Consider the following 72089-nt stretch of genomic DNA (forward strand, 5'->3'; position numbering starts at 1 on the left):
TTCCTTTAAGGCCAAGATGCTGTGCAGCAGCTGGGAGTAGAATAGTCCTTTCGGATCCATCATCTAGCACAGCGTAAGTGTTCAAGGTTTTCTTTCCATTGCAGAGCTGCACAGGGACCACCTTCAACATGACACGGCCAGAGTGGCTAGCCTGGTCCATGTAAACCATGATTGATTGTATGCTGACTGTAAGAACACTCTGGTTGGTCATGAGTGCTACGTCATTTAGGACCAATAGGTGTTGCTCATTGCAGGTCGAGCAAAGTTTCCTCAGAGTGCAAATCTCTGGTTTGTGACTCCGTCCGCACCTCCAGAACCTTTTCTTCTCCTTAATCCAGATGGCCTTTGTCAGTACTCCTGTCAGGACTTTGTCTTCTGGCCGCCCTGCTGGCCATTCTGGGTATTGTGTTGCCATGTGCCTTTGTTTGTGTCTAGTATTGCCATGTGCTTCTGTTTGTTCCTGTATTCTCCTGTCCCCGCCCCTCACCTGATCTCTATTATTGCATCATTTGTTTCCACCAATCACCTGTTCTTCAAGACAATTGTTCTGTGTATTTAAGTCCTGTGCTGATGTCTGTTCTTTGTCAGATTGTGACTGTTTTCTGGCTGTGCCTGCCTGAGAAAGTTTGCCCTCTGTGATTTTGTATGTTTGACCATGTTTACCTGGACCTGTTTTGCTTAACGTTTTGGATTTGGTTGCCCTGTGGATCTCTGGCTTTGACCTTGTTTGTACCCTGTTTTTGACCAGTCTCTTGCCTAACGATTTGGATTTGTTTGCTCTCTGGATTTCTGGATTAGACCTTGGACTGGACACTGTTTTTGAGATTGGCTTCTGATTTGATTTTGAATAAATCTTATTTTACCCAGTGGGTCTGCGAATGGGTCTTGGTCTGTCAAAACCTCACAGCCTTTTCAGCAGGAGAGAGCTTCACAATTTTTAGGAAGCCATTAAGGTAGTGTTCCTGATTAGAATGGTAAGGGCAGAAAGGCTTGAATCTGTCACGGCGCTTGGAGGAAGGCTGAACTGTACTAGTGTCAGTGGTGGGTGAAGTTTGAACCAGCTTCTGTACCTCCTGGTTATTACTGAGATACACATTGGTTGATTTTGGATTTCACTGACTTTGGTTTGCGCTTCTCCCTGGTCTGCCTGACTTGACTCAGTAGCTCATCTGGCCACCTGAATGGCCTGAGATTTCCTTTCCAGCCATTCTGCGAAGTCTGGAAGTGTATAGGTTTGATCACTCCCACTATGTATAATGCCCCTAGTTAGTGCTCTGCGAACCCGTCTCTGTAGTTTGCCCAACAGTGTGTCAACATGTGAGCCTCAGCTCTGCCTTGGCAGGACCTTGCATATGGCTTAGCATCCCAACAAGTGTATTAACAGCAGATGAAAAGTTTTCGAATGCTTGAACATCACCTGGTCTGACAGGAGAATTCAATATGGCTTTTATTTCTCCCTCGATCAGCTGTTGGGGCTGGCCATATCTCTGCTGAAGATCATACATTGCGTTTTGTATAAGGAGTGGGATCATTGATGTATCATTTGGCCATTTGGAAAGCACTGGGCAGTTTGAGGTGGTCTAATGGTATCTGGTATTTGTAGTCCTCTGTTAAGTGCTGATGGGGACCAAGTAGTCTGTCTAGCCCCTTTTTGAGCATTAGTCACTCTCCTTCCCTGAACTGAATGCCATGAGCTTAGGCTTGGGTATGCCATAGGAAGAGGCGATTGCCATCTCCATTAGGCTGGGTGCCGCAGGTGTGGCCCTGAGCTGATGTAGGAGGGGGAGCTGGAGGATACATGTATTGGTATTGTGGCATAGACTGCAGGTGTGTTTGATAAGAGTGGTCGAGGTGTACTATATTGTACAGCTGGCGGTACTGAAATGTTTCCTGCATGCCATGGTGGGGGCTGTTGCATCTGTGTGGCAGGCATAAAGGGTGGTCTTACTGCATGTTGGGTTTGTGGAGCTGGAACACCCTGTGGTCCAGTAAAGGCAGCTGACTGATGGTACAATGTGCTTGGGACAGGAGAAGGAGTCAGTTGTGGTGCAGGCTGAGGTACTGGCTGTGGGGTATACTGGATAGGAGTAGGAGGTGAAGCTGGCTGTGACGCACGCTGATACACGGGTGAGGGTGGAACTGGGGCAGGAGTTAGCCAGGGTGAAGGCTGGGCAGCTGGCTGCGGGGCCTGTGCTGCTGGAGCCAACTGAGGCTGGGTGGCCAGCTGCTGTACCGGTTTTACTGGAGCAGGAGCCAGCCGAGGCGGAGCCAGCTGGTGGGGGGATGGCGTGGTGGTGTTGGCTGCAAGGAGGGATAGGCTGTGTCCCTCTTTGGGATATGAGGGAGACTGGAGTACTGAGGTGGGTATGGAGGGTAGTTTGAGGTGGGCAGGAAGGGATGTGAATGGATAGCTCCTTAGATAGGGAGCTCGACTGGCACAACCCACCACGCTCTGGAGCTCCTTCATCTGCCTTTGGACATTATGAAAACATGCCTCCATCCATTTCCATCTCTCATCCTCAATATCTCTATGTCTGGACTGGACGGAAGTAGAGTGCCACATGTGTTCCTCATCCCCAGGAAGTAGTACCTGTTGGGCATTAATGTTTTTAAAAGTGTTGAAAATAAACAGGCACGACGATGACTTAAGGTAGCTCTTTTTGTCTTTATTGAACAAAAGGTAGAGTATACAGCAAAAGCAGAGAGGAGGTGGTGGAGACAGTCTTGATGGTGAAAAGACTAGGTCTTGATGGTGGAAGACTGACAACAAGGTCTCTCACACACACACAGATATACCCGTGCAGCCAAGGGCCTTTGGCCTTGACACCCATAGATAATGAGAGCTCTCTAAAACTGTGGGGCAGGTGTGTGAGAGCTTGGTTGATAAACCAGTGTTTGAGTGAGAGAAGTGTAACACAAGATGAAAAGTATGTCCACACATTCCATTCACTTAACAAAATATATACCTCTGATCGTATTTTACCACTACACCTCCTTAAGAAACCAAAGAGGTCTGGTGACGGTCAAAGTATTCAGTTAGGCCCCACATACCTTTGTATCCTGCAATACTGCACTCCTCCATTTCTTTGAATGGCGGCTGATGTTCAAGTGGATAGTCTAGCACACAGTCCTCTAGGTGTCTAGGGACCCGCTGGGTCCTGCGGAGATGGGGACTATCATCATAGAAGTCTTTGGAAGTTGCCATGGCACAGATATGAACACAATCCGGCTCGAAGGACCACCTGTGAATTATGTAGCGCTGAAGAATACTGGTTGTGCCCAAACTGGTCTAATTTCCGGTCAGAGAAATGAAGCTTATTCCAGGCTTCAGATGAGTTGACAATCCAAATGATTTATTTGAGCAGAACAGGTGTAGATGAGTGAATGTATGTGTTTTTTTTGTCAACAACGCACACAAACACAATCATAAGTTTCTGGGTAATATGGAGCTGCATTTCTAATCACCGTCCTTTCCACAGCGTATTCAATATGTCCACCACAGAAGAAATGGTAATTAGTAGGCGTGGCGCAGCACTCAGTTAGCAGCAGCAGGGAAATTTGTACACTAATCACTGCAATCACTGTAGTATTTCTGGACGTTTAGGCATCCTCAGCTATGGAAGGAATGCCAACCATCGACACCGCAAAGACAGTGAACTCTGGATCAGATGATGTAAATGTCTATTAAAGAGTGTTACACTTTTAAAAAAGTGTGACTTGTAGTTCCTCATATTCATCATCTCTTTTTTCATATTACTGAGTAGAAGGTCGAATATTCCAAAACAACACGACAAAATGCTGACGTCACGTCAGAGACATTTAAAGCTTCGTTCGAAAAAGCTTGGCCAAAATTCGATTAGCAAGAAGTGGCATTCGATACAGCCCTACTGAACCACAAATACTCTATTAAACAGGTATCTGCGAAGCAAATTTCCATGACTTTTCTGAAAATTGCTGGGTTTATTTATTTTTCCAAAACTTCTCCAGTCCTGGAAATTGCTATTTTCAAATTCCATGACCTTTCCAGGTTTTTCATTGACCGTACGAACCCTGTACCATACGGTTCTAGGGGCTGCCATAGACACCCTAGCCAGAAGAAGAAAAAGATGATGGAGAAAAGGTAGAAACACAATGGGAGCCTACGCAGCTTTGCTGCTTGGCCCCCAAAAAGAAAAACATGATGGAGAAAAGGAAGAAACACAATGGGTGACTATCAAATCTTTAAGTAGCAGATTTATGATTAACGATGTTCGTATCTTTTATAATGATCATACTGTAGAAACGAGAAGTTCGTTTAAAAACGCTAATGCTAATTACAGTGGCCATCTAAAGATACCAGTTACCATACAGCACAACTGCAGTGCATCTACGGAGAAATAACTGTTTGTTTAACCTGCTGTGGATGCAAGATATTACTGTTTAAGAAACATCTTGTTATTGGTGGATTTTATGTGAGGGTGCGCATGACGCGGTTCCTCATTTGTTGTCTAGGAAAAAGGGGGCGTTTCGGGAATGAAGCGATTTCACTGAGAGGGTGGTAATACTGCACGCAATCTTCCTTGTTTTTTCACGTTGGTGGATTCAGTTCTTGGTGAAAATGTGACATTTACCTGAACCGCGGTGCTAATGTACGACAGTACTGAATACGTATCACGATTCGATATGTTCAAGCTTTTCAGCGAAATGAATTTACTGGGTAGCGAGATGTATTAGGAAACATGTAGCGGCAGGCTAACAAATTTAGACGACTTTCCAGTTGGCTTTTGTACCCACTTGCCAAACGTGGATGTTCTGAACGTACGTTGTATTTTTGCAGTCACGCTGCGCTACGACGCTTTGAAGTGATATAGTGACATTTTTTGTAAATTTAGGTGGATATCGACAGTGGTTTCGGTGTTTGTTGCTTCAAGCTACTATAGTCACTCATCCCGTTGGAACAGCAGCGAGCGAACATGTAACATCTCAGTTCATGTAGTTTCGAATGCGGGAAAATAAAAGATAATACGAGGGTAGGATAGCTTATACTTTTGTCTTTTCAGCGACCACTGCCATCTCCGTTAGTTTTGTGAGGGCTACCTTTTCCAAGTCAGGTGTCATAGTCTGAATGCGTTTCGAAACGAAAGACTATCTTAGTCTGAGCGAAGAATGCAATATTCATGAAAATCATGTTCTGTGTCAAAAGATTCACTACTGTTAGTTGTTTGTCCTGCTCTGATTAGAATTTACTGTGCATATCAGGAATAGTTAGCACATCATGGATCACAGTCTAGGTAATATGTCCGCCTCATATGTGGCCAGCAAGAGGAAAACGTTCAGGCCTAAACTGAAGCCCCAAACACCAGGTAATACACATTTGACATTTCAGTGAAATTTCTATTTCAGTGCAAAATTATGCTGTAAATAGGAGCTGTTCACAGACCAGTGTCAGAACTTGGCTCAGTTGACGTATTACAGCTTTAGTCGTAACGCATCTTTAACAATGTAGTGAAGGCTAGCCATCTCTTAACTGATAGTGAAATAGATTTGTGATATGTCACGTAATATGTAGTCAACGTTGTTTTCCAATAGCTTTCTCAAATATTTTAGAGAAAGAGCTGGATGGAGGGGGGATTGGACCAGCCAAGGTAGGAGTAATCCTCGCCACGTTTTTCCCTCAACCCTATTGAAGAGCCTGTGTCCGTATTTCCAAAAGTGAAATATTGATTGGTCCTAACAAATGTTGCCAGACGTGCTCTTGTTAAACATTAAACTGATTTGTTCCGTACAACTATATGCTGTTGTGTTGTAGAATGAGGAATCAAGTTCTCAGAAGACACAAAAGATAAAAAGAACATATGGCAGAAAAAAGTGAGCAGAAATATTTTGTTTGTGTGGTACATGTTGTGATTGTGGATTTGAAAAAAACAAACAAACAAGGGTGTTATGTAATGACTATAGCTTTTAGTTTTGCTGTTTGTCTCTGTATTATGTTGTAACTTTTAGGCCTGACATACCTGCTGGGTATCTACAAATCCCTGTTAAGTACTCTGAGGAACTTAGAATAATGTTTTTAGTAAGCTAAATTACACTGGAGCACAAGCTTTCCAAAACACACTCTCTTTGAAGGGTTTTTTTTATCCCTAAATTTTCTGTAGTCAGTGATGTGTCTCTATCAGTATGTTTTCCAATATGGTGATACTGTAGCATTGTCATTGTTTGTGTCTCAGGTACCATGACCTCCAGACAGTACCCATGAGTCCTGCTGAGGACTCAGCCAGCGAGTCCTCTTGCTGCTCAATGGTCTCCTCCAACCTGGTCAATGGCTCAGAGGACCCACCAGAGACCGCAGGTTACGTTACAGACAGTAGGATAGGGTGTAGAGTCAGTCCACCCCGCTCAGACACACTGACAGGTGAGCTCCTACAGATGCTGGAGGAAATAGAGTTACTTCAGCACTGCAGTTCCATGTTTGTATGAAGCTGACAAGTGTACCTCTTCACACGAGAAATTGCAAGCACCAGTGTGTTTGTTCCACAAGCAGCAAACAGTTTGGTTTATGCACAGCAATGTGATTGCATGAGTTCAAAAACATTTTTGGTACAAAAAAATGCTATTAATATCTATTTTACATCTAGGTTTTAGGGTGAAGAAACAGAAAGTTGAGGAAGAGGATCAATCTTCAGTCAAAAACCTTTCACAAGAAGTGTCAGGTGCTTGTGGTTCAGCCCTCTCTCTGTACTTCTCTTTCTTTGTGTTACTTTTTCTGAATGACTGGAAGTAATTAATCTCTCACAGTTCCAGTTCCTGTTGTACAACACACTCTGGCTCAGACTACACAGGACCAGAGACCTAATCTCTGCACCATGAAGAAAGATCTGCCTTGCTATCCTCCAGGTGGACTATTCGACCAGATACATTTCACTCTGAAATGTTCAAGTTTCTGTCGGCTCCCTACAATGCAATTTGCAACTACACATACAATTAAACACTACATTGCCATTAAATTACAATTTTTGTTAAAAAAAAAAATGGCAAATTGTCCTCTGTTCTGATCTAATGCACCTGATTCTAATAACTGGACATTTTTAGGACCTGAATCAGCTGATTCAGGTTTGTTTGAGTATGGTTGTTTTCACCTCGACAGAACTAAAGTATCAGGTAATCTTGACAAAGTACCAGGTTAAGGCTAGAATTCACAATTTGAATCCCAACTACACCACACTTGCTTACGGTGCAGTGTGAAATGTATAGGAACACATGCGTCGGTGAGCTAGCGAGGGTCACTCTCCTCTTGTTCAGCAGTGGTCAGTCACTGATGCTCGAACACCTATGTATGTGCATGAGTCAAGCAGATAGCATTTTTTCCAACCTTGCTTCATTGCTTGTCAGCATAATGCAGTGAGAACTTTGTAGCATATGCACATAAAATGTGTTACAGAATTCTCAAAGAATGCAGCATTTTGACACTCTGCACTCTGATGCTGTATGTTTTCACAGGGAGTCAAGAGGAGAGGTGGCACCTGCAGATCATGGATAAAGGGCGGGTCACATGTCCCAAGTGCAAAACAGTTGGGAGGAAGACTGTGGAAGGCCTGAAAAAGCACATGACATCTTGTAAACTGGTATGCTTGTCCTGTAGTATCTGTTACAGCTACATAATGACAGCAGATAGTATTTTTTTGCTGACACTTAACATGTACAAAATACAAATCTGTGAGGACCGAATCTGAATCGTGAATGTTTAGGACCCCTTCACTTGTCCGCATTGTGGGAAAGAGCTGAAGTCTTCGGCAGGGATGAAATACCATCTAATGGCTGACCACAACAATCTGGTAAGATTTGTTCATCAGAGACACTAAGTAATGTGGTCCAGGCACAGTGGTTGCACGTGTAGATGAAAACCACAAAAAATGCATACCAACATTTCTAAGCAGTTGCTAACCATTTCTCTTATGTAAACAATAGATTTCGCACAGACCTCGAACTGTTTTCTGAGCTTTTTCTGTATGACAGTAGTGTATTAACTCACTGGGTCATCTCAATCCAGTCTTCTGTCATGTATGTTATGGAAACACACTAGTCTCCCCAGCTCACTGACTGATACAATAAATGCTAACAGGAATAAGGCCATAACCCAGGGTGTGTGTGTGTGTGTATGTAAACAATAAGCACAACTAAAATGTAGCCGAAACCTGATCCCCCCTCCTCCTGAAAGATGGGTCTTCCTTGTGCCCCAGGAAAGTTTTGTTTTTTTTTGGGGGGGGGGGGGGGGGGGGGGGGGGGGGGTGTTCAGCATTTAAACCCTTTAAACCCACATATGTATATGTATGTGTATGTACTTATGTATACGAGAGAGGACCTATTTCTGCTCCTACCGTAAAATAGATAGCATCAATACTGACTGAAACTTAGAGAGTTTGTGTTTGATTAAACCATTCTTTTAACTTTTTTCCCCAGCCTGCTCCTGAGGATGGGCGCAGACTAGATGATCAGGCCATGAAGGAGAAACTGAGAAAAGTTCTGAAGAGAATGGGCAAATTAAAATGCTCTAAAGAGGTGTGTCACAACCAGGTTCACTGGTATAGAATACTATAGTACAGTACTATTTCCTCATTATCAGGTGATTTACAGTGGGTAAGTTAAAATCTGAGTTTTACAACCATTTTAATGAACATAAAACTTGAAGGAGTGCCATACAAGTTTTGTAGTTAACGGGTTATCGTTCAGAACACTAACTGACCATTCAGAAACAAGTACAACACCTTCAACGTGTCTGTCAAAGACACTCAGTAGTAAAATCTGCAATGATATTTTACTTATTATGAAATATAAGGCTAAAAGCACTGTTGTACACAACGTTGTACAAGTCTTTTGTAGCACTAAGTGTGAGAGTCATTCCCGCAGGGCTGCACTGGCAGTTTCACCAGTATAATGGGATACCTGTACCATATGAAGAAGTGTGGTAAAGGAGAGTCAGAGCTGCAGAAGTTACTGCTGAACTGCAGACACTGTGGAAAGAGCTACCGTTCCAGGGCAGGCTTGGAGTACCACCTTAAATCTGAGCACAGACCAGTGAGTTTGTGCTGTGTGCATCTCACCTTAGAGCAGACAATTTCTTCTCACAGATTCATCATCAAAGTTTTCAATCTTTGAGGGTCTCATCCTGAAGCAGGCTTTTGGGTATGCTTTCCTTTACCTCCCGTAGTCAGTGAGTCAGTGCAGTCAAAATTATTGACTGTAATAAGTATTTCACATCTTTCTCTACAAAGTCTCTTGCATCCAGTCCCGAGGTCGCCAGTCCTGAATCAGTGGCTTTTAATAACATACTACACTGTTTTAGCCATGTTTCAACTGAGTAACTTAGACATATTGGGTATGTTTGTAAAGAATGAGGGAATTTTAAGTAAGATAACTTCAAACTCTTTAAGTTCTGTTGTCCTTCAGACGCCGCTGAAGGTGGAAGATGAGGATTTGAAGACCCAAAGAGAGCCTAACCCGGAACGGACGCCGAGTGGCAGGGTAAAACGAATGTCGGCCCAGGTGGCTGTGTTCCACCTGCGGGAAATTGCTAGTGAGGAACTGTTAAAGGAATGGCCCAAAAGGAAGGTGCAGCAGGATCTAGTACCAGATGACAAAAAGGTGATCCTGCTCTTTAACTTTGCTGCCCTCTTGTGTTGAATATATCAGCATGAAATGCCCCTGCACTGTTGATTTGCACACTCAGTTGTTGGCAATAGAAGTGTGGCCTTAGTGAATGAATATTATAACTTATGGAGGGATAACTCAAGACAGTGTTATCTCAACTTTGCTGCTTGAGAGCCTTTGGGCATCAGATTTCCACTCTGCCTCCCCAGTAACAATACCTGATTAAATTTGTCTTCTAAATCATGATTAGTCTTGTGTAACAGTTGAATTACAAAGGCTGATGTTAAGCTGGAGAAGGTGAGATCTTTGGCTCCTCATAGTGGAAAATCCAAGCTCTTTATGTTGTTATTGTGTGTGGTCTCTAGATCAGTATATGTGCATTCTGTTCAACTCTACCTTTTTTAAAGAAATGTAAGGATTATAGGTGGGATGCATGTGTTTAAGAATGACAGATGTGTCAATCCTGTACTTAGCTTCAATAGTTTATATTGTGACTTTAGAGAACATGTGTTTTGTAACTATATTTTTTGTCATCTATTTTGCCACAGCTGAAATATGCAAGGCCAGGGCTGCCTACCTTTAGTCAGGAGGTCTTAAGGAAGTGGAAGAACGAAGTGAAGCTACAGAGAAAAGTTCAGTGCCCAAACCAGGTCAGAACATCTTAAATGTGTTTAAGAACAAAAAAAACTGAAAACAAAAGTCACAAAACCACTTGATCCTTTCCATCTTCTGCCATAATTGGCTAGTTTAATTGACAGTTTAGTCCTGTTTCAGCTCTTGCCCTTGTCTAAGAATCTTGTACTGTTCTAAAGTCATGACCAAAACATGTACTGTGTATTTCCTTTGGCCAAAGGGTTGTAATTCAGTCTACACCAGTGTGTCTGGACTGAAGGCTCATCTTGGGCTCTGTACAAAAGTAAGAAATCTTTTTTTTTTAAACTCATTGTGTCTTTACAAGCAGAGAGTTTTAGAACCAGTCTTGTGTCAAGTAAATATCTGAAATAATTAGAATCCTGTTCCAGTGCTCTCAAAGGGCTTGTTTACCTCATGTCTTTTTCCACATAAGTTTAAAACTCCTAACAAGCTAACAGATGTCACATGAATGAGTCCTCTTCAGAACTGCTATTTACACTGTTCATTAAGAAAGCAGGGTCACAGGGAAAGGGAGCACTGTTTCAACCATATACTGATGTTCTCTCCTCAGGGGGAATTTGAAGCAGGGAAATACAAGTGCCTGATATGTGATAAAGAGTTTAACTCAGAGAGTGGGGTCAAGTATCACATCAACTCTGTCCATTCTCAGGTAAGAGATGTAGTCATGACGACACCACAAACAAACCCACATATGGAACATCTAGACTGAATTCTGTAGTCAAGACCACTGATAATGTGCTGTATGACTGTATCATAAAAATGTTTACAGTTGCCTATGCATGGCTAAGTATTTGCCAAGGTAAACACACTTCCCTGGATGTACTACAAATAAACGGCCATGTTTTGTCAGGACTGGTTTGTGGTGAGCTCCAAGGCTTCCAGAAACTTTGAAAAGTTGCTCAAGAACAAGCCCAAAGAGGACCAGTCTGAGTGTTCTGAACTTCGGTTTCTTCTGGGCTCCAAGATGTGGCAGGATGGGAAAGCTCCACCGCCAGCTTCGTGCGGTGGTCGGACAGGGTTCGGGCCAGAGGAGAAAGGAGACAGACAGGAGAAAGACTGTTATAATTTCAGTGGCAGTGACAGCCCAAGCAGCAGCAGCAGCAGCAGCAGCAGCAGCAGTGGAGGTTCGAGCAGTGAGTCTGAGGGAGAGGAGACGGAAGCCCTTAGACGTGACACGTGGACACTCAAAAGGCCATCAGTTCTACCTGATTCCAGCAAAGCACAGAGGACCAGCCCATAACTGTGACTTGATTTTCCTCATCATGCAGAATTTAGCTAAGTCTAAGTTTGGGTTAAACTCACATATCAGTTTGGCAGCTTTTACTCCACATGTGCAAATGATTTTACAACATGCCAAATCCACCACCCAGTGGTGTTGTGTCTCTTTTGCTAAGCTCTTTTACACTGGCTACACCCTGAATTACCCCATGATTAGAGAGTATGTGTTGTCCAAAATGCTGAGTGTAAAATGTCAGAGTGTGTATCCCAGGGGATTCTGTGCATTTACTCCTGATAAGTGTCTCAGTACCTGCAGAGCTATAGTAATATTATAGTTTGCTCTTACAGTACAGATCTCTCAGAATGCTTTATGTAAATGTTGTCTCAAAGTCAGGAGTGTCTCATCTGGAAATATCTAGAAGTGTTCTAATTGACGAAAACTATAGCTGTAAATTTTGTGAGGTTATTTGTAAATTATGGGGACTACCTGAGTAATGCTATTCTGTAGAAGATCCCTTTGGTGCTACGGTTTGATCAATGTCCTTGGCTCAAAACCTCTAAACAGTTGCATGTGATGTGGTAATTATATGCTATTTTGAGAATCTTTTTGAATGGTGAGCTCATGGAAGCATGATGTATGAGAATGAAATGCTCTGCTTGTCAGTTTTGTATCAGTCATGTTTACATACTGCGTTTACTTACAAATATTAATTTAAACATTATTTTTGAGTGTGGGCTCTTGTATTGCTTTTTCTGTTGCCTTTTTCATGGGGATTTTGGAGGCAGCCCACAATGAAACTCATTAAAATAAGTTTTGTTTTCACACTTAACTGTCTTACTGTGATTTTCCCTTTTCCCTTTAGTGGTGTGTACATATATGGTTCTACACAGCATTACACCAGCAAGTACATTTGGAGGTGGGGTAATACTTAGGGTGACCATATTTTGGTCTTCAAAAAAGAGGACCCGGGGGGCGGGGGTTGATGCATTCCCCTCATAATCTACGGGGAAATTTAAATGTATGTTACTTTTGGTTCCTGTCGTTTCGCATGTAAGGCTGATGCTTGACAATGCAATGTCAAACTCCATCTGTACTTAACTTCCGCAATACATAGCTGGCTAGTCTTTAGTCTTTCACTGGTAGCATAATAACAGTGGCAAGATGACCTTGGCTGTGTTCGAAATGGCATACTAGCGTACTGCATACTACATACTAGCCTAGTATACACTGCGTACTGCACACTACTACACACGCTAGTATGCAGTATGGTACAATTACGAGACGTTTCGTGTAGTGCACTACACTACATTGCCATTGTCGCCGTCCGCCATGTTTTTTGAAAATTTTCGGAAAGTTAGAGCTTACCGCGTTGCATCATGGGATGCAGTAGTCAGCGAAGTGAGCTCGAGATGTATAGAAATTTTCGCCAGAGTAGTACATCATCCGGGTTACTGTAGTGTACTGCAAAATTTTTATTTTTCACGTACTGCATACTACTTACTACTTTAACGTCATAAATAGTATGCGAGTAGTATGTAGTATGCCATTTCGGACACAGCCCTTATTTTTTTCCACTGAACTTTTTGTGCCATTAAGGCCTTCTTAAGATCTCTTAGCTATTGCTGCGGTGTTAACGGTAATGAATGAGATGCAGTTTAACCAAAGTTTATGGCATGATAGTGGACGTGTCCGTCCATTGGTAGTGTGCGAGAGGACGGGACTTGAAGGAAAAGGTGAAAGCAATGCAGATACACAGACAATGAATGGCGACTGTGGAAAGCAAAAATCAAATCCTGGACATTTTTAGCGATTTAGAAATCCCGGCCGGACGCATTTTTTAGGTCCGAAAAAGAGGAAGTGGTCACCCTAGTACTTCTTAAGCCGAAGGATACCTAACGTCAGGCTTCAGCTTTCCTTACCTATCAGAGAGAGACCGCGCCTTTGAGAAATAACAGTTCACTTTCTTAGCCTGAGTGACTAACCTGATTGAGTTCATTAACTGCAGAGGTGGCAAAAGTAAAACTACTCTAAGTAGAGGTAAACTGACATTTTGTAAATTGTAAATGAGTGACTATTTTACTCTTACTGAAATATTTTTCATGAGGGGTACTTTTAACTCTACTTTGAGTACTTTTTAAGCAAGAGTACTAACAATTTTACTTTTACCATCTCTGTTGAACTCCGGAGCCTTTGTGACTTATGTCTGTGAAAAGCGCTATACAAATACATTTTACTTACTTACTTTTTTGCGATATACATATACCTCCAATTCCGGCAACTAGTTTTGATTTCGCTGCAATAACTTCTCCCGATATGCGCACACACTGGGGGGTACAGTGAATATAAAATGTGCTTATCGGCTTTGTAACGTGGGGGCAGCAGCGAGCAGATTAACCTCGTTCAAGCAGCCAATGGCTATAAAAACATGGCGTCCATGAAAACTTGACACGGAAGGGAGATATTAGTAGAGAGAATACTTTGGAGGTGGCTGTTATTCAGATTTTAGATTTATCTCTGAGTTTCTGCTTTTTTCCTCTGATATATAGCCGAAGGTGGATTCTTTATGACGCCTCTTTCTGTGTGGTATGTTATTGCATTGCTTAATCAGACTCCAGCGAAATGTGCTTGGGAAGGGATTCGAACCTTAGATGTTGCGGTATGGTTGTTTCACCGTAGAACGGTGCCCAGCTCCTTGAGCCACCACATGTAGCCCATCTACGTGCTAAAAGACGATTTTTATATCTGCAGTCTCGCTTTTCACTACTAGTAATGTCTTAGTCGTTTTCCCGAATTTAGACGAATCTTGTAAAAACAAGTTGTAAAAACATTATGTGATGGCTAAATGACTAAGCTAATATTACATATAGCAAGCTAACGAGCTAACGATAGCTAGCAGTTGTTGTTTTGCATCCCTGTCAGCTAGCTAATGAGAGAGGGCTAAGCTGATATAATTAGATCGGCTATTCGGCAGCATGGTAACAGACTAGGTATGAACATTTATATCAAGTAAAGTTAAGGAATGATTTCATTTCTAGTCTGATGGGATGTTGTATTGGAACACGTGCAGTTTGCCTACGCTGGGCAGCACGGTGGCTCAGTGGTTCGCACTGTTGCCTCACAGCAAGAAGGTCCTAGCTTCGAATTTCAGCCGTCCCAGGTCCTTTCTCTGTGGAATTTGCATGTCCTCCCCATGTTTCTGTTGGTTTCCGCCGGGTCCCACCATCAAAGATCACAGACATGTATGTTAGGGTTGATACTCCTGTCAGTGCCCTTAACCGAGGCACTGGCAAATGAACTAGAGTTGGTCCCCCAGTGTAGTATACTGCGGCTGCCCACTGCTCCTAGTGTTTGTGTATAGGATGGGTTAAATGCAGAAGATGAATTTCACCACGGGGATCAATAAAAGCTCTTCTCCTTCTTCTTATATTCTGGTGAACTTGGCTAAGCCAGAATGCATATGGCACTCTGTCACATACATTGCTTAACACGAATAGTAAAGGAATCAAGCACATTTACCGTTGTAGTGATAAATTTCCTACACCGTAATTGATTATTCAGTAAAGAAGCAATATTTTGTACCACCCATATTTTGATTAACCTAAGTAGGTTTGAAGACCATACAGGTGTCGACAGCTATTTTGATGAAAAGTGAGCAGAATAACCTGAATGTGTGCTAATGCCTGAAACACTGATGCCCAAATGTATTTCATCTTAGGTATGCTGCTGTAGAGTAGTTTAAAGAAGTATTGAGCTGTTGACAAGGGGGTCCACGTGTTGATGGCCACTGCCTCCCAGAGGTTAAACAGAGAGAGGAAGAGAATGGGTTTGCCTCGCGACGAAGACACAGAGGTCCAGTGTGAGCAAAGCAGCCCGAAAGAGATGCCCCAGGAGACTAACGGTGAATCCGTGACCTCCTCAGTGCTTCAGGCACCTGAGAATGAAAACTCTAATATGGACAAGGAGGCAGAGACAGGGTCCTCTGTGAATAACTCACAACTGGAAGTCGAGGAGAATTCTGCGGGTTGGTGTGGGATTTGTTTTCAGCTCTGTACTTAGAAGCTTCAGCTGCCTTAACATGTTATAACTGTGTGACATACTCTTTTTGAAAAGTGTGATTCTCATACGAGAAATGATAATGCTTCATATTTGGCACTGCTTATAAAAGAGGATTTACATCTGCTGAGAAATTTACATTAGGTGAAGAATAGGAAAAAACAGTTTTTTGATTTTATTTACTGCAGGTCAGTCTGCTGATGCCCAGCTAACTTTGGCCACTACCCAGAAATCTTTGCCACCTAAAGCCAAGGCCAGAAGGGGACGTCCAAAGAAAAGTGCCGGTCGTCCAGGGAAACAACCAGAAAAAGCCTCCAACTTTGAAACTGATACTAACCAGGAGACCATGGCAAAGACCCCAGCGAAGAGGAAGCCAAAAGAGGCCAAAACACCTGTCTCACAAGTGCACAGTGAAGGAGAGACCTGTACAATGTCAGAATCCCCAGATGTAACTGCCAGTGGGCGGCCCAAGAGGAGAGCTGCCAAAGTGTAAGTTAAGAAGTTTTTAAAATTTGCATGGTATCAGAGGACAGCTCAAAATAAGACACTTTGTGCCTGCATTGTGGAAGAGGCTGCATCAGTTCAGGTTTAGCAACCAAATCTGATCTGGAAAACAATTGCATCGCGTCTTTATTTGTCAGCAACCCCACCCCACATACACCCTGCCCACCTTTGCTTTGTTTTAGTGCACTAGAGTATCTGCACACTCTGGCCAAGGACATGGAGAAACACTCTGTGGATCCTCAGAGAGAGAGGAGGGAGTCGAGTCCAGAGGACACACCCAGCCAAGTCCAGAAAACGCCCAGTGGGAGAAGAATAGGAAGGAAGAGGAAAGCTCCAGACTACGACAGCGATAAACAGGAGGATGCAGACTTTGTTCCGGACAGGGAGAATGAGAAGGAAAGCGAGGAGGAGGATTCCCAGGAAGAGGGCGATTCAGAATCAGATTTGGAACCCACCGTAGGTCGGCGAGGGAGTTCAACCAGGAAAGCCACTAAGTGGGTGCGTTTATTCCCTCTGGCTGTCCTACTGTTTGTCTGTCTTCTGTCTCACTACCCACTGAAATTTCAGTTTCCTCATCAGTATGAGATGATAGGCTGAGACTAGACTGTCTGTACATTAAAAGTGTTTCATTGCTCAGTGAAGTTCAGTTTTATATTTCTTTAGCAACTTTGTATAACATAACTGTATTTTATGAGTGGTATATAATATAATATAATATAATATAATATAATGTAATATAATATAGTGTCATTGTAAACTCCTTCAATAGCTAAAGAAGGTATAGTCCTCTTCCACAGCAACAGCGATTTGAGGTCAGAACTGACTGTGAGCAGAGCTGTAGAATGTATGATAGACAGACATATTACCATGATGGTTGTAGATTTAAGTTCTGGGCTTACATTGGTCTCGTCACTGCAGATAGAGACTGTGAAATGTCAGAGTGCAGGTGGCCTGGGGCATACTGCCATGCAGGCTGCATGGGCCTGCTTCAGGAGCAACAAAGAATTGTAAGCTTTCATTTTCTTTTTTTTATTTACAAATATGCTTGTTCTGGCTTCTCTCTTGATTGTGTGTCACCAAATGTTTTTGTCCTAGCCGTGAGGAACACCATTCGCCCTGGGTCTTCCCTGAATGGATACCTTCCGTCAAAGACTGGAAGTTTCTGCCTGCGAGGTATTGATGCATTCAGTTGTTGTATGGTTTGTTGTTCTTGTTCAGAGATGACCACTGAGGTGTTTGAAACATTTATGCATCTTCCTTTTTTGAACAGTGAGGCAGAGAAATATTTGCCTCAAGAGCAGGAGTCTCCAGCTTTTGCCTTTTCCAGAGAACAAAACAAAAGTGAAAGCTCTGTCCACCGGATAAAAAGGTAAACACATTTCCCGGTTATGGCCTTGTTAGTTAAATGGATGACTCTTTTAGATTTCAGATGGAAGTAGAATTATTTTCTTGTTTGATTATTTCAAGCCAAAAGAGCTGTCTCGGATCCTGAAGTAGACATGAATAGTATGTGAATGTCGAGGAATGAGTTGAAACAGGACTGTTGAATACCAGAGATTAGCATTTCAGAGTGATTTATAGCATTCTAACATTCACAGGTCCTCTCTGTGGTCAAATCACAGCCTAAGCTCTGCTGGAAACGGTGTGTTAGGAATAGAGAGTGAGTGGTGACATAAACTAGCTACACTACAAAACATTTTCCTGTGGCCTAAAACACAAGATTTCCTTAATGACCCAGAAAAAGATTAATTCTCTGGTTATTTTAAAGCAACCAAATAATAAGTGAATCAGACAGTGGCCCACTGAGATGTGTGTTGTAACCGGCTGTGAGAACAGCATCCAAAAATGGATCTGATTGACCCACAGTCTGAGGGCACAGCCCTTGTTTATAAAGCTTTGTTGCTGTGTGTACTGACACTGGAGTTGGGCTCAAAAATGCATATGACTCGAATCTTCAGTTTGTGGTCCAGGCTCTGTTTCAGTTACCTGAACTTGATGACAGTTTGATTGGTTGACACCTGTGTTGCAGGTTTGAGGCATTGCCCCACCACAGTGAACGCTGGGACACGCTCTTCTTCGTGGGTGGACCCGTCTGGTCCGTAGAGTGGTGTCCATGTCCAGATGGTGCCTTAGGACGGCAATATGTGGCACTCTACTGTAATAGGGGCATGGACGACAGACACAAAATCAATGTGGTCTATTCAGAACCTGCTCTGCTCCAACTCTGGGACCTGGGAGATCTCCAGCACAATAACAGGTGAGAGCTCCCATGGTAACACAGAAGGAACCGCCTTAATCTAAGAGCTCCCGTGGTAACACAGAAGGGACCACCTTAATCTAAGGATGGGCCACAGAGTGTCCGAGCCAGCCTGAGCTGCCAGTAAACCATACAGTATGCTCCATCACAACAGTGTTGTACAAGCACATTATCTAAAGGGTTCTTTGTTTCCCTCTGTGTGTCTGCCATCAGTGCTAGCAAAAGCAGTCTTTATAATCACAGTAGGGCTTTTCTCTCTGTGAGAAGACTGTATAAGGTGGACAGAGGTTCTGGGTTTGGTCTGGGAGAGCAATACATCATTACTTAAAGAGGAGGAAGGAATCCACTCTAAGTTGTTTAAGATTGCGGTTGCTGTTTAAGACAGAAGAAGAGAAAAGGAAGGAGCTCCTCTGTGTGTTTAGAAGTTGGAATATGTCCTGAGAGAGAGATCCCCACGTGAGTTTTATGTAGTGTAGACACTCAGGTCCCTGGCCTGCTAACCTGGACCGGTCAAGCAGATTCACAATTGAATGGTCAAAACAGCACGGTCAGTTCACTACATAACTCAGCGTTGCTTGTCTGTGGATATCATCATACTACTGAAATGTATCTGCTCCAGTTAGATCTGGTTGAGGGCGGACTTCGTGACGTAGATTGTAAAGCTATAGACTTTTTTGACAAAAGGGTTTCTTGCCCTTTACTCCTTTCTGTAGACCCAGCTCCTCTCCGTGCCTGGCCTACGCGGTTGCTCAGGATGAAGGAAGTATCTGGAACATGAAGTGGTGCCCAGCGGGATCATGGGAGTTGCCTACTACCAGTAGAAAGGTACGTGCCTGGCTGAAAGAGGGGGGAAGAAAAGGAGGATCAAGTAAACACACACATTAATGAATTTAGCAGAGTTTCTTTTCTCTCAGAGAAAATTACAGGAGCAGTGCACAAACATTCATTAACCTAACTATCACCAATTATACACTGTTCCTAAACACCTTATACTATAAAATATAGAGTGTCTGTTTTGTGAACTATACCAATGAGCCAAAACATTATGTCCACCTGCGTAATATGCTGTTGGTCCCCCATGTGCCGTCAAAACAGCACCAACCTGCCGAGGCATGGACTCTACAAGACCCCTGAAGGTCTTGAAGCAGATCCTTAATGTCCTGTACAGCAATGGTATTCCCAGATGGCAGTGGCCTCTTTCAGCGGGATAATGTGCCCTGCCACACTGCACACATTGTTCAGGAATGGTTTGAGGAACATGATGAAGTGTTCAAGGTGTTGCCCTGGCCTCCAAATTCTCTGGATCTCAATTCAATTGAGCATCTGTGGGATGTGCTGGACCGACAAGTCCAATCCACAGCAGCTCCACCTCACAGCTTACAGGACTTGAAGGATCTGCTGCTAATGTTTTGGTGTCAGATACCACAGGACGCTTGCCAGGGGTCTTGTAGAGTCCATGTCTCAGCGGGTCAGCACTATTTTGCCCTCTGTCATGAGATTCAGGAAGTAACTACAGAAAGAGAACTCTGTTGAGCAGACATGTCTCAGGACAGAGGGATTAGTCTTATTGTTGCCAGTGTGTATGCTTATCCTGTGTGTGCCATTAGACAATACTTTAATTATGCAGGCTATTGCCAGAGCAGACAAAGAAAATTTAGTACAAAGTGAAATCAAGTTTGTTTTACAGTTCAGAGAGGTATTCTCAGCATCGAAATTTGGTCAGTGTGCTTCAGGTATCTTGCAAGTCATCTTGAACATCTTTTCTCTGTCTCTCTCTCTCTCTCTCTCTCTCTCTTTCTCCTTTAAGGAGCCGCATATGGCCCGTCTGGGTCTCCTAGCTACAGCCTTCTCCAATGGAACTATTAGTATCTTCAGTCTTCCACACCCAGAGGCCCTGAGGGCTCACAGAACAGGTAGAAGCAGAGGTGAGTTGTTTTAACAGGTAAACATTTCAACAGTGACCATGATCTGTAGGTAAGACATACTACGTTGCAGGAAGCGATTTTGTATTCCCATCAGAAGAGGGCAGCAGTCACAAACATCAGTTAGATAAATAATTGGTGCTTGTGAGTCAAGCCTCTTATCTTACTTGGCCTCTACTGTCAGCATATCTGAAATGAAACATGAAAACTCAAATTCGATCTGAAATGTTACATCTCTTCTCAGAGGTATGTCTTGAAATAGTTTTGAGCCTTAGCACAAAAATTGTGAATCCCATAGATTACACATTAATGTCTTTGCGCATTAATGTCTCTGTGTAGGTTCCTATAGATTACACAATAATGTCTTTGTATGTGCTCCTATAGATTACACAATGTTTTTGCATGTGCTCAAATAGATTACACATTAATGTCTCTGTGTACACTCCCATAGATTGCATGTTGATGCCTCTGTGTATGCTCCTATAGATTACACATTAATTTCTCTGTGTGGATTCCTATAGGTTACACATTGATGTCTTTGAGTATGTTCCTGTAGATTAGAAGAAAAAGAAGTACTAATTTATTGATCCCCATGGGGAATTTTGTCATCTGTATTTTAACCCATCCTATACACACACACACTAGGAGCAGTGAGCACACACACACTAGGAGCTAGGAGCAGTGGGCAGCCACAGCATAGCACCCGGGGACCAACTCCAGTTTTTTGCCAGTGCCTTGTTCAAGGGCACTGACAGGAATATTAACCCTAACATACATATGTTTGATCTTTGATGGTGGGACCCAATGTAGACCCACGCAGACATGGGGAGAACATGCGGATTCCAAACAGATAGGATCTGGGACAGATGAAATTCAGACCCAAGACCACCTCGCTGTGAGGCAGCAGTGCTAACTACTGAGCCACTGTGCTACCAGATACACATTGATGTCTCTACATATGTTCCTACAGATTACACAAAGACACTGTCATTGTCCCCTGTGATCATTAATGTCTCTATGGGGAGTACCACCTCTATTACATTAGTCACACTATCAGTTAGTGTGTGTGTGTGTGTGTGTGTGTGTGAGCGTGAGCTGAGCATTTGCATCCTTCGAGATCTCACATCCATCACAGGAGCTGAGACAGAGAAAGAGAGAATATCCCATTCTTGAAATAATTCGTCTCTGTCCTCATACCAGAGCTGTGCACTGGGCATGTGACCAGTGCTAATGAAATGAGCCCTCATTGGTAGTAATACATTTGGTGAGCCACAGGTTCCATGGGTTCCATTGGCTCCGTGGGCCGTGGCGGTGATCTGGGGCCTCTGAATTTCTCACTGCGTGCCTGTAACATAGTGGCTCTTCATTGATCAGGACTCTGACTTAAATCATAGTCATTCTCACCAATTGGATATGACTGTTTAATAAAAGAATCACTCTGGTGTGACTTCCCTAACACACAGTGACAGGTGTTTAACTGTAGATGAACCCAAGGCTTTTTGAGAAACACGGTGTGGATTTGATTAATAGGATAGTTCTCCACTTTATCAGTCATATTCATATGCTAATATGTGCTGATCTCTCATTCAGTACCACACCAGAATAATGTCCTCTTGGAACACCAGGACACCAGTTAGCCTCGGATGTCAGCATTGTGCCTGTCAGTGCCATACAGATCTATTCAATGGCTTTGGAAAAATAGTGAAAACAGTTCCACTGCACCTACATGCAACCTCTCTGAAACGTGTTTGTTTATGCCCTAGAAAACCTCAGCTTTTGTGACGTCGTTTCTGTGTCAGCCAGGACTTGCAGGGATAACAACCACAAATTGTTCTAGCTCTTCTTGCAGTTTGTGTCATTTTTCACAAACCTCAGAATGCACTTTACCTCTGGTGATGTTTGGCATGTGACTGTAGTAGAACCAATATGGCATTTCCTCTGATTCTGTGAATCCATTCAGTTTGGTGTTTTTATGTGTGTCCTGTGTGACTGAGGACCTTCTCTTTGCTGTGGTTTAGTATACCAGAGGCTTTATGCAGTGCATCTACATTAGCCTTGTACATCAGCTAATTACTTTAATTAATTACCTCACCACCTTCCCTCATGGGTCAAAGTAGTGAATTGAATTAGATGTCACACCGTTCACTTAGAACAAATACCTGGCAGATTTTTCGGTCTTTAGGACAGAAATTAATTAACCACGGATCTGTGTTAGGAGCTAGCCTCAGGCTTTTTCTGTAGGGCTGCAGGCTTTCCTGTGGCCGGCTGTCATGTGGACGTTAAGCTACAGATGTCTAAAGTGTAAAGAGCAGGGTTACACTGGTCAAACTAAGGCATTTCCTATTTTTATCACTGTGTTCTTTTAGATTGGCTTTGAATTGCCAGTGTGAATTGAATGTTGTTCTAGGGCTGTGGGTGGGAATGGTCTCCCGTGGATCATCTCAGCCGTTCTGGGACAGTCTTCTGTCAGTGTCAGGTCCTCTCTGCAGGGTCTGCTCTGGCTGATAAGATTGCCGAGATTCGTTAATGGCCAGTGTTCATTTCTCACCACTGACATGCCCTCTCCTGCATTAGCTCCTCTCTGTTTCTCTGTTTGTTCTCGACGCATTGATCCTGCTTAAAACCTTATCGCCAGTCTAATTACAGTTCACCCAGGCTCCCAGTGAACCAGTCAGATGGAGCAGATGAAGGAAAATCTGCTCTTCACTTAAAGACTTTTCTCCAGACACCTGGAGAGGCTCAGTTTGTTAGTCGAGGTGAGGACTAGACAGAAATTGACGCTAGAGGTCACAGACTGTCGTATCTCCTTCTAGCAGTTCATTTAGCTCTCACGCTCGGAGGAGTGTAACTGCAGAGTGGTTTCTGTGCTTAGTCTGATAGCTTCTACTACAATATCTCTAATACTGAAGCTGTACATTTGAAATGTTGACTTCAGAATGTATGGAGAGTCCTGATGTGAATCTCCTCCCCTTGTGTCTGTTCCAGTAAATGGAGCTGCAGTTTTGTGCACTGACTCTCTCTGGGTACCTATAAACCAAATCTACATTTCCAATTATGACCCTTTTCATTATGAATTTAAATGTGGTCACTTGACTACCTCCCCGCGGTACCATGGCAGCAGCGTCTCCTTTGCGAATGTTGTCTTCCTGTTGACAGGCCAAGATTCTGTGTGCCCGAGGCAGGTGAGGATAGAGGACAGACAGCTGTGCTCACTGCCTGCTGGTTTCCAGCCAATAAAAAGCCCTCAGGCAGGCGACACCCATCGCTTACCGCATTGTGGTATTACTGCTCTGTTATGGAGTTCACTCTGCCCTCATACTGTGTGTATCTCTGCACCCAGACATTTATTTGAATATATATGCCCATCACCATACTTCTATGGCTGCATAAATAGTTTCTTATTTTTAATCCCATTATTTCCCAATTTAGTCAAAGCCAAATCCCTAAGTACTCCTCATCACCCAGATCCCTCCCACACTGGCAGGGGAGGGCGTAGATTACCACATGTCCCCTCCACTACATAGGATGTCACCAACAGCTTCTTTTCATCAAACCATAGAGCACTTTTCCATGAAGCCATCAAGTACATGGATTTACGCGCTTCGCTTCTCAAATCTGCATGCCCCTGACCAACCAGTGACCAACTAGCATGGTGGAAGGACTTGGCTGTATCAACTCAGAGCAGAACATGTGCTGGTATTCTAGTTTTACCACTCTCAAGTCGTTCCTAAATTGTTACGTGTGCGTCTTTTGCTATGTTGTATCCAATTAGCATCCTGAAGATTTAAATTAGCCATCAGTTAGTCAGTGAAATAGTTAGTTCATTAAGAGGGGAGTAGTCTGAGGGACTCCCTGTAAAAGATGTCGGTGTTTAACGGCGTGGTGTCACCTGTGAGGTTTCGAATGAACTGTGTACTGTTGTTTTCACAAGCTCCAAACACAGTATTACACAGTTTAATTACCCCACCACTGCCAGGTCTGCCAGTGGCAAATCTTAAACCAAACTTTGTCTCGCCAGTAGTTGAGAATGAGCTTTCTATTACAGCTGTAGCACAATTACTCCCGGAGATAGATAGTAATTGGCAAAAAGGCAAAAAAGGGTGGGGAGGCATTCTCAAATGCACATGGAAACTCATGCACCAGCTTAAGTCTGTGCATTGTCCTGGGAGTGTTTTGCACAGATAATTATAAATAGCTTTTGTCGTGAGTGAGAGCATGTCTCGTAAAAGGAGGGAAATCGAGCCTTGCTTGGCGGAGATAATTTACTAACTCGTTGCCATCAGACGAGGATCTATAATTGAAATGACAAAAAAGATGCATCGCTACGCAGCTGTTAGTGTTTGAAGCCATGAATTTCAGCCTAGTACCTGACACCGTTTTCCCCTGGGGCTGTCAATCACAGAGGGCTCAGTCAGCCTGTGGGGTAGGGCTCCTGGGTCCAGCCGTCTGCCCCAGTGCAGGAATGAGTGGACGCGTGGCACAATGTTGAATCAACTGTATCGACCCCAGTGCCTGCATGACTGTGGACATGAAGTGCTGTAGCCTTATATTTCTGCTGCTCTCTCACTGAATCTCACTGTTTCAAAATACCATCACCTCTCCAGTCTAACGGCTTAGAATAGAAAACCAAGGGACAATTTAGTTTTAGCTTTTGTTTCTGTGTCATATAGTTTGTGCTTTGTACAATGATCTGTACTGAGTTTTGTTTATTTTGTTTCTGTGGTTTTTCCTTGGTGTTACTGGGAATTCGTATATAGTATTCCAAAGATGTAAATGTCTCCTGCTCAGTAAAGATGATTAAATGCTTCTTCACACACACTCAAGATCATTCTGTGAAACTGATTTTAGATGTGTTTTGATGTGTCTAAATTTTAGTGTCTTATAGCATTGGTCTGTTAAAATGGAAAAAAATGCCCAGTTTTCCTTCATATGGCTGTTTCTTCTCTGCCTGCTGAGTAGCTATGTGGGTTTGTCCAAAGCATGTGACAGATTTATTGATTGTCTCAACATTAATCCTTATCCATGAGGTTTTAACATTCTCAGAGTGCATATCTGAGGGGGGCCAGGGGATGAATTGGTTCAGACTCAGTTCAGTCAAACTTCCATTGAGCTAGTGCTGTGATATTTTCACAGACAGAGTGTTTTGCTCTAGAAAGCACTGCCTGCAGTCCTGTTCCTGTCGCTTGGACGTACAGACCCTGTCCTGACCTTTCTCCTTTTTTAACCCTTTTTAAGCCTTTTTTTTAAGCCTTTCTGCGTGGGTAAAGAGTGCCTTTGGGCAGGGCTGTGGTGAGGTGACAGAGGCAGGGGAAGGCAGGCTTCCGAGTGTTGTTGGGGATAAATAGTGTCATGTCCTTCCTGTGTGATAAAGCACCGCGGTTTCTCGTCACATCCATAACAAAGAGCAGATGCTGCCAGACAGTTTGACAGCAGCTCGATCCTCTTTGTCTGCCTCACTTTTTCCCCTTAAAAGACAAAATGACCTTAAAGAGACATACTGCTGCCATCCGATTTTCTCCTGTGCCCCCATTACCGCTGCCTGCTGAGGGAGAACTGCTCTCTTGGATTGACCCTCTGCTTGGTTTCCAGTGCAGGCCTGAGAGAGACATGCCTCCTTTATGTATGAAGTGAGATTGAATAGTGTTGAGCGATATAAAAACACGCCAGTGGAAATTTGACCTGCATGACGTACCATGTGTAATTTTAATTTTGAGACTCAAACTCAGTCTGTCAGTTAGTGTGAAGTTTCACGGGGTCTGCGGCTGCCTGTGACGTTGGTGCATAGTGTTTGAGATGGAGTGTGCTAGTGCATGGATGTTAGACACAGTTCAGCTCAGTAGACACTTCTACCCTCAGCTCTGATCTTTCTCCTTTCATTCTGTGTCTCTGATAAGTATATGGCCAAATACAAGAGTTATAGTTATCCTATCTTGTTGATAAAGACTGTTAATGTATGCCCTCCCCCCGCAGGAGAGATGAGCCCAGAGCCTCCGATATGCCAGGTAAGTCAGTAACCATTTTGCTGTTGCATTTTCGCAGATAAGACTGCAGCTTATGGCCCTGCACATGAATTATCATTTCATGAAGGGAATCACTCATAAGAAAAGCATGCCTACCTTTCTCCTCACCATCACTGCTCTCCTCCCAGCCCCAGTGCTTCCTCCACATGCGTGCTGTGCTTTTCATTTCACAGCTGAAGTGGCATGGCGTAGCTCTGCTCGTCTGGTTGACATTTATTGGATCATTTTACGTGTGCCTGATGTGGTTTATTTATTTATTTATTTTTGAAAATTAGCTTTCTGCTGAAAATGTAATCTCAAAGAAAATTGGCCCCAGTATTGCAAAAATGGCAGCTGTAGCTGAAGTCCCAGTTGATGTTAACACAGAGTTGATGGTCATCTTTGTTTGTTAATGTAATGTGGTGTTACTTTTCTACAGTGTTTCAGGCTGGGTAAGACATGGCTTTCTCTCAGTTACACAGAGCACCCGCTCTCACCGCTTATCACCAGTTATCACAGAAAAAGCAAATGCCAGATTACTGTGAGCACAGATTATTACTGGGTTGCAGTTTTACCTGTGAACAATTAGCAATTAAAGGGTCTTTTTTAAGACAATATGTTGGTTACCTTTTTTTGTAACTGTCAGCACTGCCTCATGTCATGTGTGTGTCTGCGTGTGTCTGTGTGTGTGTGTGTGTGCAGGTGAAGTGTGTAGTAAAGCTGAAACTGGGCTCCCTCCAGGCAGAACAAGATAGCCAGAGCGGACAGTGCTTTGCGCTGGACTGGTTACCAGTTAAACCACACAATATCCTCGCTGCTGGTTTCTATGATGGTATATATATATCACTAACTCATACCGCGCAAACACACATGAATTTTACACATTACTGCAGACTTATTAAATGAATAGAGGAGCAGCTGAAGTGAAGGTACACAAAGTAAAGAAGCTTCCAGAAGACAGCCATCACATACTGACTGTCATAGGATCAAAGAGCTCCAGCCTCGATCAGCAGACTGCAGTGATTCAGAAGTGATCATTTAGGGTTCATAATGAAGCACAGAGACTGAAGTGGTGATAGGGTGAGGGAGGGCATGTGTATGGCAGTCAGTCAGTGAGCTCTGTTAAAATGACAGACACTGATACCTAATTCTTAAATTGCAATGACTTTAATGTGGCTTTTGTTTGTTTCAAGTTTCAAGTGTTTGTGTGTCCTTAGCGACTTGACATTTATAAAGAACTAGATTAACATGGAGTTTTGGGGCTTGATTTTGCCTTCACACCAGTGACCACATTTGTTACATTTAAAAACAAATGTATCTTTAGTCAGTTAAAATTCTCCTTTAGCTTAAGGATTACTCTGTGGGCTTTTAGCATTTAAACATATCAAAGTCTAACTAAGGCTGGTTGCGTGGAACCTAAACTCTAAGAGCTAAAAGCACCCGGAAGATTTTTTTTATTTTGAAGAGGGGTATGTATTGAGGCATTGTTTGCATTTATAATGTAAGATATCTTATGAAGTCTGACAGCAGAAATATCTTTTGAGTTAGGAGTGCTAGCCTGAGGTCAGACGGTGCTTTGTCGTGTATGAGGATCAGCATGGCTGTGTATGGTTCATGTCCTTTATCTCTGGTTCTGTGTTAGGTATGGTGGCCCTGTGGGATTTGACCACGAAATCTCTCTTGCAGCGGGTCAGGGCTCTAGACCAAGGCGTCACTCTGTTCCCGTACCACTGCTTCATCGCCCACGACAACCTGGTCCGCAGCCTCAGCTGGTGCAAGGCTTCTGGGTGAGAGTCCTTAGTGGGAGGCAGTCTGTCCATTCAAACGTATTCATCCGTAATCATCCATTCACATGTATTCATCTGTAATCTTCCAGTCGCACGAATTCATCCGTAATCATCCAATCGCATGAATTCATCCGTAATCATCTGTTTACACAGATTCATCCGTTCACACGAATTCATTCGATAATCATCCGTTCACATGTATTCATCCGTAATCATCCATTCACACGTATTCATCTGTAATCATCCGTTCACATGTATTCATCCGAAATCATCCGTTCACATGAGGCACTTTCGCACCGGAGGAACTTTTCATAGTTCTTAGAACTGTTGGAGAAAGTACCCCCTTTTTCGCGTGTTCGCACCGCAGGAACTTAGAACGATTTTAGTTCTAAGAACGCCGTTTTGAGGGGCTTTTTTAGCCCCTACTCCAGGGTAGGTACTTTTGCAGCACAATAGGAACCTTGTGACGTAGGTGTACAGCCATTGGTCCAGACGCAGGTATACGATGATTGCAACCGCCATTTTTTAAAGATCCGTGCAAAATATAAAGTCTTAGAACGTATTTCATTTAGCTTTTGATATTCATGTCTCAAAATGTCTGGAATTGTAGGAGGGGGCACATAGTTTTTATGTTTTATTTTACCGGTTTTTTATATCCCCCAACAATGACCATTTTACAACGTCCAATGTATATTTGTACATTGAAGATGTAGCGTACACTCCGCTTCGGTAGGTGCTTGTGTGTCCGCTTGTGTGGCTGTGATCCGCATTTTAACCTAAAATAAGAATGTGTTTATCCAGCTTACGATTTTAGGGCTACGGCGGGGAAAAAGGGGAAAAAAAAAAAAAAAAAAACACGATGCCGCGAGCAAGGGTCAGGCACAAGCGCTATGCTAGCACCCGAAAAGTACTATGCCCATTAAGTCATTCACTGCTACTGCGGTGGTAAATGCATAAATGCATTGGTAAATTATTTTCTCCATTGGACTGGGTCTATCGCCATACAGTTTTATTTTCGTTAATGAGAAGGCAGTTATAGGTTATCTAATGTGCAATCAATATTTCTGTCATTCAAATTCAATAAAACTCATTGCGTATACTGTAGTCTAGTTTGTCGATTTCTTTTGCCGCAGTAATGGTTCTTTTTTTCCTTTTGGAGGTATTTAAAAGGTCTTAAAAGTCATTAAATTTGTACTTCAAAATGTGCAGCTATCCTGGTTAGTCATAAACAACAGCTCTTAGCTGCTGTACCGTCGGCCGGCTTACGTCACTTCAGCGTTCCTACTGGCGGTGCGAAAGCAAACAGAAAAAAGACCCTAGAACGAATGTAGTTCTAGGGGAAGCTCCACAGGGGGTAGTTCCTATCGAATTAGACCCTAGAACTGTTCGGTGCGAAAGCGCCTATGTATTCATCCGAAATCATCCATTCTCTCCATTCTTATATGTTTGTCCTGATTTGTTTTGTTCATCCTCAGTTTGGACGATAAGAACATTCTTTCGTCTAAATAACCAGAAGAAAGAATGCTCTTTCTTCTATTAACTAAACTTACTTTCCTCTGTCGATGTAAATATAGTGACTGTGTGGTAGTGTCAGAATGAATTGTTAATTATACTGATAGTCCAAAACTGAAATGTAAATACAGTTATAGACACTGGAGTTGTTCTTCAGCTTTTTTGTTTTAATTAAGTGGAGTGCTTACTTGGCTTGTGAGTTGTCTAAAGATTTTTCATCGTTAGATGCCATGCTGTGTGTGTGTGTGTGTGTGAGCCTGTTGTAAGTACATTGCAGGTCTCTTGGTGAGCTCATTAGTGTTTACAGCTCTCGAGGGAGTTGGCGCTAGAATACATTGCCTAAGGTTGTCAGTGATCTGCTAGGAACACAGCTCATTTTCTCATTGGTGGTTGGAAATTGGAGGAAATGCTTATTTGGGAATGATTTTGGTTTAGGGGTGGAATTTTATGGAACTGAGTGGGTTAGTAAAGAGTGTTTGAGGCCCTTAACTATGGAAAGTCTGTAACTATAATAAAAGGTGATATCTCAGCTATAATGTTAAATTCTTGCTGTAAATTTATGTTGCATTTAAAATGCATATTTCATCTTTAATAATAATCTACTACACAGATAAGCTGAGAAGGCATGTGAAGTTCATGTGTTTTATATGTGATTGTGTTTTGGACTTGTGCAGGGCTGGTTCTGCTGCATTGCTGGAGGCATTACCATTCAGATTGCATAGCTGTATGACTTTATCTTCTCACTCTGCTACAGCACAGAGCCATGAGAGCAAAGCACTGACCTTACACCCAGCCACTGTGAGACTCCACTGAACAGCATTAGAAAAGCTCATTTGGGAAATGAAATGCCATCATACCCTCTACAGGGGAGCAGAGAAGTCACGCATACACACATTCTCACAGAGATGTCAAGCGTAGCGCAGCTTTTCTCTCAGAATGTAAAGGTGTTGATCTCAAAGGCTAATACAAAAGCCATTTTCTTTCTCGAACACACACACACACATACGCATGCAAACACACACACACACACACACATACAGAGCAATCAATGCTAGACATTCTCATTCAGACTATACACAAATATGTGGTTGTTTGCTCAGTTTGTGCTATCCACACATGTTTATAGGAAAACTCTATTTCAAAGGTATTGTTGACTTCTTATTAGTTACTCTGTGGACACACACACACACACAGGGTATGTAGCGTATATTATAGGACAGCCATGAGTTTAACAGATGGCTGAAACAGGAGTAGCAGAGTAGAGATGAAATCACAAAGTGTGTGTGTGTGTGTGTGCAGGCGCACATGTGTCTGTGTGTTTGTGTGTGTGCACACATTTGTGTGTGTGTATGTGTGTGTGTGTGTGTGCGTGCACGAATCTGCATGTGTGCGTGTCTGTGTATATCTGTCCATGCGTTACTATGTGTATCTGTTTATCTGTGTGTGTCTATGTCTGTGTGTGTGTGTGTGTCTGTGTGTCTGTGTGTGTGTCTGTGTGTCTGTGTGTGTGTGCGTGTGTCTGTGTGTGTGTGCGTGTGTCTGTGTGTGTGTGTGTGTGTGTGTGTGTGTGTGTGTGTGTGTGTGTATGTGTGTGTGCATGTGTCTGTCTGTGTGTGTCTGTGCATGTCTGTGTATCTGTGTGTGTGTGTGTGTGGGCGTGCGCATACGTGTGTCTTGGGGGGATGTACGACTGAGGGGCAGGAGACATTTTGTGAGTCAGTTCAGTCTGGACTGATCTGAATGATGGTGGTAAAGACTTTTTCAATCATTTTTAGACTCCTGTCTACGGTTCCATAGCTTCTTTATGTCCTCACTTTCCTCCATGGTTTTATGCCCCTGAGCTTTAAGGAGAATAAAATCTCTCTCTCCTCAGAGCCTGTTGAATGGACAGAAAGTATGCAGGCACGTCTGTGTATGTGCACACATGCACACGCACGCGCGTAAACAGACACACACACACACACACACACACAGACACAGACACAGTCACGGTCATAACAGTACTTACGCCACACATGCTGCATCACTTTTCCATCCTCATTATGAACTCATGAACTCATGTCCTTTGATTCTAAACTTTGTTTACAATCTTACATCATAAGTCATGAACACTTGCATCGTTAATTTAGGTATAAGGACTACAGTGTATTGCCCAAGTTCAGGTTCATACATGACATAATATATAATGTTTAATCACACACAAAATGTTTGTAATCTGTTAGTGTACTCCAAAGAAAACAGTTATAACACCCAGCTTAGGCACACATCAGCAAACATTAAAAAGGCATTTGAGTTTGACATACTGAGATATCCTGAAGGATTGTGAATGGAGATGAGCTTTCAGTGCTAAGAGTAAAGCCTAATGGGTGTGTGTATGTATATGCTCTGACTGCATGGCACTGTGCTTTAATATGGTAGTTATTGTCTTGTTAATAGTTCTGTACAATGATGATGTCAAATGTCAGGGGTTTCCTGACTAGACTTATTGTAAGATGAACGTGTGTGTGTGTGTGTGTGTGTGTGTGTGTGTGTGTGTGTGTAAAACAGCCATGACAGCTCTGTGGAAGCAGATTTACCACCACTTGTAAGGTGGTGAATCCCATCTCTCACACTGAGGAGAGTAAATCCACACATTCTTCAAACCCTCTAACACAGTCAGTCACACCGTTAACAGAGCAGAGAGGACTATGCGAGCAAGGCAGATGAAATAACAATGACCTGAGATACACACATACATATTCTTCACACTCAAGTTCCTACACTGAGTCTAGTCAGAAAGCCTTGACCTCATACAACCAGAAACATAATAAAACAATAACAGCAATATAAGCATTTGTTTTTTGCCATGGTGCCTCTTAGTAACAGCGTTACCAAGTAGTTATAAACCATCATAAACGATATGAAAATAGATATGACTTGGAGGAGACTTTGACATGGACTTGCGGAGGGAGGTTGGGCGACCATTCGTCTCCATCTGTGTGAGTGAGTTTGACTGGGTGTAGATGACGGGGAACGGTGATGGAGACAGACTGCTGCTGTCCTCCCCACCCCTCCTAATCTCCGTCTGACTGGGGACTTGCCCATCCTGCTCCATGCCTGATCTGAGATCTGTCGGGAGCAATTTGAAAAATGAACTCACCTGTGACGGATGCTTAATGGGGAACATGGCCAAATTCATTCTCAACTCACAGTGATTTTTGCTGTTGATCTCCTCTGAGTTAGTGTTATTGCAAAAACTCTAACGTTGCTCACAGCTCGCAGGCTATGTGAATTCAAATTTGATTCAAAAGTTACCTATTCAAAAAAAAACAAAACAGAAAAAGTGCATATAGATATAAAAGGGATAGATAAACTTATATTTGAGATACATATATTTGATCTAGAGGTCGCACTTCAGTGTGAGCACATCTGTCTGTCTGTGTCCATGCAGAGAAAATGTCTTCGTACAAAACGTTGTGTTTTTAGCCGTGTTCCTGTCGCATGCAGAGATCTCTTGGTTACGGCAGGAGAGGACCGTACAGCGAAGATCTGGAACGTGAAGAAGAGCCACGCTCCGCTGACAGAGACCAGACGTTACATGCCCACAGAGGTGGAGTGGCCTCTGCTCTGGTCCGGCTTTGTCCTGGCTCAGGAGTGCTGCTACGCCACGTGAGTCCTCACTCTTTCTCTGACTCACTATCTGTTCTCACTGACTCTCCCTTCTTCCTCTCTCCTTGCTCCCTTTTTTCCTTCCTCTAATGTCTTTCCATATCCTTTCGTTTTAAAGGAAACCAACAAAAAGCAAACTGTTTAAAGCGTTAACATGTGGGTTTTTACTGTCTTGTCTTTAGACCCGGGCAGCATGGGATCCATTACATAGACTCAGGGTACTATGGCTTCAAACCGTACATCATGGGTCCACGCAAGGCCACAGCATGGGTAACAACTCCAGCTTAGAGTAATACACATGTTTAGTGACATCACGAGTGGATATCCAGTGGTTGTCACAGCATTCTCATCAAGATAGTCAAAGACATAAACTCTGAACTGTCAGCAAAAAGCTTCCTTTGCTTCAGTGGAACCTCCATGTTATATTAGCTGCCTTGGTGGCTTCATTGTTTTCCTCCGTGATACCAGTGTCCCTTTCTTGCCTTTGTTCTCTTTGTTACGCTGTAAGGCTAATGCTGGCCTTGGGTCTCTGTCTGAGAACTACAGCATCACAAGGTCTCTCTGCCCTCTCTCTTTCAGAGTATCTCTTTCTCTAACTGGCTGAGCTGCTGCGCTATGGTCGACAACATTGGGGAGTTGGTCGTTGCCTTGCTACCTGATCTCACAAACAACCCCAACAACCTGAGACGCAAGAGATTTGTAGGTTCTACTACAACTTTCATTACATTACGTCATTATGAATCCAAACCACAGAGTGGTTATGAGTCTTTTATCCGTCCATTTCAAATGTTCAGTCATCTTACACCAGCTTCAGACAAACATCATAAGACTCTCTTACTTCTTCAGCTGTAAGCTGTCCCCTTGCTGGCATGGGCCTGTGCACCCCCCTGTGCACCTGGTTCTGACAACTCAGTCACATCCAAACACAGAATAAACAGTAAAACACTCAGTCACACCCAAACACACAATAAACAGTAAAACACTCAGTCACACCCAAACACACAATAAACAGTAAAACACTCAGTCACACCCAAACACACAATACACAGTAAAACACTCAGTCACATCCAAACACACAGAAAACATCAAAACTTTCAGTCACAAGTCAGACACAGCTTAAACACACATCATACCTTAAAACACTAACAAATGATATCTGTGAACAGAGCAGCAAATCATGCTATATGTTCTTCAGATGGTATACTTCAGAAAGACATTCATTTTCAAGTAGAGATTTGAAAACCAGGGCTAATCTGCTTGTCTTTGAATTTCTCCTCAGCCGGTGAGCAGGACTGAAATGGTCCAGTTACAGTCCAGTCAGAGGGCATCAGAGGGAGAGACCAGTGACCATACAGACCATATTAATGGCCCCGATCAGGAACCACAGACTTACAGAGGGGCAGTGAAGAAATACTACCTCCGTTTCCATGACATGGACCTGGTGAGAGACAGGAGTAGATTTCATTCTTACACTAATGTCTGTAGCTCTCTGTCTGCTAATGGAGAAAGTGAGGAGACATTTGACTATGAGCAGCATTAGCACTTTTCACATGCCGTCAGACCACCCCTCTGCCCTCTGAATAAGCCCAAGGCTTGTTTGTGTGTGTTTGTGTGTGTTTGTGTGTGTGTTTGAGTGTGTTTGTGTGCACATATGTGTGTGTGCGTGTGTGTGTTTGTCTGTGCACATACGTGTGGTCATGTGTGAGTATATGTGTTTGCGTGCGTGCGTGTGTGTGTGTTTGCGCGTGTGTGCCCTTTCCCACACGACATTACCCACAGGCCAATGAAAGTGAACTAAAAGCAGGGTCAGTTTTTTGCTTGTTTGTTCTGTTTTGTTCTTTAAATTTGTGTTTTATAGCCTGAGCCCTTTCCCAGATTCACCTGTGAGGTAGCCAGGCTCCTCCCTCTGACACAGCCTTGTCTCCAGGCCCGTGTGATGATTAAGAGTTGCACCCTTCATTATTTTAAAAAATGCACCCACCCCCCTTTTGGTTGTGATATTCCATCTGCTCCTCTTTATCTCTCTCTCTTTCCTCCCCCATCCCTCTAACACAGCCCACTGCACACGCACATTATCCACAACCCCCTTGGCTCTTGGGCTCTGCACACGTCTGTGGTCATGATATCTGTGACAGGAAGTCTTAAGAGAGAAAATGTCTTTTGATTCTCGGCTAATTGAATTCACCTCCAAATAAAAGGACACACACACACACACACACACACACACAGACACTCTCTCAGTTCAGAGGAGTGTGTTGTTGGTGCTGCAGAGGTAGTCAGAGTAAACAAACTCAGTGGCAGTTGAGACCTGAAAGCTCTTACAAGACAGAGGTTTGCATTATTTTTCTTTCACCCTTACATTTCTACTGTGTAGAGATACTGTAGATGCAAAACTATGTACATATTATGCTGATTGAAAATGAAAAACGTACTTAGTAGTTAATAAGCTAGCCTACCATATTTCATTTCTGTCTTGTAGAGGAATTTTAATAAGTACCAGGACAGGCCGATTGTGAAGCACCTGCATGCCACAGAGACTAAAGGTTGTCTGGCCCTGGACCGCACGCCTCTGAACGCCCTCTACAAGGTAAACACCCCCTCAGCCTGCTGCCTTCACCCCAGCTTTTTTATCAAAGGAGATCACTCGGCATGCAATACAATTATGATTTTGTTTTTTGTTCTCACTGTGATTTAATTAATGATTTTTATGTTTTGAGCTTATGAATGGCATAATATTGAGATGGTTCTTTATGAGCAGGTTTTGGCCACTATGACATGGTGACACGTTTAGGTTCAATTGCAGCCTGTCATGATGGCAGTTTTTGATTCATTTTTGATAAAAATTTGTGGGGAGAAAAACTGTCAAAATATGATTAGGTTACATCTCTCAACTCTAGTTTTCACTGTTGTTTCCTCCCTTTACATGTTTACTGCATGCAGTACCTGTGTGTTAGTTTGGCTCACCTGTGTGTTAGTTTGCTTCACCTGTGTGAGCCTTTGTTGTTTTCTGTGGTGGTTAACTCTCTGAAGCTCCTGCCAGCCGGCCCACGACAGAGTGTCTTCCCAGCTCATTTACATAATTCAGCCTTTCACATGGCTGAGTGGGCTTCTCTCTGGATCAGCCCACTGGCCCATGGGTTTGAGTAATCTGGCCAGATGATCCCAGTACAGAAACACCCTCCAGTAAGAGTGCATGTGTGCACATACACTACTACTGTACACAGGCAAGGATGGGCAAAACATATAACATAAGAATGTAATGCGCAAGAAAAATTTGAAAATTGTGTTAAAACAACTAATTTGATTGGATAAGACGAAATGTAATAATAAATAATTATTACAGAATAATAATGAAACTTTATTCAAATAACAAAAGTAGTATCATAACAAATTGTATTATTTTAAAATGGTCTATAAATTAGAATAAGAAGAACCTCAGTGGCCTGGTTCTTTGCCAAATTTGTGAAATGTTCAGTGTTCAGTTTTTTTTCCCCCCAAAATCACACCTAATGCCATATTTTTGCTTTGGCAGGCTAAGTAATGCAGTGTAAGTGCCATGACCTAGGTGTAATAGAGAGAGAATGAGTGTGTGTGTGTGTGCGTGCATGTGTGGGAGAGTGTGTGTGTGTGTGTGTGTGTGTGTGTGTGTGTGTGTTCACAATAGAGACGGACAGAAACTAACGGTCTGTAAAATGAGGAAAATGTCATACTGAGTCTCTGTTGTGAGAGGTCTCCGGGGGGCGGGGGGGGCAAGCCTAGACAAAGAAACATGTATTTTCTTATATACATCTCTTATATAATAGTTAAAGATCAATTTTTCAGTGTTGTTGTTTTGTCTTTGTTTTTCTTTTTTAAAAAATAATGATTGTGTGTGAGTTTTGTTTTCTTCATTTTTTGTTACGAGTACAGTTTTAAAATATAACCCTGGTGGTATCCTGTACGAGTACAGTTCCAGTTCATTGAGCTCACCGAGCTGACCACTCTGTGTTAGAGGTGACAGGACCTTGGATCAGCTGTGACTTCAGTGTTCTGCTTACAGTGCCATTTCTCTTCCCTCTAATGCTTTTCTGTCATATTCAAAATCAGCCTGCAGCTCTGTAAAGCATTTTAATAAATGAGCTTACAGCTCTGTAAAGCATTTTTAATAAATGAGCTTACAGCTCTGTAAAGCATTTTTAATAAATCAACCTAAAGCTCTATAAAGCATTTTTAATAAATCAACCTACAGCTCTGTAAAGCATTTTTAATAAATCAACCTACAGCTCTGTAAAGCATTTTTAATAAATCAGCCTACAGCTCTCTAAAGCATTTTTAATAGCTGGAATGACTGAGAAATGGTTTGTAATATCATATGTAATATGAGTATAATGTGTGTGTATGGGTGTGCGTGTGTGTGTGGGTGCATGTGTGTATATGTATGTGTCTGTGCAGGTCCGTATGAACCCAAACATGATGGCCCACACATGGCTGTTGTCTGCAGGCCAGTCTGGTCTGGTTCGGGTCCACTGTATCCAGGGTATGAAGAGTTCTTACACGCATAAGCTGGTCCAGGAGAGCCAGGTCCACTTCAGTGCCATGTTCCCGTCTCAGGATCCTGAGTCCAGTCAGAACACAGTGACTGCTGTACATCATTATACTGCTGAGACAGTACGGGTTCTTTAGTGTGGAGCTCCGTACACACATATACATGCTCACACACGTATATACATGCTCACATGCATACATACACATATACACACGTTTACGCACACACACACACATATGCACACACTTACAATGATACACACACACACACACACACACACACATGCAGAAGGAGACGAGATGCTTCAGAATGTCAGAGAAGAGATGAAGACACCAGGAACGGGCCAGGCTGAGGCCTCTTGTAGTACTTAATCTAACCTCATTTTTAAATGCTAATTTATTCTTTGGACTGAAAAATGCACTATTTTGGTATGCCACAGAAGTGAGTGGAGGTTTTTATATTTTAACGTTATTTTTATGTATGATACAGAGCTGTCAGTGTGGATTAACATAGCACATTTGACCAACATAGACTTGATCTTTTTTACATATGATCCAGTGTGTTCAGTTTCTTCTTTTTGTTTTTTGTGGGTTTTTTTTAATTTTTGGTTTTTTTGCCTCTTGCTGCTCAGTGTCTCTTATATCTCAGATTTTATATTGTTGTTTCCCTGAACCTCAGAGTCCTCAATTAAACCCTTCGGTCTTTTATTTAGAACTGAGCTTTTCTCTGTCTCTCTCTCTCTCTGTCTCTCCCTCACTCTCTCTCCATCTCTCTTTCTTTTCTTTGCACTGTGTGTATGTGTAAAGACATGATGACCGTGTAGAGTGTATATTTGACAGTGTTTGGGTGCTTATGGTCAGGCTTCATTCTCAGGACTTTATCTTTGAGGTTAAGACACAACTTTGCCTGTAATGTCCAACTGCACATCTCTCTCATCAGAGATGTCCATTACACTGTTGGGTACTGTAGACCTGGAAATTGTGTTGAGTTTTATCAAATATTATGGCTTTTTGCCTTTGTTAAAGGAATCCACAGGTGTACAGTAACTGCTTTGTTAAAGGAATCCACAGTTGTACAGTGACTGCAGAATAGACAGATGTCTAATTGCAGGAAGTTCAGATATCTAACACATGTTGGAATCAAAGATTGCATTGATCACTGTTAATGTTTATTTGATGTATTGGTTTTTGAATTCATAAATATAGATTTGTGTGCAAACTCTGTAGTGATGTTGATTTGTTCTGGGCCAGTGAGGAGCACACAGGACAGGGATCTGGGTGTGGATTTGGACAGAAGCTGAGGGAACTCCTTTGCTACCTTTGCTGCGGTAATGTTGTCATGGAGTCCTGGAGCGTTGGCCAGCACACCTGAGCTGTTCCCTCGTATTTCACTGTCTAAATTAGCCCAGAGTGGAGGGCATTTGTCGCTGGTGTTACTGATCTGGAGACAGGCCAGTCAGATTAATGCTGATTAATGATTTCCATAAATGACATCCATAAGTATGTTTAACGGCACGCTCCCAGGTTCCTGTATTGGATTTCAATACAGGAGGTAATTTAAGGAATCTCTGTGCGTGTACCATCATCCTAAGCTCGAGCGCTTGCTTTGCAGGCTTTGCTGTAGCAGAGAGACTGCCTTGTTTGACTTCTCTTTAACACAAACAGAGACAAACCTGATCAGTCTACTGAGAAAGGCAGAGGTCTGTGAATGTGGTGGGGGTTTGTTTTGAGTGTTAAATTTTGAAATTTTACTGTAAACATTTTTCTGTCCTTTTAGGAATATGGAAAAATTAGTCAAGTGACAGCATAACTTTATTGCATTTTACAAAATTCAAAACCATTCACATACATTGAGATATAAATTAGATATCAAATGCTAATGGCTTCTTAGAGACACCAGCGATCTGATTACATTACATATATGAATACCATAAAACATTTACTCATAGAACTTTAGACTTTATACAATAAGCAAATTTATATACACATCCACAAAGTTTTGACAGCAAAACAAGAATATTTACAAATATCACAGTACAACACAGAACTCTGACACATTGCACAAAGAGACAGACCAAGCCAGACATACAACACTGTTCTACATGGAGTTTTATTTGCATATCTGACTAAAACCAAGCTGACTTTTGAATTTTTGGCTAATCTGACCCGGCACATTAGTTTTATGGTATCTAAACATTCAAACCCCAATTCCAACAAATGCTTAAAACTGATCTTGGATTTACAGAAATGTCACCCCATTCTCTCTGCTCACAGTTGGATGTTAGCACAAACACTCATACTTTCTTGTGTTTACTTTATAAACCTTTTTTGTCCTTGTCTTCCATAAATTTTTATAATTAATGCGGAACATAGTGTGCCAACCTCATTCCAGTCCATAAACCATTTCAGAAATGTACTGGAAGCTATGCATGGTTCTGCATTTAGGGGGGGGGGGGGGGGGTGGCTGCCACATTTATGCACTTACATCATGGTTGTACAAATGACCTGATCATATTTACAATTAAAATATATTTTCCTTTTATCAAAAGTGAGAAAAAATATATAGATTTTAATGAGGATACTTTCATAAGAGTGAGGTCTTCGGTTGGGTAAACCACAAGAGTGATTGGCAGTCAGCTTCAGACTCGCACAACTGAACAAAACAAACACACATGCATTTATTTCTGGACTCCTCTTAAGAATGTGTCCTTTTTTAACAACGTTGCTGTGCAGGTTACAACAATATTTTATCAAAACACACAAGCAATAAAACACCACAATTGTGAACATTATATGTTTTTCTTAGTTGAACTGAGCAAATTCTCTGCTTTCTCTCTTTGCTATAATTGGCACTGATCACATTCTTTATATCTGCTATATATATCTATGATCAATGGATGATTTTTATTTTTAAGTTCAAGTGTTGCTGCTAGAGAAAGGTGCAAAACATAGATAGTGGGTCTCTATTTGACACCATCACTCCCAAAACACCTCAACTGACATTTCTTCTTTCACTTACTGCAAACGTGGAATTATCACATTTGATTTTTCATCATTGCAGGTCTTCAGGTTGGCAGCCAACACACTGAAAATAGGATGCTATACTGTCATGTTATTCAGTTCACATTTATGACTGTTACAGATGCAGCCCCAGCTCTTTTGCATGGCAACCCTGACAGTCATGTTAAAACTCTAACATGGTGAGTTTGGGGACTGGAATGTAAGAAACCTGTCAGAGGAGACACTGTGAGCAGGGAGGCTAAATCAAAAGGCAGAGGCACTGTGAGCAGGGAGGCTAAATCAGCACAGTGAGGTGACGTGGACTTAAGGGCAGGCAGGGCGTAGTACTGATCTGGTCATGTGTTCCTACAACACATAGCATACATTAGCTCATATATGCATCATGTTCATTTACAAATATATTGATTGTATGTCTCTGGAGACATGATGCAATGTATTAGAAATGCGTAAACAAAGTTTTAATTTAGTGTCCTTTTGAAATATGATAAGCAAGCTCTGTGTCACTGCTGGTTTGGTTGGTGAGCTGATTATATATTTAAATATTTCTTTTTCCATGCTGAAAGGAGTCTCACATGGTCATATGTACCATCAGTGCATTTAGTCCACAGTGACTTATTCCAGATTAGAACACCGGTGTTTGTCAAAAATTTGCCAGAAAATACAGGCACTACAGCATCAGCCTCACATCTATGCAAACTCACTGGCACTCAGGACATGGATGAGGGTGTGATGATTTAAACGCATGGATGTTCCTTTGGAGCCTTTTGGACAGTGCAGTATGAATTCTGTAGCTACAGACAGTGCTTTGGTCCCTCAAGCAGAAATGTTTAACTATGAAAGAGCAACATCTGGATTCAGTGAAAGGAGAAGTGTAGTATGAGACTGATGGGAGGATTATAATGCTAACTAACCTTTTTTTGTAACCAGCCTTTAGAGGAAAGAAGTGGTGTGTGGAAAGTTCTCTCTAATTGAAGAAGTCCATTCTTTTATTTGGCCTGGGTCTTTTGTCAGGCCTGACAACATAATGCTGTGCTTTGGCAGACTCTCAGATTGATCTGAGAGGAACTCTTGCAGCAGGGGCACTTCTGGGGAGGGTATCATAAACCCAAGTCTAATTGTTTTCAGGCTCATCACATCGATACTCATCTTTTACCCTGCGAGTCTGAGGACAGGCAATTACACTGGGCTGCTGCCCTAATGTATGGGCAGCAGCGATGAGCCAAAGGCCCAAATTACAAATCAACAGAACGCTCAGGACACTGGCAGAGACTGCGGCAGTAGAAGCTGAGTGTCATTGATTTCTCACATTTGTGTGTTTGTATGTACTGACACCTCCTATACTACTTTATTCAAATGCTGTTCCCTTAAACACTTTTGTTTTGGTTTAGAAAGCTGGACCTATTTTTCATAATGTATAGTTTAACTGAAATGGCATAAAGTAAAGTGATAATGGGTCAAAGTTGTGAATTTGTGCCAGCATTCAGTTTCTGTGAGATCACATGTTGATTCCAACTCTGGTGAGGAACCTTGGTGAACCGTATAAAGGAGTGGATCGTGATGTTGTGGAAGTATCAAGGGAATCTTATGCCCAATCATTTTTTTTTATCTGTTAAATCGACAGATGTTTCGACTCCCAATACAGTGGAAGAATCTTAGAACATTCCTTCACTGTCTTCTCCTGGTTTGGGTTGTAAATGAAGCGTTTTGAATGGGCGAGGGTATTTTAACATAGGAAGCCTCTTAGGACAGCCCACCTTTCAGCGGTCCTCTAAGACATTAGTCAATGGGGTCCTGGCAGTTGGTACAGTGAGCCATGTCCTCGGAGTAGGGCTCGATTTGGATAGTGGTGCTATAAAAGCCAAACTTGGTCTGGAGAAGCTCCGTAGCCTCCTTCAGAACACTCTGGGGATCTGCATTCTCCTCTAAGATTAAAATAAAACAAACAAAAACAATATTTAAAAGACACAATTACTTCAACTGCCCCTTCCTCAGTTCCTGCCTGCAGTCCCAGCTCTTGGTGATAAGTCATGCACTCAAGGGACACTTGTGGCTTTTTCTCATTGCATATGTGAAAAATGGAGATAAACACAAAAGTTGGACAACTCAGAAGTAAAAATTAAATTGATATTCCCAGGGCAATTGATATCAAAGCACAGTTTACCACCACTGGGGTAAATTGCAATGATAATGTTACATTATCATACTGGATCTGCATGACATTGGAAGAAAGAAGGGCTGAGGAGTATATCTCACCGATAGCCACATGGACAGACAGCAAGGTCTGGCCCACTGTCAGGGCCCACAGGCGTAGACTGTGCATGGCTTTCACTGCCTTCAGAGACAGCAGCACCTCCTTCACCGAGTTAAACTCAATTCCTTTAGGTGCCCCTGGGTTCACACACAGAACACAAACATTCACTATCTCAGAGGAGCACCCATGAAAGTTACATCAAGATTCATAATCCACTCAGAATACCCCTGCATTATATTCCCCGGCTTAAGACTCATTGGTAGATCTTCAGCCCAAAGAAAGTGTTAAAAAAGCCATATTTATTTTGAGTGTGAAACATTTATCTGCCCAGTGTGTATTACAGATCTGCAGTCTTTTCACCCTAGAGAAAGCACTCTGTCCCTGACTGGAGACAAATCAAAAACACTTTAGGTACAGATGGTTTGTTAGCCTGCCTTCCATCAGTATTCTGAAGACATCTCTGAGGATGGTGACAGTGGTTCCCAGTACAAACACAGAGAAGAGGAATGTACATATTGGATCAGCTACTTTATACTCCGGCTGCAACAGAAGCAAAAAGAAAGTTAAGATGTCATGAAAAATGACGCCAGATGGCTGTATTTACAGTTTCATGCTGCATTAGACTAAGGGTAATCAAAACAGGATTCTATATTTGTATGGCTTGGTCTGCGCCTTCAGGAGGGGAAAAATCTGGGAAAAATTCCTTTATAAAAGTTTACAAGATGTGGTATTCTGGTTCAGTACTTGTTAGTTCTGAAAGGCAGTTCCACACCAGCATTTTCAATGCAGGGCCAGTGAGCAACATTTAAATTGTTTAGCATGGACAAAGCTGTCACTGACGCAAGATCAGCCAGTGAAGATGTTATATTTGTCAACTATACTTACCCGAAAATAGATGATGGTAGCTGCTACCATCACTCCTACACTCTGCAAGAGGTCGCCCAACACATGGATAAATGCTGCCCTGACACTGGTGTTTCCATGGGCACCCAGGAGACTGTGGGAGTGGCCATGGCCTATGGGGCTCAGCCCATCCTCATCAATCTTGTGGTAGCCTGAGCCATGGCTGTGGAAGTTGGTGGAGTGGTGGAGTATGTATGCCATTCTACAATACAGAACACCATAGCTATTTAATGTGTTGGTGCAGACTTACAGTCCACAACATGGTAGACCAGAACTACTCAACTCTGGATCTCAGATTGGTTTTTATGACTTGCTGGAGAGAAAATTCCATAATGAAATGGCAATACCTAGAAGGAGTTCTGGCTTTTATAGCATAAATTGAGTACATGTTTTTGTACTAAATTCGGATAATAGAAGAGATGCGCTCACATTATGTTGACAACCACAGCACAGCCTGAGGTGATTAGCATCACATGTCCCTCGATTTCATAGTCATTTCTCACAATCCTCTCAATAGCAAGGTACACGAGCACCCCAGTCACAATCCAGATAGACAGCACTGAAGCCAGGGCTCCCAGGATCTCTGCACAGACAGATGGAAAAAGAACTTGCATTTAGTCCTTGCCAGGGGCACTTACTGTATCTCTGTCCAAGTGACAGTTTAGTGCTCATAGTGATTAGGCCTTTTAATTGACAATCCAAAAATCCAAAACCTTCATTCGGTGAACTACACAGCAGACTACCCTCCACAAAAGTTAACCTTTCAGAGAGCTTTGTTTCAGCCATAAGAGAGGTCTGTTGAAGCATCCAGGTTTAGTCAGGTCTTTCAGATTTCATAGAAATTTTCTGTCTGTAGATGTCCAGGATGAGCGTTGGCTACCACTGAACTTGTACACAGCTATGGTGAACATTCTAAATATGGTTCCTGGAGTCTGTGGTGTCTGACCTGAACGGTGCCAGCCGAAGTTCATGGTCTTGGTAGGAGGTCTGGAGGAGATCCACAGGGAGAAGAGGCTCACCATCATACTTCCAAAATCAGTCAGCAGGTGGGCAGCGTCGGTCATGATGGCCAGGCTGTGAGCTAAATAACCACCTGCAGAAACAGTGGATGTTACCCCCTAAGCACAGCTCTCCACCTGAAGAGACAACATCAGAGATTCACCCTGCCACTCTTTACAGTGGATCAGGAACTCACAGCAGTTCTGCTTCAGTCAAAATCCCATGGGCCTGTAAATGGGGTTTCATCTGAATATTAGTCAAAGCATATTTAGGTGTATAATACAGGTACAAAGCTTTGAAATAAATAGTCTACATTTTTCTGAACATGAGATTTTATGAGACATACCAACTCTGTGGTTATTTTGAAGTAATAGAAATGTGCAATACATTACAAAAATATTCTCTCTGTTTAACCATATTCATTTTGTACTAATACTATCAACTAAATCACATTTGCATAGCCCGGGGAAAACTGTGAGGATGGGTCAGTGGTCCAGGCAAAACAGTCCTTTCAGATGAATGTTTTTTAAGAGGTAGTAATGATTCAAAAGGAAAAAGATTATGATTAATGTGTTTTTCTGACACTGAAAGTGCTGACTCAGAAACGCAGCAGTGCTACAGCAGAACAAAAATCATTTTAAAAGTAAAGAGAAATCAAAGTTCACTGAGTCATATAAATGTGCTAGGCCACACTTGATTTGAATCCCAGAAGTTGCTACTGCTATTTTATTTTATCGCCTCAAACTAAAAATTGAAATGTACACGAAGAGATTATGTTTGTTTCTTTGACTGCTCAAAAAACACAGCAGCAAAGATTAGGGATGAATAATAAAAACTGAGTGATCTTAGAGCAAACAGGACCTTTCTGAGCAACAGTGAATATGCAGCTCTCTCTTTTGTAGATGGAGAAAAAAGGAAAAGAAAATGCTTAAACCTTTTTAAACCTGTTACCAACTGAGCTGCAAAAGCACTTTCTTTCTGTTAAAAAAAACTCCCAATAATAATCACATACTCTGCTTCTGCTCAATGTTTTGTGTATTCTAATGATTTTAGGAGTGTTCCAATAGAAATAACAGTACATACACCCAAATATACTGGAAACCTGGAATGTAACTTTAATGTATCTTTATACCCTTTCTCCACTCACAGTGTGTTTCCATCTGCCGTATACAGCTGAACTGCTTTTGCTTGCGTACGCGCAGGGTTATGTCTGCACGTAAGAAAAAAATGTCATAAAAAATCTAAAACAACCCTTACCTATCACCTCCCCAATCATGAACACCAGACACACCATGGAGGCAATGTAGAGCTTCTTCTTCGCCATCAGTTTTTCACGGTTCTCCCCATACGCCGCCCTGTTGCCATGACAATGAGCACTCACGGGCCTCTTAAGCTCAATGGCACCAGCTGTGTCTCCATTCTCAAAAGGCAAGTTGGGATAACCTTCTTTGGTACCTGCAAGTTCACTACAGGGCAAAATAGGATGATTTAGTGACCATTCTCACACAAACCTATAATCCAACAAACAATATGTTTTCTATCAGTTACACCCATCCATTATATTCATTTTAAAACAAGCACATTGACCCCCCCACCCCACCTTACCCTCATCCTTGCCCCCCACCCCCCAACCATTGATGCTGATGTTGCAGTTGATGTGATACTGATATTGGGCATGAGAATCACACATCCAAGCCATTCTCACATCACATGCACTCAGATCAGACTGATAGAGCAGCTGAGTGCTGACAGGGCTGTTTTCTCTCATTGGCCTCAGTGCCTCCGCGAAAGCCTCTATGATGAGGCTAATGGGCCGCAAACACTCACTCTCACTGAGCAGGAGATAACCCAGGCTCCACCCCCATTTCTCCTGTTCTGAAAAGAGCCACTCGGGCGGAAAAGAGAGTCTGTTTAATCACTCCATCGGGACAGCCACATGATACACATGGCCCTCTCAATGCCTGGTGAGCACACACACACACACACACACACACACATACACACTCACACACGCACACAAATACATCTTCCACAACACATGTACACACACAAAGGCTTGTACTTATGAATCAAACCCATGAGTGATTTCAATTCAGTCACACTACTGGGGCTTCATCTTGGTTACAAAACATAATTGTATTTGGATTTGATGAAATAGAACATGTCTCAAAAAAGGGATTAAGTTGCCGCTCTGTTTCACAGCTGAGGTCCTTTGTATTTATTACCAAATGGCAGCACTGCCAGCAGCTTTACAGCAAAAGAATGACTGTCCATTTAGTCTCCTGAAGAATTTTAACAGAACAGTCATTCAGTCTACTTGATTTCCTCAGGAGCTGACTTGTAATATCACAGCAGTTCTTACCTAATTCAAAAAAATTACCTTTACAAGACAGCTTTTACTGCACAAACTCTACCAGTAAAATACCCTGTTTGAGGAAACATTTCCCATAACAACTCCTGACTTCAAACCTACTCCAAGTGCCTCATTACACAAATTGGTATTGTGCACATCTGGTGAGGCTTGAAAGAGGAGCAGCTGTGTGGGGTTTTTGAATGTTGATCCAGTCTAAGACAGAGAGCACTATTTGGACCTGAGGGCCATAGCATGAGGTGATAGTGTATGAAGCCACTGGTTGAGGTGATCTTCTGAGTATTCCTCAACATCATTACACACAAAATTACATATGGGCTTGGTCATTCTGCTTCTGAGAGAGATAATATGCTTTTTCACCAGCCTGACATTCATCTATGAAGGAAAGATTTTACAAATAAAACAGACAGAAGAATATTTAATACACAATTCAAAGATATTTTAGGCAAGATATTTCTAAGAGATGAACAACCCCCATGGGGCTCTGTGTTGCATAGCAGTCATTCATATGTGATGAGCAATAACCCCCCCCCCCCCCCCCCCACACACACACACACACACACACTCACACACAACCCCCTTCCGCATTTGTACCTCTTTAGCATAAGAAATAATAGCTTATTTGTATATTTTCATATTACTATTACTATTAATATTATTATTAATAGTAATACTATTACTACTAATATTACTATTCCTACTGTGATTTCTTTTCTAAATCAAACACACACGTTTTTTTCTAAATCAAACACACACACACACACATTTTTGCTCAATCATGTAATCTGTAACATAGTCACTGGCATGGACTCTGTTTTGGCAGTACACTGCAATGTAATTCTTACAGTAGCACACAAACATAACACTGTAACATCTTTGTGGGGTTCTAGTGTAAAACAGATAACGAGTGATAGTGTATGACCGGAGGGGACTGTGTTTAGTATCATTCGTCTGCAGAGGCAGAATATACTGCACTCCTTTGGGCTGCCTGTCATAATCTCTTACTGATAAGCAGAGACCCTGAATGGAGAGGGAAAATGATCTGATGGATTTTGACTCAAAAAGGGAGCACTGGATATCTTAACTGCGATCTAAAAGGTGGTGTCAGGCTGTGTATTTAATCATCATCTGGAAATGGGTCTGTTTTGTGGCCAGTGGCCATTATCTTTTCCCTGCTGACAGCTCCAGAAGTTCCAACTGTGATTAAGCTGAAAGATTCTATTGATGTTTTCCTTCTTTGCTCTCCCTATTTATTTCTTCAAAATGGAAACAATAGACCTTTAGACTGAGGAGCTGTGTCTGTAGTGATAAATTCCACTGAACATTAGTTAAGTTTCACTACTGAATCTTCCTAGGTAACAGAGCAATAAGCTCACGAACGTTTCCCAAGAGCCAACATCCCAGTGGTTTAATTCAGCATTGAATCCGCTGCAACATTCAGAAGTTAGTAAGGACTCCTCGTTTCTATTATGGAAGGATATGGAAAATTAGTCAATGATACTTCTGTTTTCTCCCTGTTTTAAGATGGTCCATTATTTTCTCAACGCCTCGCTAAACCATTCTTTTATGAGGTTATATTTAATGTTCAATAAGAGGGTTGAACTCAAATAAACGGCCATGAAAATTCATACTATGAGGTTGCTCTAAAAACGTTGCTGTTATTTTGTACTAAAATATTGACTTTATTTGTTTAATACGTTATGCGTTACTATTAGGCATTGGACATTCCCCTCCGATTAATCGGCGAATTGTTTTGGCCAGATTCTCTCGCTTTTGTTGACTGGATAATACAATGTTCTTACTGAAGGTTTTTTTTTCCAATAAAATGTGGTAAAACGATTCATAGACCTACTCGTACCCCCTCTTTTTGGTCAGACAAAATTGTTCCTTAGGCTTAACGTGAGTACGAAACGTTGCTGATTGGAAAGTACAGGCATAATTGGAATGAAAGAATGTGGCTCTGCAGTGTATCACAGCGGGCGCTTTGTAGTCCGAGTCCGAGTCACATACAAATATTATACCTGCAGAAAATTGTCTTGATTAATCGACAATGTGTATAGCAAGTTATCAGGCAACAGTTCATTCGTGAATAAATTAGACAAATGCTGTAAGAAAAAGTGTGATCAAGACGCTATAGGCTACGTGAAAAACTCAAATACACACAAAATAAATTAAAGACAAGTCTCAATATATTTTACAGCCTAAATAATATTAGGCATATTTGGTGGGTGACTATTGGGGCAGCAAGAATTGTGCACTATTTTTAATATATTTATATCAAATGTCTATTTCAATGTTCACAGATACCTATTTAACAACTCGTCAACGTGAAAATGTATGCATTAAACTTCTGTTAGAATTCATGACCTCACAGGCGTAATTTACCGCATAGCAATGCTTTCTGTGGATCGATAGAGTATGGTTTGACTTTGTCCTAGGCGTGTTGCGGCAAAATTGCCACTGTTCCATGTTTGTATGAAGTTCTGATAGTATGTCAAGTGGATTTTTATCAGTCTACACTACTATTTCATCTGAGAACGGTCTCTGGCCGTGGTCCTGAAACGGAATCACCAGAGACCACTGACTCTTTTTTCCCCTTGTAATTTCATAGTTATTTTACATTCTTCATATTTTAACAATTATTTAATGTTTGTTCCAAAGCTAAGGATAATGATATTGTTTTATTTTCTTTAACATTATTATTATCAATAATTCAAATATACCTATAGTCTATAGGCTATGCTTTACGATCCTGTACTGAGATCTTTGAGAGATAATACGTCTTTTAACTGATTCATTTAAAAAAGAAACAAAAATCATCAATAATGTCACTCAAAAATGTCTGCATTACATTTCTTAAGTTTGATAGGATTAGCACAGCTGTATGATAGTTTAACTGAGAATGGGGGGGGGGGGGGGGTCATTATTCCCAAAATAAAGGGACCAGTCTGAGAACACCAATTTGTTTTTACTCAGCAGAATTGTTTACTTGTGGTTATTAATTTCTGGGTTAGTTTTATTATTATTTTTTTTTTTTTTTTTTTTTTACATTGACATAATACAAGAAGTCGCATATGTCCTCATCATGATATCGCAATGCATACCCTCATATTGCGTTGTATATTTCGCAGAAAATGCAAAATAATATTATAATATTCTAAGAGTAAAATTAATGAGCTTTCAGACTGCCAAACAAATATCCCTTTTTCAGATCCCCTGATACGAAATGATGGGTTTGCACAGTGCTCAACGAAGTTCCCCGCGGCCATCAGTCAAATACTGTCCAAGATGAAGTGAGGCATGGAAATGAATTTGCCCATTCACACTAAGCATTTCACACACTGCTTACTTGATAGGACCATGTTGACCGTATGAGCACTCTCTAGACAAAAAAAGAGATGTAACCATGCCGTTCTTTAAGGTTGGTTGTGTAGTAGCAAAATAAAAAATGAGCACTACATGTTTTCGTCTTTTATTTCGCGTATCAGGGACACATATGGCTTTTTTTCTCAGGCCACCAATCTGCCTGAATGGGGTACTCTTCGCCTTCACTTAAGAGATAACAGAAGTGACTCCATCTGGTATATCTCTGATGATGAGATATATACAGAATACGGCACAGTGTCCAGTTGAACTGCCCAAACCGTTCTCAATTAGTAAACAAAATAAGCCCAAAAACTGCAGACACACCAATAACGCAACAATAAGAAACAATGCAACAGAGAGCCGGTGAAAATTTTCTAAAAGCATTCTGTAGCAATTGATGTGAAGTTTGTGATTTTTCAATTAAATCAACGGAGAAACTAACATGACATATAAACGTAACAATAATAATAATAATAATAATAATAATAATAATAATAATCGGCAGGACATGCAGCATGTTGCTCCAGCAAATTCCAATGCATTTGATCATGATCACAACACCGTAAGTGACCAGTACACGCAAACGCGCAGAAATTACCTTTGTAGTTTTAAGGAATACATTTTGGCATTCTTTTCGTTGATGAGGTGAGATTTCTCGGAATTTAGCGGTGGATCCATGGTCCTGTCCAGTTTCAATGTAAAGGCGAACGAACGGTCTGTAAAACGGTATTAAATTAGACAGCTGGTTAATTGAAAAGACTTTTCGTCCAAGCCATCTCCTTCAGAGGGAAATTAGAGAAATTCCTCTTTACACCAGGTCTGGATAAAATGAAAGGATTAAACTCGAGTTTTCATTACATTATTCCTCTGCAGCTTGAAGGGAATAGCTGCTGAACTTGGTAGAAGATGGGGTGGATTTGGTGCAGCGGCGAGGTCTCGGCTGCAAAAAATGGTTTAAAGGTAGCGACGCAAGTCCCGACGTAAATGGGAACTATGTTCTAAGATCCCGTATACCCACAGAGTCTGGAAAACGATTAGTAGCCTATGTGGTAGGCTAATTCTGAATGCAGAAACTATCTTTCGTGCAAGCGAATGCATTTGAGCCCTCCCTTTTCTGACAATTGGCGGTGTCAAAACGAGATAAATTAATCGCAAGAAAATCTTAGTATTAGTTCGGGATCGCATTCCAAGTTTCATTTCCGCTGTCACATGAATTGCCTGTAGGCTATGTGAAATTCCTTGGCTACTGCTACATTTGATTTATTGCACATTGGACAAAAACGTATATTGTGGCCAATCAAATTGCACTGATAGAGCATCCAAATAATTCTGGCTAGTGATGTTCTGTAGAGTATCTTTAATTTTTGGAAACTAGAGGAACAGAGCTTAAGTTCGTTGTCATATCTGAAACTGACATCAGCGCTTGGTATTTCAGGTAGATTTACTGACAGAGGGGATCAGAACATCACCATCAGGATAAATATTCAAATTTTGTATATTTGCTCTGCCCATTCAATTTTTACTGACCGTGTCTGAATGCTACTCCTGTAGAAGACATTTTTATAATATTAGTGCACTTTTTGCAAATATTTTGCATGTGCTTTATTCATAGGCAAATTTTACTTCAGAAGTTGGTGGGAAAGTGACAATACTTCATGCTAAATTTGGGATCCTGCATACTACATCTGACGAGAGAGAGAGAGAGAGAGAGGGAGAGAGATATAGAGAAGGTGAGAGAGACAGAGAGAGAAAGGGGGGGGGGGGGTGATGACGTAAACAGACTTCCGTGCATGTGTTTTTACGCGGCGGGTGCATACGAGTTCTGTGGAATGAAAACATGGCATTGACAACAAACCAAGCTGATGTTCAAATGCTGCAAAAAGAAGTGGGAGAAGAGGACGACCAATCAATGTCCAGATCAGACAGGTGAATTAGTTGGTCTCAGTGTTAATCAACCGAATGTTCAGATCATTTACAGTTTCGGTGTGAAGCAGAGCTGAGTACAGGAGCTAGCTGAGATTGCTAACTGTCATACTGTTAAGATAGCTTGGGCTAGCCATTGCAGCTTGTGGCTGAATTTTATCCTACTATAAATCAAACTAACAGAAGTTTTTAGTAGCAGTATTATTTCTGGGAAATTGTTAGCTATTGTATCTGCCCTCACAAGCAGAACAGTTTAGGGTTTAAATATAATGAATGTTAATACTAAGTGTGGCTGCATCTCACTATTGCGCGCCATGAATGTTGGCTAGCTCGCTACTCATTGCCTGTCGTGGGATGTCAGGACTAAACAGTGTAGCATTATTGAATGTTCATTATTTTTCCTAGTAATCAAAATAGAATTTCATACGCACAGCGATTGTAATTTACGGAAAGTCAGCAAACGGGGAGATAACCAGCAAGTGAACAATTGCTTGGTCGTGTTCACAGAATTGTGAGATCTGTGTCAGCTAGCGTGGTGGATTCTGTCTGTCTCTACTTATGCCCTGTAAGTCTCTACAGCCTGACTGACTTACACTGACGCTGTAAAAGATTGGTTTAGCTTATTCATTTCACTGCTGCCCTTGGACTGGACGCAGCTTTACAGTTTCTGGCTGAACAGCTGCGTTGCATTTTTTTCATGTATTCAGAGGCGTCTACCGGTTATTGTAAGCATCCTGATAAGCAACATGGCCGGAGATCCGTTTGGGGATGCGTTTAGTCTGGTCTAGGCCTCAGAGGCTGAGGCTCCTTCAGCGATTTGACGACAGTAGGCTGTTCAGTGTCCGGCCATGTGATGATGGTCTTACTCAGACGAGGGTCCAGGTTTGACTGTGCAGCCGTGTGGTTTCCTGGAGAGGAAACACAGCTTTGTTCCCTCTCCCTCACTCACACGGACATGAAACCCCAGTATGAGCGGCTGGCTCAAGGGATTTTCAGAGACCCTGAATTCCCGCTCTGTGCTCTGCTGGACAGCTCTAAATAATGACATTGCTCAGATCACATTGGGCCAATCATGAGATTACAAGGCATGTCTGATGGCACTGTGGACACTGATGGCAGACACAACCTTTATACCATCAATTTATGAAAAGAAAAGCAGGTTACCACAGAGATGTCCCTCTAAAACATTTCTAAAGGCAGTTAGGTTTAGGTTATGAATCTAATAATCATGCACTGAGCAGTGATTGCACAGTTGTATGATAGTGTAACAGAGAAGGAAGGAAACAAAGATTCATTATTCTGTCTCAACCTTTAGTGGCAGTGGGGAGGATTCTCTCGATGGCCTTCTGAGACACCGGTGCCCTCTGACCCCCTCGCTGTCGCCACGTAAACGCACAACCAGCCAAAGCAAAACGGAGCCACCTCTCCTCAGGACCAACAAGCGGACCATCTACACGGCAGGGCGCCCGCCCTGGTACAATGTGACTGGCACCACCTTCAAAGAGGCTTTTGTTATTGGTAGGATGTTCCCTTCTATGAATACTAGGCCATACTGGTAGACTATGGTTCATTTAGATTCTCTGTGTGGAGGAATGGATATTTTGGGTTTGCATTTGGTGTGTGTGTGTCTATACTGTGTTTGTCATTGTTAGATTTTCTTGTAGGGTTTTTTATGTCACCAAGCCTCTGTTACAAAGTGACAGTTGTAAGATTCCATCTATATGAATTGCATATAGCGACACCCCAGTGTGTGCATAGGTACTTGGAGATGTGTGTGTGTTAGGTTATGGCAGCTTAAGGCCTTTGTCTAGTCATACTGTGCAGCCCTGCTGCTTCACAGAGAGAGCTCTGTTACCATTATTATGCAGTATGTTACCCTCAGTTGGACTTTCTGATGGGCTACAATTTCACACCTGGATGTGCTCCGCTCGATTCTTCCCGTAAAAAGAAACTAGTCCAGTTGACTTTCCCCAGCTCTCATCCGACCTGCGGACATGAGAGTAAACCCACCCGAGTGGAATGATCTTCCTACAGCAGGGGCCACACACACACACGCACACGCACACGCACACACACTCTCAGGGAGAGGGGGATGAGGAACAGAGAGAGGAAAGATTGAAAGGATACGTAAAAGAAGTATAGTCTTGTTTTGGCCGTGTGGCGGCAGGAGGCTCTTGACTGCTCCCATATTTCATTTTTATGTTTTGTATGTGCTACTCCTGAGTGGCCTTTTTTACCGGATCTAGTTATTAATCTATTTGCTTTTCAGAAAACAACTGTCGATCTTTATTGTGCAGAGCAGTGTTTCACATTCTTTTGCTTAGACAGCATTTTATGACAGCATTTTAGTTTAGTTTTCATGTTTTTTTTTGTTACAATTCACACTCTTGAGGGCATAAGCAGTTGAAGCTTAGATATGTTTTAGTGGAAGGTACCTTTCTTTTTGTGTTAGTCTCTCTTGTCAGATGTATCGACAGCATCGTTTAGACTGGAGTGTGGCAGAACCTCTTTGGCACATACAGTCATGGCAGCCGTGGTACACATTCCCTGTTTGAGTTATGAGTGAAGGAAAAGCGCACAGTTGTGCGGTTTTCTGGCAGTTCTCCTGATATAGATTTTGTCACATGAGCTTTTCATAGTTGTCTGAGAGGACTTGTTTCCCCATCTTAATGATCATGTAAAAAAGAAACTCAGTCCAGAGAAGGCTAAGCTGTGTGTTCAGAGAAGGCTAAGCTGTGTGTTCAGTGAAGGCTACGCTGTGTGTTCAGTGAAGGCTAAGCTGTGTGTTCAGCGAAGGCTACGCTGTGTGTTCAGAGAAGGCTAAGCTGTGTGTTCAGTGAAGGCTAAGCTGTGTGTTCAGAGAAGGCTAAGCTGTGTGTTCAGTGTTTTTTTAACTCTTCAAATGCTTTAATGTGCTGATTTTGTTTTGTAGGTTTGTGTGGAGGCAGTGCCTCTGGGAAGACGACTGTGGCCAATAAGATCATTGAGGCCCTGGATGTGCCATGGGTGGTGCTTCTCTCTATGGATTCTTTCTACAAGGTAAAGCTGTGACTGAACAAGACTGCTCAGGCTAAACCAGTGAATGTGACTAAAGAAAATCAAATGTCAGTGTCACCAAGATGAGTTCTAACAGTTTTAAGCCCAGTTTTCTCATTAACTGGATTGCTGCTTTACCCTCAATGTTCAGAGTTTTTGACACCCCACCGCCCTCTCCTGTATGTAGCCTATGGTCTCTCAATTTTTTCTTTTCTGTCTGCCTTTTCAGCCATTATCCTCTAAACACACAGATAAATGAATTTGTATGGACAAAATTAAAGATAAATCATTTGGCATTCTCACAGTTTTTTAGAGGAATGCTGTGTTAAACTCTGAGAGCACACAACAGTGTTTAGGGACCAGCAACATTTCTCTGTCTCTCCCTGACCTTTTCTGCCCCCCTCCAATGCCTCCGCAAATGTTAGCTGACCTGTGTGGCATGAGAGAGCCTGCGAAGGCCACTGAGTATTCACAGAAAGTTCTGTGAGTAGTTCTGTGAGTCACGACAAAGCATGGCCATCTGAGATGCATTTGCTCCTCATCCCCGGAGAGTGTGGTCATTAATCTGTGTTTCGCACCGTAATTGCCAAACCTCTACCCAGTTAACAGTTTAATGAAATAATTTGTGTAAATCATGCTAGCGGTTACCCTGAAAGCCAGAATTACTGGTGCCTAAGTGTTTATTCACTTACCATCAGTGCTCTGTCCAGTTTCCCAACATTACAAAAAAAACAGTGTGATGTGTGGTGTCCTGATGGTGGTTAATCTTTGAGACTTGATCAGTCAGAAGGGCTCCCCTTTAAATTGAGCTTCAAGCATGTTTTTTTGAAATTTTGGTGACCTCCGCAGATCTGTGGTGATGGACAGGTCTAGGTGACTAATGTGCAGAGAGCTGGGCTCACTGGCTCTGGGAGAAGGGAGTTTTCTGTGGCTGTCCCATCTTTTGCTCATGCTGTTGTGTGTCTTTACTGTGAGCAGGTGTTGACCAAAGAGGAACAGGAGCTTGCTGCCAGGAATGAGTACAACTTTGATCATCCTGATGCCTTTGATTTTGAGCTCCTGGTAACGGTGCTGAGGAAACTGAAAAAAGGCAAAAGCATCAAAGTGCCAGTTTATGATTTCACCACCCACAGTCGCCGCAAGGAGTGGGTAAGTCTCTCTCTCTCTGTCTCTCTCCCTCTCTCTCTGTCTCTCTCTAAAGACATTTCTGTCTGTACAGCTTAGTGTGTATATTTATCAAACAGTGCATCAGAGGAGTTGTTGTTCTCATAATTATATTGGAATGGGAAAACACTCCACACATACAAAACTCACATTCAGACACACACATAGACACACTCACACATAATTTTCTCTGGAAATACTTGTTTCGTAGACTGTGGTTTTCCCATTATATCCATGCTCTAAATTCTCTCAAAAAACTTACCAGAGAGTGAATATCAAACAAATCAAATTATCCTTGGTTGCATGTGAGGAGTTTAAATTGGACTTGGCCGTTAAAATGTGCCTCACATGCCAAGCTAACTGTTGCTTTTATGCGATCAAGTGCAAATGCAATTTCATGGTTGAGAGAAATGAAGCAGTTAGTTGAATCCCACGAAATGGGTGGTAATTCAAAGCCGATTTTACGATTGTTTCTGTTATTAATATAATGACGCCCTTAGATGGCAGGCAGGCGAGTGTTCAAGGCTCAGGTGTGTTTACGGTGGAGTGTAATAGTAAGCAGTGTTAGTGACTGAGGCATGGATCAGCCACTGCACCTTCCCGCTCTGGACCTAAGCTCTCCTCAGAATCCATGTGGGTCCTCCAGAAAACTGAAGGAGTTGTGAATGGGGAGTTATACAGGGGAACTGAAGGATGTGTGAATGGGGAGTAATATAGGAGAACTGTGTGTAAATGTTGTTGTGAACAGGGCTCTCTGGCTATGAGAGCAGGAGCACACACGGTAGGGGATCGATACTAAAGTGGTCTATCCATGGGCAGTGGTCCATTATGCTTGTGGGTATTCCTTAATGGGATTGTGACACCATCAAAGCATCTCTGCTGTCTCCCTGACAAGCACCTCAGAGTAAGATGTGGGTAACATCTGATGATCCCTAACTCATGAAGTTTACTCTAGTGGGAAGGGAAATTTACAAAGAGTTCAAATTCAAAGCACAGTCAAGTCTGGGAATTTAAAACCCCTAAAGCAAAACACATTGAAGTTTGTTCTTGGGCCTAAGTATCTATCTTCAGGGAGGCATTAGTGATAAATATATTTTTTTTTTCTTAACACATAACAAAACTCTGCGGCCGTGGTGTGTTCCAGGAAGCAGTGTAAAGTGGAATGTGTCGGGAGAGAAGCAGTGTAAAGTGGAATGTGTCGGGAGAGAAGCAGTGTAAAGTGGAATGTGTCGGGAGAGAAGCAGTGTAAAGTGGAATGTGTTGGGAGAGAAGCAGTGTAAAGTGGAATGTGTTGGGAGAGGAGCAGTGAGGTGAGCAGAGATAATGAGTAGCTGTGTGACTCACCTGTGAATTGGAAAGAAGGAGAATCCATAGCCAATAAGATTCCACACAGACAGTTCAAGTCCTCTTTGTGGTCACTCTGCACCCAGATGATCTCACTGACATCTGGCATGTGTTTGGAATAACGCTGGTTTAACACAAAGATGATATGGAGCAAATTAAACTGTAATCCGTTGCCGCAGCGGAAAGTGTTAAAGCCTGTTCTCTAGCTCTGATTATCTGTAGCGTTAAGGAGCAGAGCCATGACTCGCGGCCCTTTTAAAGCGATCCCGGGGAGACTGCCTCCTGAGACAAATCTCATTATGTGCTATCAGTGAGCTGCACTCCTCAGTAATTACAGGAAACAAGGCCCCTGGATAGAGACAATAAATCAGCGAGAACGCCCACCCTGCTGAGGGGGCTTGGCCAGTAAACACTCAGTTTAATTTTAAAGTACTTACTGACAGGTTTGGTCTACAGCCTGTCTGTTATCAGTTATCACACGTGCATTATTGTAAACAATGAAATGCTGAAACAAAGAGTAAAAAAATATTTTTTAAAAACAGGAATGAATAATGTATTTATATTTGAAATATAGTAACGCTGTTATTTAATAATAAAAATACTTCTAATAAATAATGACCTGTAAATGGGGTGTGTGGTATTTTCCAGTTCCTGATACCCACTTTGTAATTGTAATAATACCCAACTGTAATGATACCCAGTGATATCCTGATCGCTCCTACGTGTCTGCTTTCCTCCACAGAAAACGGTCTATGGAGCCAATGTTGTTATTTTTGAGGGAATTTTGGCATTTGCCAACAAGGAACTTTTAAAGGTGAGTACTTTGGTTCTTTGCATCGGTGAAAACGGAGGAGAAAATACAGGGCTGACTCTGTCCATCCTTTGCTTCAGTTAATGTGAACATGAGGTTACTGTAAGGGAGGCACTGAGGCAGCCACGTGAGACGGGGAAGCAGAGAGAGAGGACAGACAGTGTATGTAGAACATGGGGGGGAACTCCGGACAGAGAAAAAGTGAGAGAGAGGGGCAAATGAGGAGAGGAAGAGGCAGACAAATTTGGAAAAGAGGAGGCAGGATAGAGGAAAAAGAATCATCAGTAGATCAGAAATGAAAAAATGTGGCGTAGGCAGGATGTTATAAAAATGAGAGATATATATGTCAGCACACCATTAGAATGAGTGAGAATTGGAGACTATAGGAGAGGTAGAATGCTTGGTTAGGGTAATAAATAAATGGTTACCTTTAGGGCTTCCCCCTGAAAGTCGACAAATCGATTCATCTGTCGGAGACCCGTCAGTCGACTGAGATTCTTCAAGTCGAGCAGTGTTGTTTTTTTTTTTTTTTGTCGTCAGTCAGTGTGCATTACAGTAACAGGATAAGACAGATACAAGCTTACAGAAATGCACAGGGATAACATTTCAGTCAGAAATTATAAATAAGGGGAATCATAGATATATTTTACATTCTAGGAGGGCTAACTAGTGCGCGTGACAACAAATCCATGTGACAACATGCACTGGTGGTTAACTGATGAGATAAGCGGCAAACCTGAGGTGGAGTGGTTGGTACACTAGGCTAACTATAACCATGTCTCAGAGGAAGTCTTAAATAGGTCGTCATTTCAAACTTTTGAAGGACAGCCCTTACAAAGTTAAATGCAAACTCTGTATGCAAGAATCCGCTTATCATTCAGCAACACTGAGCATGGCAAACCACTTGAAAGAGGTAAGTTGCATAGCTAGGGGGCCATCGAAAAAGAGACTGAAGACAAACGTTTGCTTTTTCACCTCAAGGACTTTAAATCTTAAATTGCAAGTGTTTAATTTGTTTATTCATTCGTTTACACTTATGATCTATTTATTATGTTGAAAGAGAAGTACAGTAGCCTAATAAGCCTATTATGCTCAAGACAAGAAGTTATTGTTTCATAACGGGCAATGCAGTGAATTTATTTTAAACTGTTCTGTTTATTCATTTTGGCTACACATTATTTTTAATGTTTAAAGTAATAAAAAAATTAGGCTATAAGAGCTTGATTTAAACAGAAATACATGTGTGCTGCCTGTGTCATTATTCTGACCAATCCATATGGTAACCAGACATTATATGTCAGCAATTCAAAGGATCACCACCCTGACGCGGTCGGGGGGGGCTTGCATGCCTCGGGGACTCCTAGAGCTATGCCAGTGGGAGCTGAGTCTCCTGGTAGGGTCACCCAAACTGAACAGGTCGAAGGGTAGAGGCCACACGAAGAACGATCCTCTGGTCCTCCAGGTTGGGGGTTGGGCACATGGCTAACAACCCAGTCCCGTTAAAAAAGCCTTGTTACAAAAACAGCAACAGAAGATTGTAACACTACTGTGTGGAACGGGCTTCTCGAGTCATCGAAAGATACTTGTATGAATGGCAGTAGTGAAAACTGCAAGGAAGCTACTGACAGGAAAATGGAAGTCCTGAACACCAAATACAAGACCAGGATCGGTTTCTGGAATGTCCGAACCATGTACGAGACAGGGAAACTAGCCCAAGTAACATCTGAAATGAGACGCTACAACCTGCACGTGCTTGGCATCGGTGAGAGAAGATGGATAGGATCTGGCAGACATAAGACCAATACAGGAGAGAGAGTAGTTAACTCAGATAGGGATGACAATAAACATCATGAAGGGGTAGCTATCATCGTCAAGAAAGGAACTGAGAAATATCTGATGGAATGGAAACCTGTCCACAGCAGACTTATGAAGGTAAGAATGAGAGGGAAGCACATCAACACCACCATCATCCAGTGTTATGCCCCAAAAAATGACAGTGATGAAGAAAAAGAAGATGCATTTTATGAACAACTGCAAACAGAGTTAGAACGGACACCAAGATAGGACTTGAAAATTGTAATGGGTGATCTGAACGCAAAAGTTAGGAACAATAACACAAACTACGATAGAGCGATGGGGAGTGAGGGCTGTGGAATCATGAACGATAATGGAAAATGGCTGCTGGAGCTTTGTACCACCCATGACTTCATCATCGGAGGAACACTGCGACATCCACAAGTTGACCTGGTGTTCCCCCCCATGGAAGAGACAAAAATCAGATTGAACACCTGATGATCAGTGGCTCCTGGAGACGATCACTCCTGGATGTCCGAGTGAGGCGGGGAGCCGATGTCAGCAGTGACCACCACCTGGTAACAGCAGCACTGAAACTCAAACTGAGGAGAACAGGGCGAAAAGCAATAGGATACCAACAATTCGATGTGGGGAGACTGCGTGACCCCAGAGTGAAAAGTGCTTTCATCCTGCAGCTGAGGAACAGGTTTGAAGCTCTGACGGGCATTAAAGAAGACAACCCACAAAGAGATCCAGATCCCGACAAATTTAACAACAAATGGGAACAAATCAGAACAGCATACTCCCAAAGTAGCGAAGCCTGTCTAGGAAAAACAAAACATAAGAAAAGGAAGGATTGGATTACATCTGACACGTGGCAATCCATTGAAAACAGGAGAGTGCTGAAGAAAAAGGTCACGGAAGCCATGTCTGAGAGGCTGCAGGAGAGATACAAAACACAGTACAAAGAAGCAGACCGAAAAGTGAAGAGGAAGGTAAGAGCAGACGAGAGGATTACCGACAAAATCTGCGGAAAGTATCACGGAACCATCGATGTGCCGATCACAGACAAACAGGGACGACTTCTTACATCTGAAGCAGAAATATTGGCTTGATGGGCAGAACACCTCAGTGAAATCCTCAACAGACCGACACCAACAGTAGAGGCTGACATACAAGAAGCAGAGACCGACCTGGATGTTGACATTGAACCACCAGAGAAAGAAGAAATCATCTCCGTTATCAAATCCCTCAGGAATGGAAAAACTCCTGGGTAGGATAATCTGAATGCAGAATTGTTGAAGGCAGACCCAGAACTGGCAGCTACAGCACTCCAACCACTCTTCACAGCCATATGGAAGAGGAGGGAGATACCTGACGACTGGACAAAAGGCATCATTGTGAAGATTCCAAAGAAAGGTGCCCTGAGCAACTGTAACAACTGGCGTGGCATCACCCTTTTGTCTATCCCCAGCAAAATCATTGCCAAAATTATAACACAACGAATATCAAACGCAATAGACAACCAGCTTAGGAAAGAACAAGCAGGGTTCTGGAAAGGTAGATGATGTGCTGATCAAACATTCACCCTACGTAACATCACTGAGCACTGCACAGAGTGGCAGAGGCAACTTTATGTCAGCTTTGTGGATTTTGAGAAGGCCTTTGACAGTATCCACAGAGAACGTCTATGGCGCATACTTCGTACATATGGGATCCCACAACAGATTGTCCATCTCATCAAGAGTTTTTATGCCAACTTAACGTGCCAGGTTGGAAACAATTGACACAGTTTTGCAGTCAAGACGGGAGTGAGGCAAGGTTGTGTGATGTCTGCACTACTTTTCAACCTGATCATGGACTTGGTAATGAGAAGAACCACTGAAGACCAACCAGGAGGCATCAGATGGACTCTCTTCTCATCACTGGAAGATCTGGACTTCGCTGACGACGTGGCTTTGGTCTCACACACACATCAGCATATGCAGGAGAAAACCTCTCATCTCAGCACCTTTGCACAGCAAGTAGGCCTGAAGATCAACCAGAAGAAAATGGAATTAATGATGCTGAACATCTCTAATCCCTCACCACTCCAAGTAGATGGAACAAACCTACCCACAACTGAGGAGTTCACCTACCTAGGCAGCATTGTCAGACATGATGGAGGAGCAGGCAGTGACATCATGAGCCGACTGAGCAAGGCCAGAAACACCTTACAAAAGCTAAACATCTGGAGGTCAGCCCAGTACAGCACCAACGCTAAGCTGAGACTGTACCAGAGCTGCGTCCTGCCCACCCTGTTATACGGGTCTGAATGTTGGAGAATGACAAAGTGATCTCCACAAGCTGTCAACCTTCCACACAAAAAACCTGTGGAAAATACTGTGAATATTTTGGCCCAGTACCATCCTCAGCCAACATCTACTCAGCTGGTGCAAACAAGAAAACGTGGCCACCATCATTATGAGAAGACATTGGAAATGGATTGGACATGTCATCCGAAAAGAGCAGGATAGCATCATCTGAACTGCCCTTAACTGGACACCAGACGGAAAACGAAAAAGAGACCGACCCAAGAATACATGACGTCGGACAGTGGAAAGAGAGCTGGAGACCCTGCACTACACCTGGGGTACTATAAAGACACTGGCCCAGAACAAACAGGAGTGGCAATCCTTTGTTGCTGCCCTACATGCCAAAGGCTGAAACTCATGCTAATGCATTCACTGATTGCCAGATAGTCTATATGTAAAAAAATTGGTCGAATATTCATATTGAACAGCCAAATTCGATTCGACTGACAAAATTCTGAGTCGGGTACAGCCCTAGTTACCTTGTTCTGCTATGCTGTGCTTACACTGGCTCAGTTATAGAGCTAAAAAGGAAAGAGAGGACCTCTTTAGACTCAACGAGATGGGCAGTATCTGTTGTGCAGTGGGGTCCTCCTGGTTTATAAACTGACTAGTGGAAATCAAACACATTTCCCTCCTGCTGTAGGGTTTGTATTATATTTCTTTTTATCACATTAAGCGGAGAAAGCCTGCGGGAATTTGCAGATAACACAAAGAAAAGCATTCTGGGCTTCTCTTTTCTAAGGCTGCTTTAAAATAGTCGACTGGGTCATGGTTGCATGTGTTGGGTGCCCCCTCTGGGTGTTTTATCTCTAGAGTCTCTGTGGGGTGTGATTAATGACTGTAGCCGAGCAGAGAGACAGCGGAGCGTCTGATTTAATACAGAGCTGCTGTGGTCTGCCTGCCTCTTTCAGCCCAAGTCTCCTCCATTCTCACACATTTCTCATCTGCCTGCTGTCAGCCCAGGCGTTCCACACACAGTTACAGGTCAGGGTTTCCGTTAGCCAGTAATTACCGTTTTTTTTTTTTTGCCCTGGTAAAATTGATAAAAAACTGACAAATGAAAAACTTGCTAGTCATAATGTCCGGTAATAATGCTCATGCAAATGGTATGAGAGTGACGCGGCTTATGCGCATAGCGAGCTGCAAAGACACAGTGGACATGTTTGATTTCACATTGGCAGTAGAGGGCTTTGTTGCAGTGAAAAAAAGAAGAAAATGAAATATTACCTGGTGGCCTATAGGCTACATTTCATCCCAAGAAGGCCTTGCCTTTTTTTTTAAACAGGTTACAGATGTTACAGGTTACAGATGTTTCATAATAGCCTACATCTTAGCAGCTAATGTTGAGATTTTGCTCAATCATTACTGTTCGTTTTGCTTAATCATTACTGATCATTAAATAGTCAAACTGATTTGAGGTTGTTGTCATTCTTTCGTCAACCTAGGTGTACATTACATTTGCATTTGTAACATAGACTGTTATTGAAATGTGACCGGTAGTTTCAAATTTGTCCAGTAAAATAAATTCTTTCCGAACACCGGACTACCAAGAAGAAATCCTAGCGGGAACATCTTCACAGGTATCTGCCTGGTCTATTCAAACTGTCACTACTGCAGGCAGGACAGAGTTGAACGTAGCTGTGTGAAGTGAGACACTCGAATGATCAATCTGAAATTGAGGAAGCAGGAGGGAGTGCAATCTTTTGTTTCATTCCTAAACACTCAGCTTTGTTTGACCTTTCATTATCTTCTGTGACACACAGTATGTCAGAGGAGTGCTCATTTAGCGGAGCATCCATCCAAATAAACTATAGGTTTTCTGGGGTTTTTTTTTTTTTGGTTTCAAATAAATTGGTTGTTTTTACTGTGGTACTGCTGGTAAGTATGTCTTTTAATCTGGATAAAAGACTTCTCTTTGAAACTGTACAGATAAGGAATATCCAGCCGACTTTTTCCTCAATCGGAAAATGAGGAATGAGTGGCAGTATTTCCCAGTCTTGCCTTCTCCACTTGCCTTGGGATGTAGTCCTTTGAGTAGATGCTGTTTATGTGGGATCGCTGTGATTGTTCTGCCTTTGTGTGCCTGGATCAATGTAAGCACAGCAGTGGACAGAAATCCATACAAATTAAAAACACAGTAATTGGATTTGTGTGCATCGGCAAAACGATAGTGCTTAAAGTGAGTTACGATTTCACGGGCACATGGGCTGCATTGGGCACAGGGGGGCACACTAATGCATTGGAGACGCCCACAATTCTGTCCAATTGCGAAATGGATCTGATTTTCAAATGCCCTTCTCTGCTTTTCTGTCAGAGCGAGTTGTTTAAATACTGCAGAGAAACTGCAGAAATGGGTATTTCTGAAGGCCAGTCTATGAACAGCAAGCTCATCTCTCACAGCAGTAGTCGTGCGAGAGAGAAAGATGAAAAATGGATATGCCATAAAGCATTATCTACTTCTCTGAGACCTTCCACTATCTGTGTGTGTGTGACCCCCTGCTCTTCCTCTCTCTCACAGACACCCACACAGACACACACATGCTCTGCCTTTACACACAGTTTTATGATGACAGGTTTGCTTCTGCAGCTCTTTGTGGAGGGTGTGTGTGTGTGTGTGTCATTTGCTGTTTTGCGGCCATCTCGTTGACTCTCTGAATAATGTCTGCTCTCACCGTCAGCATCATCTGTGCAGCGTGTTTTTGGGTGGTCTGTGTCATGCCTCTACATTACATGACAGCCATTGATTTGACTTTTCTCCTGCTCAGACGGCTCTTTAAAAACGACTTCTCATTCTGAGGGAACGGCTGTGATGATGCTCAGCACACAGGAGTAGTCGTCAAGACTAGTAGTCCATAGCCGTTTTATCATACTCATTGTGAGAAAGGGTTAAATAGTGTCTGTGCTGAGCTTGGTAATTCAAGCAAAAGAGTTAAAATAGGGGCTTAGTATATACATTCACTGAGCACTTTATTAGGAACACCTCCACACCTGCTAATTCATACAATTATCTAATCAGCCAATCGTGTGGCAGCAGTGCAAAGCGTAAAATCATGCAGTTACGGGTCAGGAGCCTCAGTTAATGTTCACATCAACCATCAGAATGGGGAAAAATGTGATCTCAGTGATTTCGACCGTGGCATGATTGCTAGTGCCAGACAGGCTGGTTTGAGTATCTCTGTAACTGCTGATCTCCTGGGATTTTTGCATACAACCGTGTCAAGACTTTACTCAGAATGGTGCGAAAAACAAAAAACATCCAGTGAGCAGCAGTTCTATGGACAGAAACGCCTTGTTGATGAGAGAGGTCAAAGGAGAATGGCCAGACTGGTTCAAGCAGGTACCACTAGTAACCACTCGATTGTGATGAGCAGAAAAGCATCTCAGAATGCACAACACGTTGAACCTTGAGGTGGATTGGCTACAACAGCAGAAGACTACGTTGGGTTCCACTTCTGTCAGCCAAGAACAGAAAGCTGCGGCTGTAGTGGGCACACTCACTAAAACTGGACACTTGAGGACTGAAAGAACATAGCCTGGTCTGATGAATCTCGATTTCTGCTGAGGCACACAGATGGTAGAGTCAGAATTTGGCGCCAACACCATGAATCCTTGGACCCAACCTGCCTTGTGTCAACCGTCCAGGCTGTTGGTGGTGGTGGTGGTGGTGTAATGTAGGAAATGTTTTCTTGGCACACTTTGGGCTCATTAATACCAATCAATCATCGCTTGAATTCCACAACCTATTTGAATATTGCTGCTGACCATGTCCATCTCTTCATAGTCACAATTTACCCATCCTATAATGGCTACTTACAGCATGAGAATGCACCATGTCACAAAGCAAATGTCGTCTCAAACTGGTTTCATGAACATGACAACGAGTTCAGTGTTCTTCAGTGGCCTTCCCAGTCACTGGATCTGAATCCAGTAGAACACCTCTGGGATATGGTAGAACAGGAGATTCGCAGCGTGAATGTGCAGCTAACAAATCTGCATTAACTGTGCTATGCAATCTTGTCAACATGGATCAGAATCTCAAAGGAACGTTACAAAGAGTTGATAGTGTTTTGAGAGCAAAGGGAGGTCCTACCCAGTGTTAGTATAGTGTTCCTAATAAAGTGCTCAGTGCTCAGTATATATATATATATATATATATATATATATATATATGTATGTATGTATGTATATATATATATATATATATATATATATATATATATATATATGTATGTATGTATGTATGTATGTGTATATGTATGTATATATATATATATATGTATGTATGTATGTATGTGTATATATATATATATATATATGTATGTATGTATGTGTGTATATATATATATATATATATATATATATATATGTATGTGTATATATATATATATATATATATGTATATATATATATGTATGTATATGTATATGTGTGTGTGTGTGTGTATGTATGCATGAATTGACACCCGTGTCAGGTGTGCATTCTGTGCTTATGTTTTGTTTTGTCTGTGGAGATATACATTTTAAAACTTGTTTTGCTGTGATTGAAATAAATTTAATGGACCTTCACCATAGAGTTTAAAAATCCAGAGGGCACACCATACACTAAGATAAAGCAGGACTGCAGGAGATTGTTTAGGGTGACTAGGTGGGCAAGAGTAGGGAGGAAATGCACATGGTATCCTTCTTAAGATTTTTGTTTTCTGCAGTCCAAATGGCAGAAAGTTCAATGTCGCCACCTGTTGGCACCAGTGTATGCTTGACAGAGAATGCGCCTGTTATATCAGCAGCTCTTGTTCACACCAGTTTAAATCCTAAAACAGAAGGCTGTTTGGCCTGAATGAGCATGTTGATTTGATCTTCATACATATCTGTGTGAGCAGCTGCTGGACATGAAGGTGTTTGTGGACACTGACTCAGACATTCGTCTGGTACGGCGGCTGAGGAGGGACATAACAGAGCGTTGCCGTGACATCGTGGGCGTCATTAAACAGTACAATAAGTTTGTCAAGCCTGCGTTTGAGCAGTACATCGAACCAACTGTACAGGTAGCGGACATCGTTGTCCCCAGAGGTGGGTATTGAATAAAGCTGGGTTTTAAAGAGTTTTAGTTGGATATTCTCATGTAGACCAGTCTGAATAGGGCTTATCTGAGGCAAGAGACATATTAACTGCTTTTAGAATCTGGTTTGTCACTGTGGTTATGCTGCTGACAAAACACCTCCTTATTGCAATGGGAGAAATACGACAGGAATTTTATATTTTATGGATTAACAACATTTTGACGGCATAACTGTTTATTACTGGAGTGTTAAATTGATTTAATGTAAGTATCTGTTTAATTGTATGTATAGTTTTGTCTCGTGATTTTCTGTTATCTGATAATGTGTGTGTGTTTCAGGAGGAGAGAATTTTGTGGCATTGGATCTGATTGTACAGCATGTTCATAGTCAGCTGGAAAAGGTATGTGACAGTAAACCTGTACTTCCACTGAGCTTGGGTGTGCCTCAGGAATGGTTCTCCATAGCTAGAGCCATTAGGCGCTTTCGGACCGAACAGTTGTAGGGTCTCATTTGATAGGAACTACCCCCTGGGGAGCTTCCCCTAGAACTACATATGTTCTAGGGCTTTTTTTCCCTGTTTGCAATCGCACCGCCAGTAGGAACGCTGAAGTGACGTAAGCCGGCCGACGGTATAGCAGCTAAGAGCTGTTGTTTACGACTAACCAGGATAGCTGTACATTTTTAAGTACAAATTTAATGACTTTTAAGACCTTTTAAATACCTCCAAAAGGAAAAAAATACCATTACTGCGGGAAAAGAAATCGACATATTAGACTACAGTATACACAATTAATGAGTTTTATTGAATTTGAATGGCAGAAATATTGAGTGCGCATTAGATAACCTATAACTGCCTTCTCATTAACGAAAATAAAACTGTATGGCGATAGACCCAGTCCAATGGAAGAAAAAATGTCCCCCTGCATTTACCACCGCAGTAGCAGTGAATGACTCGATGGGCATAGTACTTTTCGGGTGCTAGCATAGCGCTTGTGCCTGACACTTGCTCGCAGCATTGTGTGTGTTTTTTTTCTGGATAAACTGGATAAACACATTCTTATTTTATGTTAAAATGCGGATCACAGCTGCACAAGTGGACAGGCAAGCACCTACCGAAGCGGATTGTACGCTACCTCTTCAATGTACAAATAGACATTAGATGTTGCAGAAATGGTCATTGTTGGGGGTTATAAAATACTGGTAAAATAAAACACAAAAACCATGTCTCCCCTCCCACAATTCCAGACATTTTAAGACATTTTTAGACATGAATAACAAAAACTAAATGTAAGACGTTCTAAAACTTTATATTTTGCACGGATCTGTAAAAATGGTGGTTGCAATCATCGTATACCTGCGTCTGGACCAATGGCTGTACACCTAAGTCACAAGGTTCCTATTGCGCTGCGAAAGTACCTACCCCGAAGTAGGAGCTAAAAAAGCCCCATAAAACGTCGTTCTAAGAACTATGATCGTTCTAAATTCCTGCGGTGCGAACACGTGAAAAAGGAGGTACTTTCTCCAACACTTCTAAGAACTATGGAAAAGTTCCTCCGGTGCGAAAGCGCCTATTAAAACCACTGATCAAGCACGGGACTGTCACTTCCTGAAACTGGCTAATGAACATCCACTGCATGTAGCCCAGTGATTTAGAGTCTTAAGGTGCTTTTAGCACAGTTAGATTTCACAGTCGTGTTTTTATGTGTACCTCCTGGCCACATCTCAGCAGAACCCTCACATTCACTCATGTGATTTAACCAGAACCCGTGTGATTTAACCAGAACCTGTGTGATTTAACCCGACCAGAGTATAATAGTCAGTGTGTGATCTGCCCTTTCGAACTGAACTAGATGTAAACATACAGCGTAACTTTTCAGAGCAGAGGTGAACATCTGTCTCTGTTGATGTGTGAGCTATCCTGCAGGAGGCTGCCATAGCCTTCAAGGCGTCTCTGGGACTGTGATCTGTTGAGTCCTGTGTGTTTGTGTAGCATTTAAAACAAGGTCTGCCTGTTCAGAGGGATGTTTACCCACCAACACACAGCTAGTGTGGTACTGAGACAGACTAGCTCGAGTCATTAGCTTAGCCTTTTTATTCTTTCAAAAACAGGTGCTAAAATAATTTAATAAAATCATTTTATAAATATAATAATTTAATTAAAAACAATTTAATATAAAAAATAAAATGTGAAGATCTTTTTTTGTTCTCCCCCTCAGTAGAAAATTGGGACCTGTAAGGTACAGTCTCCATTTGAGCACTTCTGAAGGGTTTAAAGTCATCCTATCACAGGATATATGGTAGGAGGCGCCGCAGAGGTCACTGTGGGGTTTTTTTTCTTCCATTTTGGACCCTGCGTATCATGGTCCTCTCACAGTCAGCCTTTTCCCTGGCAGTCCCTTATAGTTCTCAGAGAAGTCACAGCTGTAGGGCCACATTCATCCTGATTCATCACAATGGGCAGTGTAAGCCAGCATCTGTCATCCTTCAGGAGGACACAGAATGACCCCATAAACATGCACGCTCATGTCCTATTTAATGGTAACCAGTTCTCTTTGGAAGAGAGAGAGATTGACACTTGATTTATGTGTGTGTTACACACACACACACTTTCACACATTGCTTTGGGATACTAAAAAGTTCTTCTCTAATAAAATCTTTTTCAGTGCCCCAGTGGGGTGAATTAAAAGTCATGAATTATGTTCAGATGGACAGTGTGACCCACTGTCCTTCTGCACTCAGTCGAAATGAAGAACTATGACTGTTTAAGGCTAATGAGGCATGACTTAAAAAAAAAAAAAAAGAGAGAGAGAGTGATGAAGGCCTAAACATGGAGGAACAGTACTGTTCAGACTAAACCAAAACAGTTGCGCTGGTGTCTGTGCCTAACAGATTAGCACTGACAAAGTTTAATATCGCGTTGCTGGGTTATGTTCAGTAACAAGTGCAGAACATGTACGTCCAAAAGTCGTTTAATTTTTTTCTACTTAAAGACGTCCTCTAAAGAGCCTTTTTGAAATTAAAACAAATGTAAATGCCCTTTAAGCCTGTTGTAATTTCATCAGATTGTAACTGATCAGAGATTTTCTGTCCAGAGATTGAACACTGACAAATGCATTGTTCTCTGTCTGTAGGATTCAGTAAATAGTTATGAAAGCCAGCCATGACACACGGCCAACCCACTTTAACCATATATTATTAACCAAGACTATTCCTACAGTATTGGAAAACAGAATGAGACCCCGTTTTTCTAAAGAGAGGCTTTTTTAATCGTCTTCTCTAATTGTATCTGAAGCCCAGTCCCGGCCCTGCACGTGCATAGTAAAGATTATTAAAGCACTTGCAGCCGGTGCCATTTTATGTTGGAATGGTAGAAATATGAGATGCAATACGCTGGAACGTGGGAAATGTATAACATATATGATCATATCAGTTTCAATGGAGGGTAGATGATTCATGGTAAAATGATTGTGAATTTCATGATCTCATAAAAGGGGGGGAAGAGCTTTAGTGTTTGAATGGCTTTTTTTCCACTGGATGTCTCATTTCATGCTTTTCTCCCCCCCTCTCTTTGTGTGTTTGTAATGAAATACTTGGTAAACCCGTGTCCCCCACCTCACCCCTGCCACATGCACTCTAACTGCCCCAGCGTGAAATCACCGTGAGGTACGACTGCCAATTTCCCACCAACCTCAATCCAACTCTCCTATTCATCTCCTCTTTCTCCTTTTCATCTCACATTCTTCCCTTGTATTCATACATATGCCAGAAAAAGAGCAGGGGACAAAAGGATCAGTTCAGTCAGGCTCTCCTGTCTTAGAAACTCAAGGCACACCATTCTGCAGAGTAAAGATCAGTTTGGTTGAGTTCTCGGGTGCAAATTCATGTGTTTGTGCTGGGTCACTATTGGGCTAAAGTGAAACCTTCAATTAAATCAGTAATTGTTACAAAAATCCACCTGGCTGTACTCCTCCATTTGTCTTTAACTCTGAT

General features: G+C 42.2%; 3 protein-coding genes across 4 annotated transcripts in view; 2 read left to right on the forward strand and 1 right to left on the reverse strand.

The window, feature by feature from the left end:
* The first annotated feature begins 4567 nt into the window (after positions 1 to 4567).
* gtf3c2 (general transcription factor IIIC, polypeptide 2, beta) lies at positions 4568 to 37841 on the forward strand. Its single transcript, XM_030772210.1, has 34 exons — positions 4568 to 5342; positions 5569 to 5624; positions 5789 to 5847; positions 6207 to 6391; positions 6615 to 6689; positions 6775 to 6873; positions 7477 to 7601; positions 7725 to 7811; positions 8437 to 8535; positions 8884 to 9051; positions 9424 to 9618; positions 10173 to 10274; positions 10478 to 10540; positions 10829 to 10927; positions 11129 to 11515; positions 15293 to 15518; positions 15739 to 15860; positions 15933 to 16039; positions 16237 to 16552; positions 16973 to 17061; positions 17150 to 17227; positions 17325 to 17423; positions 18084 to 18311; positions 19025 to 19136; positions 20119 to 20236; positions 26204 to 26235; positions 26935 to 27064; positions 27875 to 28019; positions 33018 to 33179; positions 33362 to 33449; positions 33759 to 33878; positions 34459 to 34620; positions 35659 to 35766; positions 37611 to 37841. The coding sequence occupies exons 1-34, from the start codon at positions 5255 to 5257 to the stop codon at positions 37839 to 37841; spliced, it is 4560 nt and encodes a 1519-aa protein (XP_030628070.1). The 5' UTR covers positions 4568 to 5254.
* A 4659-nt stretch (positions 37842 to 42500) lies between these two features.
* slc30a2 (solute carrier family 30 member 2) lies at positions 42501 to 51292 on the reverse strand. Its single transcript, XM_030772512.1, has 8 exons — positions 51213 to 51292; positions 46135 to 46343; positions 44825 to 44971; positions 44308 to 44461; positions 43861 to 44080; positions 43410 to 43515; positions 42978 to 43112; positions 42501 to 42646 (listed from the first exon to the last, which is right to left on the reverse strand). The coding sequence occupies exons 1-8, from the start codon at positions 51290 to 51292 to the stop codon at positions 42501 to 42503; spliced, it is 1197 nt and encodes a 398-aa protein (XP_030628372.1).
* A 1159-nt stretch (positions 51293 to 52451) lies between these two features.
* si:ch211-243j20.2 (uridine-cytidine kinase-like 1) overlaps positions 52452 to 72089 on the forward strand; it is a 24631-nt gene continuing 4993 nt past the window's right edge. The window contains exons 1-8 of one of the 2 annotated variants that reach the window (XM_030771096.1): positions 52452 to 52540; positions 53814 to 54055; positions 55470 to 55576; positions 56552 to 56722; positions 58824 to 58895; positions 67920 to 68109; positions 68438 to 68499; positions 71746 to 71762. In XM_030771096.1, the coding sequence (XP_030626956.1) occupies positions 52452 to 52540; positions 53814 to 54055; positions 55470 to 55576; positions 56552 to 56722; positions 58824 to 58895; positions 67920 to 68109; positions 68438 to 68499; positions 71746 to 71762 (950 nt within the window). The remainder of the gene's footprint in view (positions 52541 to 53813; positions 54056 to 55469; positions 55577 to 56551; positions 56723 to 58823; positions 58896 to 67919; positions 68110 to 68437; positions 68500 to 71745; positions 71763 to 72089) is intronic. The other variant, XM_030771097.1, reaches the window with a different exon arrangement.

This window comes from Chanos chanos, chromosome 4, assembly GCF_902362185.1.
Source record: "Chanos chanos chromosome 4, fChaCha1.1, whole genome shotgun sequence".
NCBI lineage: Eukaryota > Metazoa > Chordata > Actinopteri > Gonorynchiformes > Chanidae > Chanos > Chanos chanos.

Excerpts from the sequence above, each read along its gene's own strand:
- gtf3c2 (XM_030772210.1), top strand. The coding sequence starts at position 5,255 with ATGGATCACAGTCTAGGTAATATGTCCGCCTCATATGTGGCCAGCAAG. Across the intron at positions 10,928-11,128 it reads TCAACTCTGTCCATTCTCAG|GACTGGTTTGTGGTGAGCTC; the intron begins GTAAGAGATGTA and ends ATGTTTTGTCAG. Across the intron at positions 11,516-15,292 it reads AAGCACAGAGGACCAGCCCA|AGGTTAAACAGAGAGAGGAA; the intron begins TAACTGTGACTT and ends ACTGCCTCCCAG.
- slc30a2 (XM_030772512.1), bottom strand. The coding sequence starts at position 51,292 with ATGGATCCACCGCTAAATTCCGAGAAATCTCACCTCATCAACGAAAAG. Across the intron at positions 43,516-43,860 it reads CTACCATCATCTATTTTCGG|CCGGAGTATAAAGTAGCTGA; the intron begins GTAAGTATAGTT and ends CTTCTGTTGCAG. Across the intron at positions 43,113-43,409 it reads CTTCAGAATACTGATGGAAG|GGGCACCTAAAGGAATTGAG; the intron begins GCAGGCTAACAA and ends GTGTGAACCCAG.